This window comes from Prinia subflava, chromosome 12, assembly GCF_021018805.1.
Source record: "Prinia subflava isolate CZ2003 ecotype Zambia chromosome 12, Cam_Psub_1.2, whole genome shotgun sequence".
NCBI classification, from domain to species: domain Eukaryota; kingdom Metazoa; phylum Chordata; class Aves; order Passeriformes; family Cisticolidae; genus Prinia; species Prinia subflava.
The window spans coordinates 22,577,923-22,638,870 of NC_086258.1; the positions used below are offsets into that span (position 1 = coordinate 22,577,923).

The 60,948-nt window shown below is 47.0% G+C and overlaps 1 protein-coding gene across 1 annotated transcript; it reads right to left on the reverse strand.

Annotated features, from left to right (window-relative positions):
- Positions 1-18,746: 18,746 nt before the first annotated feature.
- Positions 18,747-48,824, reverse strand: LOC134556701 (heparan sulfate glucosamine 3-O-sulfotransferase 3B1-like). Its single transcript, XM_063408942.1, has 2 exons — positions 48,223-48,824; positions 18,747-22,915 (listed from the first exon to the last, which is right to left on the reverse strand). The coding sequence occupies exons 1-2, from the start codon at positions 48,663-48,665 to the stop codon at positions 22,297-22,299; spliced, it is 1,062 nt and encodes a 353-aa protein (XP_063265012.1). The 5' UTR covers positions 48,666-48,824; the 3' UTR covers positions 18,747-22,296.
- Positions 48,825-60,948: the final 12,124 nt, after the last annotated feature.

The window sequence follows — 60,948 nt, forward strand, 5'->3', positions numbered from 1 at the left end:
CTAGCTGCTGACATGCACATTGCTGCTCTGAGGAAGGCAGAGCTCAAGGGATCTGCTCAGCAAAGACTTCCATAATTTGCTATTCCTGAAGAACAATCAACTCAGTTTACTACCGGAGCTGCTCCTGGAGGAGATCTTTACTTCACATGCATCTGAGAAGTGCCTGATGCTGCAGAAGGGGCTGCAGGAGCTGTGCTGCAAGCCCCAAGTACGAGATGGTGCATAGGACAGAATTAATCAGTCTGCTCTGAAGAAGAAATTCTCCTTTCTAAGGAAGGAAACAGCTTTGCCTGATGAAAAATTAAAGAACCCATGGCCTGTTGATTTCCTCCTGGGGTGAGTTAAAGCAGCAGCCTCAAGAGAAAGGCAAACCTTTCTCCTCATAGATTAACTGCAGATACACTGCCCATCTCAGAGTTTCCTCAAAAAATTGCCCTCCTTTTTCCCCTAAAATCCAGTGGGATGCTCATCCCTTCCCCTCTCCAGAACAGAAACTACTAAAAGAAGAACAAATCTCATTTAATTTTCAGTTAATATTTTGCTGAGACTGAATTCTCAGAGCTGCACCACCCCAGATTGAGCCAACCCAGTATCTCCCTCATGCAGCATGAATATTTGTCACTCTGAGTTTGGAGCGAAAAGTTTAATGTGGGCATTTACTGCTGACTGACTAAAGTTACTGTGTAGTTACTGAGAAGAGAAGCAACTCCTTTGGGATTTCACCCTTTCCCCAGGTTCAAGGGAATGGGAGCATTGCCCTCTTCATGACTCCGTTCTCTCAGGAGCAGAACAGTAGGACGGAGACATTGCCCAGCTGTGGGCACTCAGGGCTGGCACCCCATGAGCTGTGCTCTCCTTGCCCTCTGCTCCTTCCCAGTGGGAGACCCAGCTGATCTCCCTGCCATCCCAGCACATGGAGAGGTCAGGGAGAGAACTTGGCATGAGGGTCTGGCTGTCCCTGCTCCATTAACCACCACTAAGCCCCTGAGTGACCCCAATGGGGCTCCAGCACATGGGGCTGCAGCAACGCCTGAAGAACAAGGGGGCTTTATTCAAACACCTGCAGCTCTGCTTCCAAACAAAAACAAAGGCAGGAGCTTTCCATTTTCTTCTTTTATTACCCACAAAAATATTTTATTTTTGTTTTATTTTTATTACCCAAAAATAAAACACAACATGGTCTGCCATGGGTTTCCTGTTTTTATGGAGCCCATCCTGCCATGCTATTGCTCCACAAGAACATTACTAATGCCATTTAGAGGTCAGGCTGAAAAGGAACCCTGGCCACTGCGTAGGCAAGTGCTGTGGACGAGCCATTGCAAAGGTGATCCCAGCAAAACCTAATCCTGCCTGGCCACATGCTGGTGAGGCCAAAGCAGCAATCACTCTGCATCCTGGCTGTAAAATAAAATTAAATAAAAGATCCCATTTCACCAAGGGCCTAATACTAATTTGTGTAACATTTCCATTATACAGTGCTGCCTACAGAAAACAAACACTAAAGCACTTTGATGATTTAACAGGGAACATTCCAATAGGAAACATTATTAGATTTTCCTATTAAGCTGCTCGGGGCACGCGCTCGCTTAATAGACATTAATTACATTAGCAAGGCTGCAAATTCAGTCCTTGTGGAATCCAAGTGACTTTTACAAAATTGACTCAGTCCTGAAATTTCTATAGGGACACAAGGAAAAGCAAAAACAGATAGAAAATTGGAACAAAGCCACTATGTCACCACATTCTCAGCAGTGGCTTTAAAACACTTTAATGTACTGGTGTGTTTTGCTTTCACATTTCCCGAGTGGAATTTTCACAAATTTCTCAGCTTGGCAAAATAATTGGAGACAGCTCATGATATTAGAATAACGATTTTTTTTTTCTTGCCACTGGAAAGAATGGTTGAAACAGCAAAAGGGCTGAGTATTTCAGTTCAGTCATTTTGTGAAAATATTTCATATTTCCTCAGCATGCACTTGTGCCCTATTATAGTCAATGGGGGTTTAAATACACACTTTGAGTTAACAAGACATATCCTGATTAGCCTAAATCAAGATCTAATTACAGAAGATTGTTGACTAATCATTTCAGACAACATGTAAATGCAAGCAAAACAGTATATCATTTATACCCAACAGAATTACTCTTTTTGAGATAATTAACTTTGGCCTGAATGTATCAGAGCTAACATTTAGAGCTCTGCTTCCACTGACAGCTCACTTCAGCCATAGTTTGGGAGTATTCCCAGTTTGCTACTGACTGCTGAGGGAGTCTACGCATGGGTTTGAGATTCCACAGCTACAGAAATTTACTTCTGTCTCTGTCATTGATATTTCCAGGGTTCAATTCCTCTTCCTCAGTTGTGCTGCCTACCCTTACATACAACTCTATTTCTTAGGAAGGTGCAGGAACCTTTAACAGCTCGGTGACAGCCTAAAAAATGGCCCCCACTTGCAGGCAGGGAATGATGACCCATTTGCCAAGACCAGTGGCATAACTGGGGCTCCGGTGTGCTCTGGGGGATGGCAGCCCTTTCACGGGAGGGGCAGGACAACACCCTGCTGGCTGGTGCCTGGTCCTGGTCCACGGAGTGGCACAGACCCAACAGCACACCAGCTGGGCAGGTGAGATCCATCTCTGGGGTTGAGGGCCCTCCTACGTGCAAGCACAGGCAGAGCACTACTATATATATATATAATGTGAGTTCCTAAATCTTCATTACTCACACTGTGCCTTAAATTCAGCAATGAGCTGATGACTTAGGACTCTGGGCAAACCTTTTTACTCTTTTAAAGATTTCAGTGTTAGAAATGCTAAGTACAGCCACTTGAAGTATATCCCAACCCCTACCTTAATCCCTTCCCTTACTATGAGCTGACATGATTTTTAACACATGTGTTGCATTAATAATTAAGATAAATTTAAAAGATTAGGCCTGGATGTAAGTTTCTGGAGAAGTAGGAGGTTATAGAGCTCATCACAGTGGCACAGGAACGTTGGACTCAATGATCTTGCTGGTCTTTTCCAGTTTTAGTGATTCTCGGATTCCAAGGTAAAGGACCCACCTGAGCCCATTTGCCGCTGTCAGGCTGGGGGAACACCAGCTTTATTCCTCCGGGGCTTCAGTGCTGTCATTCCTGGCTGCTGGAATGGTGGAGTTTTATCAGCCTCAAGAGAGGGAAATCAGCCCTGAGGTTCTCCTTCATTCTCACTTCTGCAGTGCTTGGTAGCTGAAACAGGACTCTCAGGTGCTGGGTCACTATTTCCCATCAAAGTGACAGAATGTGTGACATCTTTCTTACAAAACCAATGACTACATTATGGGTGAGCCTCCTGAAGAAATGTTCAGATTACCCCCACAGACTGGTGAACCTCTACAGCTCATTATTTTGAATTAAGCACAGCATGGATATACATCTTGGCCTGACTTTCCTCCATACACAGAGTAGACAGAGCACCTGAAGCTACTCTGATGCTCCTCCCATCAGTCTAGCAAAACCAGATCAGTGTTTTCCCCAGATGTCCATCCCTAAGACTTGGAACTTCCAGAGCTGCCCATCTCAGCAGAGACCTGCTCTCCCAGGACCCTTCCAGTCTTGCTCCACTCATGGGCTATAACCCAGGTCTTCCAAGGTGTGAAGTTACCTCATTTTGAACTCTCTCAGTGAGAAACCAGCAAGGATAAACACTCAAGGAGAAATTTGATCCCTGTGTGTCCTGATGCTTTGCTGTGGGATGTCCCCATGCCCAGTGAGGTTGTCTCCAGGTGCTGTCCACCACCTGGGCTGTGGGGGGCTGGGTGAAGGCAGGAAATAATGGAAAGTGCAGGTATTTCATCCTGATGTTACTGAGCAGACCCTGAATTTGAACGGGCTTTGTGTAACATTACTCAGCCCCTTGCATCTTTCCTTGACCCTTCAGCAGCTGCAGGCTGAGGGCTCTGGCTGTGTTTCCCTCCCTGGGGCAGGGATGTGTCTACATGTCCCAGGGCACTCCAGAGAGGAACAGCCATTTCCCACCATCACCCTGAGGAGGCAAAGCCAAGAAAACTGCTTGTCTCAATACCAGACTTCTGTCAGCGTTTAAACAGGCTGGAAATAAAAGGCACATGAACAGCCCATGTCCCAGGCAATTGCTCAAGTTCTTTCGTTTGGGCTAAAGTGTCATTTAGACTAATTGGTCTTTTCCAGAGGCCAAATACTATTTGTGAACCATGCCTCAAAACTACAGGAAGCCAATGACATCCTCAGTGTGAAGTCATTCAGACTCAAAAGATCTAATTAAGCACATGATAACATCAACACAACTTCTGCATCACTCCAGGAGCTGTCATCACAGAGAACCACTGTTTCCTGCAGTTTTTATCATGAAATCCATTATATTTGGCATTTTTCTTCAGTCCCTGCCCTAAGCATGCACACTATTAAAATGCAACTCTCAGTTTTCTAATTTAACTCCATTTCTACCAGTAATAATTCAAAGGAAGAAAAAGGGGGCTCTTAAAATTATCCACTTGTAATTAAGACCTTAGAAGCAGAAGCTAATTCAAAGCAAAAAAAGCCACCCTCTCCCTGCCATCATGCCCTCATTTGCAATAGCAAAGCTGGACTTAGAAGCACGTAAGATGTTACTCAGCTCAAGTGATGTGTCAAGAAGGCAGCTCTGCCTGCAGATAATCCACTGAAATCAGCACTAAACCCACCAAAGCACAGAGCTTGGACCATCTCCAACCTTGCATGGAGTACTGGGACAGCTTAAGGGACCGAGCTCGGTTGACAACAGAAATTTGTTCCTTCACAAAACCAGAGTGTTCCATCAAAGGGAGTGAATGAGTGTAATTATGTCATATTTTTTATCCAAAAATAAGCATCATGAGGGAAACACAGAGCCTCACTCAGTACCAGCAAGTCAAAGGGCTGGAAAGCAGAAATAATCAGATAGGGAAACAGAAGTTTCTGGGCTAAGCCTAGTCAATGGTGCCTTTCTGAAAAGTTTTCCCAGTAGCCTTTTGCAATGGGAAAGAAATTGTGGATTTGAGGAGCTGATGGCCCTAGCGATGGCAAAAAGGGAAAACTTTGAACTGTGGCTCAGCAGCAATGTGCTGTGCTCAGCCCAGGACAGCCAGCACAGTCAGTGGGCACTGTGGGGGACAGGGGAGAGACATTCCAGCCTAAAGGACACATTCTGTCTGGGACAGAAGATTTGTTTCATCCCCCAGCTGAAATCCAGATGCTGTTTTTCACATGGCAAGGGGCCTGCTCTGCTCACAAGGTGCACAGAAAAGGGATGTTTGACTGACAGCTGTGGGCCTCCTCCAATGGGCATTGGTTTTAATGGCATTGGAGGCACAGCTGGGCCTAATTCTAGGAGGCAGGGGGTAAAACTGAAAAAACCCAAACTTTTCCACCTCAAGAAATGCCTTTCCACCTATTCCTATCTATGCTGTAGATAGGCAAAGGAAAGGGGAAAAAACCCTCAATCCATGGGAGCAGGGGAGATTTCTGCCAGTGTTGGGAGCCACTCCCTGGGGAAGCAGGATGGAGACTGAATGAGAGGGAGAGGGAGATGTTGCATTGGCTATGGTCTTCTGCTGAACAGAGAAATGGCTGCTCATGGATAGGCATCAGAGCAGCTCAAGTTATTGCTGATTTGCTGCAAACACCCTCTGCGCAGTTTATCAGATCTGCCCTAGGAGTATAGATCAGCCCTGTGGTTGTTTTGATCCAGACTCACCTCCACCCCACCAGGTGCCCATTCAGGAATATAACTGACCCAGAATTCTCTCCACCCTCATGAGCCAGAACAAGGAACTGGACTTAACAATGCCCATTTCATTCCTTGGGGAGGTCGAGGTGTGAGGATACAATGGGTGTGAGGATACAATGGACATTTTATTCTCCTTGCACTCCAGGGCAGTACAGGAACATAACCAAATCCACCATGATCTGTAGCACCTTCAGAACAATCCCCTGTGGAAACTAGAACTCAGTACAGGTGTGTCCCAGATCTTTTCCCAGCACGGCATTCTACAGGCAAGGGAGCAGCCTGAGCAAACACAGTCAATGAGACATTACCAAATTATATTTTCTTTTATCCAGTGATAATTGATTATCGCGCCATTAGAACAGAGATTAATGTCAGAGGGTCACAGGCTAGAAAGGGCTTTGTGGTCATCTAAATCCATCCCAGCACTCCTCAATATGCTTATTTCTGGCACATATTTGACCTCTTCAGAACAAGAGGGAAGTTTCTGACCAGTATTTTAAACAAAAATTTTCTTTGGCTAACTACAAAATACTTCATTCATTTCTCTTATATATAAAAACTCTCTAAAGGCACTTAAGGTAATTTCAAAATGGAATCAAACTCTTGATGAAAAGAGGTACGTCTGAGCTTCTACATTGTTTCTATTATAATAATTCATCTTGGAGCAACAAAAACTCCAGGAGCTCATTCTTCTCTTGTTTGTAACCTTTCTGGTCAGCCAAGACATTGTTGTTTTAATTTAAAAATATTTAGAATTTGTCACGGTGTATGCTTCTGATGTCCCAGGGCACACGGCAGCAAGGGGTGCGACACCTTCCCCCTGGGGAGCTCTCACCTCCACCCAGGGACTCTGATGCTCTCAGAGATTGCTTCTGGGGCGCAGAGATGAAGCAGAGACGAGACGGGTCTTGGGGTAAACTCAGGAAGTTTATTGGAGGTGTTGGCAAATGAAAAGTAAAGCCAATAAGATCCGAATCCCAAGAACCTTGAGCAGGGCTCTGGCAGTGGGTTTTATAGAAGGGACAGCACAAAGCAAACAACCAATGAGGGTACACTTAGGGAGGAGTCTAAGGCAGGGAATACAGAACTAAATCCAATGGGGATAACAAAGGGAGGGGAACAACACAGGACAGCAAATGATACATCAAGCAAGGGGAGATTGGCAGGGAAGGTTCTAGAAACAGGGGCAGGGATACAAGGGATTGACAACTGGGAAGGGAGGAGATTAGGGGAGGGACAAATGTTTGAGGGCCAATGGGGAGACTTCTAGGGAGTGGCCAGCTGACAACTAAAGGAATTGACACATAACAGTATGCATAACAATTAAGGTACACAACCTAAGAATAGAACAAACTGATACAAATGAAGGACAGTGCTTGTTTCTAGGAGTGGGGGAGGATGGGCCTAAGGGAGACAAGCTGCATGTCACAAAGCATAAGTCCAATCATAACACACAAATTAAATAGAAAGCTGGCCTGGAACTCAAAGCAAAACCCCACACCACAACAAGAATTTCCAGCAAAAAGAAATAATTTCTACTTCCACAGGTGTATGACATACTGTGTCAACAGGGGAGCAGTAAGGACACAAGGGATTTGCTCCGAAGAGTTTTGGTACAATGAACTCTTTCAACATTTTTCCCTCACCTGGTTTCCTCTTAAATTCCTGCTATAGTTGAACCAGGATAGGGGGGCTGGCAGGGAGGGAAGGAAGCATCTTCATACTTCTGTGAACTTGTCTGAGAGTTGCCAGCAAAGAGTGAAGCTCTAAGGTGACTGATGTGGAAGTATTATGCCATATTTCCCTCCCATAATTACAATTTCATTATGTAATATTAATAGGTTGTGGTTGATGGTGACCCTTCACTGCTGCAGGATGCTGGTCATCAGGAAGAACTGATTGATCACTGGAGCTGTCTTTTGTCCATGCAGACCCCTTCCACCAGCTTTTAGAAGGAGAATGAAAGTATTTTTAAATAAATAAGCCTTTAAAAGATCCCAGGTCACTCTCAGGAGACTCCTAGCTCCTTCCTACCCTCATTGTGCCAGCTAGCAGAGCAGGAGGTTGCTAAAGAGCTGTTTCAAATGGCATCATTTGGGTGCTGTAAACCTCCAGAAATCCTTTCTCACCTTAGACCCCCTCCAGGTGGGGAGACAGTAGTGAAGGACAGCAGGGATCACCCCCTCAGCTCCACAGGGATGGTTTCAGTTGGTGGTTCTGATATCAACACAGTTTCTGCTCGCTAATCCCTCTGGAGAGCAGTGGTCCAGTCTTCAGATGGGATTTGTATCTGCTTAAATGCTTTAAAGAAGTGTGGGTGGAGAGCCAGGAATCCACATTTGATTGCAAGCACAGCCACAGGCTCCCTGCCCATCCTGGAGTAAATCCCTTTTCACTCCTGGTGCAGGGATGAAACTTCCCCGGTCTGAATGGCAAAGCTTTTGGAGACAAGGACTGATCATTCCACAGAAAAGCTGTCCTTCTATCCCAATGGGATTCAAAATGACCAAAGACCTCTTGGAAATTCCTGCAACAGCCACAAGGACCGTAGACTCCAGGCTTCATCTCTTTCCATCCATTCCCTGGGAAGTTCAGCAGCTTCCCAGGTGACTTTAGGCACTGTATGATGTCAGTACATTAATAAACAGAGGCCTGCTCTCTGACAGGGACACAGCCCTGCACTCTGCCAGAGGTGTTGTCAAGCAGCTATAACTGCCTGTAATTGAGATCTCAGAAGTGTCTGCCCTGAGGTGAGCCAAGGAGAAATTTTACAGATGAAGATAATAGAGGTTTATCACACACATACACACACACACACAGATTGAGCTACATCACTCACTTGATAAATCCACCTTCAGCAGTGGTTGCAACAGCTTTGTCATCCACAGCTGAATTAGGGTCCCTCTGGCAGCATTTATGCCTCAGCAAGCAGAGCGGGGCTGCTTCTTGCCCTGCACTCACCATGCCTGGAGCAGGTCACAGTAATCCATGTAACAACATCTTTATCCTACAAATATTCATAAAATTCTGCAGAATTCCAGACAGAATTCATTATCTGCAGGAATTCACCAGAACATCTGGAGAAAGATGGCCAGCCACATTGTTAACATCAATCAATTCTGCTCCCTTGCAGTCAACTCAACTGTGCCAGCTTGCCCTTGACAGGAATTAGTCAATCTTTTCTAAACTATAAGCTGTTCCTGAATTTACTGTTTATTCCCAGGTTACATCATTATTTAAACTTTAATACAGGAGAGTGAAAGTGGTGAACAGCAAAAAAGATACACATGGATTCATCTGTTGTATCAAAGTACTGATCCAGAATTAACAATTCTGTCAGGATAAGGTAAGGCAGATTTGAGACCTCTGCTCTTAGGATGGAAACAATACAAAGGTGGTCTGGCAGGGTTAGCAGCTTGCCAAAACTCCTCCATTGAAACAACCCAGGATCATACAGGAAGCCTTCCAAAACACAATTTTGTTTTAGCTTTTTAGATAGCCTCTTAAAAGTGTTGTGAACCTCTGAAGAGCCAGCAAAACCACCTGAACACCTGGGGCTGAAGGGTTTTGAGGTAACAATTTCAGAAATTGTTGATCCTGAGGCCCAGATCCTAAATAGGCTTCTAACTAAGACTGTAAACATATTGCTTGTATATTTTGAAGCTAGAGGACATAGAAAACTAGTCCTCATCAGTATTCCATAGGAAAATGAGTGCCAAGGGACCATGCTGCTATTGAAAAGAGGATCTAAAGAATAAGAAAAGTGCTTTGTTATAAATCTTTTGAAGGATCTGCAAAATACCAAGAAATATCCAGAAGATCAAAGTCTCCCACCATTATCCTTCCTTAAAAGGGCAGAAAGTAGGGTTACTGAGATAGTCAGGACTTCTGGAGGCGACTTTCTGCAATGACCCCATGGCTTGGTCTGTGCAGACCCAAATGCAGCCCTTCAGCATCTTCTTTAAAGACCTGCACACAAGCACAAGTGTTGATCCCTTTCACAGGTGGTGTGGGCTCTGCCTCCAACAGCAACACAGACATTCAACAAATGCTTCATAGACTCCTGTTCTATGTGTCTTTGAGTCCCAAATCCCTGCATCCTGACCTCCTTACTCCAAGATATCCTGCACAGGACCCCTCACCCTGCATCCCTTAAAGTGCTGTCCAGTTGAAATTGCACCCCTGACTGCTCATAGTTTTTCACTGCTGATACAAAACCGCTGTATTTTCCAGAACAATATTTGGGCAACCAAGTTGCCAAACATGCTCTTAAATAAAGAGTCATAAAGCAAATATACACAGAGGAATGTAATGAGATCCGAGCACTGTTCCCCCTCCAAGGGGAATGATGCCAGCCCGAGACATGGTGTATGAATTTCCCAAGGACTGACAGCCAGCTGGATTTCTTGTACAGCTCTATGACTTCATGCATCCCTGGTCTTGTCAAGATAGCCAATCTGCATCAGTACCACAGGGCTGCTCAGGGGGGAGCTGAGGACCAGCTGTCCAGGCATTTGCTGCTGTATTTTGAGCTTAAGAAGTTCCATAAATGCAGGTCCCACCAGATGCCATAAACCCCACAGGAACCACTGAAATTACTTGGACAACTTCAGCTGCAGAATGTGAAATGGGGCTGATTTATACCAAACTGAGGATTTGGCCCTCCACATTGGAATTTGATAAAAAAGGCTTGAAAAAAAATTAATACAGTATTGTTCTATGTCCCTATCTGAGTATCACCTGAATAGACCACAGTCCATACTGCAGATGGAGATGCAACATGTAGAATCATGGAATGGCTTGGATTGGAAGGGACCTCAAGGATTACCCAGTTCCAAACTCCCTGCCATGGGCAGAGACATCTTCCACCAGACCAGTTTGTGCTGAGCCCCATCCAACTTGGCCTTGGACATTTCTAGGGATGGGGCAGCTACAGCTTCTCCAGACACCCTGTGCCAGGGCCTCACCACTCTCACAGGGAAGAATTCCTTCCTTATGTTTAGTGTAAACTTGCCCTCCTTCACTTTAAAGCCATTCTTCCTTGCCCACATGACTGTGACCCCATGTTTTGTGTAGGTATCTCCTAAATTCCACACTGCACTTCAGCAGGGATGCCATCCCACTGCTTTCTTGGTGCTGATGGGCCCCAGGACATTTGTGCTTTGGAGCTTACCCCTAGTAGAGCAGTACTTGGCCTGAAGTTTACTCTTTCCGTCATTCTCATGATCAAAGAAAGCCAAGAGCTGTTTGACAGTTCTGCTGTCAATCCTGTTTTAGCCCATGACTGAGCAACACTTCAGGTGGATCTCGATAGCAGAACAGCCCAGTGGCTTCAGCACATCTCCCTATCTGCCTGATAGAATTCACCTGCAGGTCTGCCAGATATCAGCTGGGATATTGGGCTTTTACCTGCCTCCTGCTGCAGAGGTACATCCAGCTGTCAAGGTCCTCGCCCCTCAGTCCCCACTGTCTCATCTGCCTGCCTTCTGCTGGGCCAGAATTAGCACAAGTGGTAGTGCCACTCTGTTTTCCAAAAGGATGTTTTTTTAGTTTTTAACTACATGGAAGTTTCTGCAAAGCAGGTTTCTGTGGATGAAGTGGATTTTCTGAAGGAAATAATGAAAATCTGGGAAGGAGAAATGAGTCAAAAACTCCTTTGGATTTTAGAGGCATTTTCCTTGTTTGGCTTTTTGATTTTTCAAGCTTTGTTTTGGCGTAGGAGGGGGGGGGGGGGAGGGGGGGGAGGGGGCATAGAGTAGAGCTCTGTTTACATCCTATAACAGGATGTAAACAGAATGGTCTGTCCTTTGCCCACTGAGATATGGGATCTTGGACTGAGAGCAGGTTTGCCAGAGCCTCTCCCAGTCCTAAGCAGAGAAAGATCATGGAGCAACCAGAGTACTCCAGCCTTGTAGGCTGCAACCACCTGAATTTGATTTACCTGCACACTTTCCTCTTGTTCCTCCCTGAGCTCAGCTTTAGAAAATCAGCAATGGAGCCTAGTCATATGCTGGTTTGGGCAGGGATATAGTTAATTTTCTTTATAGTAGCTGTTACAGGGCTGTGATTTGGATTTGTGCTGGAAACAGCATTGATAACCCAGAGATGTTTCCCCTACTGCTGAGCAGGTTGGCACAAAGTCAGGGTCTTTTCTGCTGTCCACCCCACTCCATCCCACCACTGAGGAGGGTGAGGGCACACAAAGAGTTGGGAGGAGACACAGCCAGGACAGCTGATTCCAGACAATATGGCATCATGCTCAGCACAGAGAGCTGAGGAAGAAGGAGAAAGGGAGAACATTTGGAGGGATGGTGCTTGTCTTCCCAAGTCACCATCACATCTGACGGAGCCCTGCTGTCCTGGGGGTGGCAGAGCACTTTGCTGTCGGAGTCCAGGACATCCCTCTGGCCACTCTGAAGGGTTTGGATAATGGATAGGGGGGTCTGAGATCTGTACAAGGGGGTCAGCCAGCCTCACACAGAGCCCAGCAGGACACTGCTCTTGATCCCTGGCCATGGGAGTGAATGCCCACATTGTTTGAAGAATCACAAGCTGAGAGAATTCAAAATAAGTAGTAGCTAGTTTATCATAGAATGTAAATGTAGAAGCTAGGATTTCTAGATTTTATGGGTTTGAAGAGGCAAGATGGAGGAATTGGGGAGCGGTCCTGTCCTCCTTGTTCTTGCTCTCATCCCCCATCTTTTGCTGAGTTGGATTTCAAGGATTGGTTTAGAGTAGAAATGACATGTTAACATAGGTTGTGGCGGTGTGTGAAATTTAGTTTATTAAGTTTGCTATATGTTCCTTTGTTCCCTCCTCATCCACGTGTACCCCTGAGGCAAGTGACGTAACTGTCAGTTTTCTGTCACTCACGAAGCCCGCGAATTTTGTATTTCTCTCTGTCCCCTGGTTGGCAAAAGTTGAATATTGCACCTGTCTAACGGTCCCTAGAATTCCCTCTATTGGTTGTCTGGCCTTTACCCCTCCCTGACACCATCTGTATAAAAGTGTACGCAGAACCACCCTCGGGGCAGTTGCGAGAGCAGACGCAGGCGCGAGAGATCGCGCTTGCTGCACAATAAACATCGCTACGTTGCAGCCTCCCACCCTGCCTCTGCTTCGTCACTTTAAGACTGCTGCCAAAGATCTCTCATAACAAGAACCCACAGGAATCAGTACTGTCGCTCGGCGTACGAACTGATCCTCGTCCCGTGTCGCGGTGCCCGGGCTAGCCGTGCGTGGAGACGCTGAGGTCTCGAAACACAGCACCGTGACAATAGGTAGTAGGTATTGGCAAAATTTTGTAAATAAAAAGTTCATTGTGGACAGTGGTTGGGTCAGGGAGACTGTACATAAAGTCTGGGACCCTCTGATCTGCCCAGTCTGCCGCGTGTCCTGCTCTGCTGGGGACGCCCTGCAGAGCTGAGAAAGAACTGAGAGATAATGAAAGAATAAACAGCCTTGGGAACACGGACTGGCGGACTCAGTTTGTTTTCTCTGATGCCTGTGTGGAATCTTCAGGTCTAGAAAAGCTCGAAAACCTTATTACCTCGGGGAACAGCAACCCCGAGGAGAATCTCAGGGAACAGCAACCCTGAGACCTTGCCTGCCATGGGAAGTGGGGAATGCAAGACTGGTTTTGATCTCTTTGCTAACCTGCCTTTTGCTTTACATATTGAACTATCTTTATCTCAAGGCACAGGTTTTCTCAGATTTACTCTTCCAATTCTGTCCCTCAGCCCAAGAGGGGACAGTAAGTGTGTTGCCCTGGTTTTTCTGAGATTTTTTTAAAGCCTTCTACTTGTTTATAAGATGCAGTCAGTTCTTTAGTTTCTGTACAATATTAAGGGTCAGTTTTTCACTTTCTCACACTTTGGAACATAAACAACCTTTCTTGTTTTTGTTCACTGTCCTTTGCTTACAATTTCTAGCCTGAAAATAATGTTGGCTGACAGCTGGTCTGGCCAGTGGGATGAAGGGGTAGTAACCCCAGAAGCCAATCCGCTACCAGACCCACAAAATTATAAAATGAAAAGAAATAAACAGGCTGGGGCCCTTTTCTGGGGAGCAGCTTTTCACTGCAGACCTCTGCCTCCATGTTGTTGTTTTTGTGTTCCGGTCAACATAAGTGAGTGGGGCTGAGATCCTGGCTGAAGTTGAACCATGTCAGAGCAGAAGTCAATGGTAAATCCAAGCCCGCTGTGACCATATAGCCTTGAAAGATGTTGGTGAAGCACCAGGGAAATGATGAACTGTAGGTGACTCATCTTACTACAATTTCACTCCTGGCGTGAGTTCCACCACCCGTGGCCAGTCAGCCATACTCAAATTACCCATCCATTGTCAAGCTGAGCATGACCCACTGAGTTTCAGAAATACCCTTACATAAAAGGTACCTCTAAGCAGCCCCAGCCCATGCAAAGGACACAGAAAAGCAATATTTGTGCCTGTGAAGTGCTCCCTTTCCCACTCTCCACACTACCCTCCAGCCATCTGTTCACTGCCTGCAGCTCCCTCCCAGCTCACCCTTTGAAGGCAGTGGATTTCTGCCTACTGAGACTGCCTGCCTGGCATTCCTGGCTGTGTTCCCTCCTGCTTGCCCCAGGGAGGTGCTGGAGCAGCTCCTGCTGCCTGCCTGGGTCATCTGCTAAGCAGGTTACCTTGCAGCAACCCAGGCTGGCTGGAAGTGGCAGTTCCTCCCATGGGAGGTGCAGAGCTCTTGGTGGCTGGGGGTAGCAGGCTGTGCTTCTGAAGTGCTTGGAAACAACGGGATGTTTTTTGGAGGTCAGGCCAATATATGTAAAGCATTCAACACTTTCTTAACTTTCTAAATCACCTGAGTTACTTTGCTCTGTAGCTGGGACTGGTCCTTTCACACAAAAAGTATTTGCTGGTATCTTTAGGTTATGCACAAAGACTACACTGCTACAGAAACCCCAGCAGAACACAGACCTCCACATTACAGATTCACCTCTGTTCACCCATGAGCAGCAGAAAACAAAAGTTCTTCTCCTTGCCCTTGGACCTATCTGGGATCAAAGGTGGGGTACTGGATGAAAAAAACAGTCCTGCTTGGGAGCATCCTTGGGGGTTGCTCCAGGGACTTAGAAACAAGCTGAACTTGAGATAACAAACTGCTAGTAAAAGCCAACACACAAACCAAAGCAGTAAAGCAGAAACACAAACACTTCCAATAACCAGGACACACATGTCTGGGACAGAACTGTGGATGATTCAAGTGAAGGAACCAAATTTTAAACCTCAGCGACAGCCTATCTTCACAATATCTATGAGAAGAGCCAGGGATCCTGGAAGAAACAGAAAGACCAGTGATGTTCAGTGAAAAGCACTTGAAAAAAACTCCCTGAGAACTGCAGGAAAATGCCAATTTTTTTATAGAATAAAGGCCCAAACCAGAGTCTGAATATGCAGTGTGGTAATAGAAGGAATTTCTGAGGGAGCAAGGATAAGCTGAAGTCCTGGGTAATACCTGGGTTAGAACCTACCAGAGTTCCTGGGAAGGGAGGCTGGAGATGTGCCATGAAACTTAAGCTACACACCCTATCCCCTTTCAAAGGTGATGCAGAATTATCTAGGGATTCTCTTCTTATTAATAAATAAATAAATAAAATTTCTTTGCTTCAATGCCAAGAAGTTATATAAAAATAATTAATGGCCAGATTAATGAGAAAGAGTAAGTCATTAGAAATCAAAAATTAGATAATTCTGTTGTTGACATGAGTGATGGTGAGAAATAAATTATATTTGGCTGACACTACTTAATTAGCTGGAATCATGGCACTTTCTTAAATTTTCTTTGGTGAAGCTTTTAAGCTTTTGACACATCAATTCCCAGCTAAATAACCTCAATGTCAAAGCAGCCATATTCTCTGCCAAGATATTTTTGGAGCATATTATTTTAAAACTTCATGCCTTTGTTCAGGATTTTGGTGGCTACCAGCACATGACCTGTAATTTTTGGCAAAAGCCCAATATCCAGATTCTTTCTGAGGGCAGCTGGTACCAAAATTCTCTCTACCAGTCCCTGGTGGGATGGGGAAAAGATCAAGGCAAAAAAAAATGGTGATGCCTTCACTGCTGTGAGCAGCTCAAATAGCCAGGAACCCTTAACACTGCTGCAGTGCTGCTCATCAAGCATCTCAGAGGACTTAATGAGCATGAACTAAGGCTCACAATTAGAGCTGACTTTATAAATAATTGCAAATAATATTCCTGGAGGACGATGCTCTCCAGTTCTTAAGCAAATGGTTCCAGTGAGAGCAGCTGATTCTTGCAGTCCTATTTGTAAGCCCTTTCTCAGGGGAAAGAGCAACCTGTGGAGGCAGAAGTCAAGATGTAAAAGTCCTGCAGTACTAAATCCTGATCTGCTGGAAAATAAGGGAAAGCAGCAGGAGAAAAAGGAGAAACAGCTTGGTGAGAAGAGCTCAAAGACAGTGAGACCAGCTGCTCTCCCAGTCAGTTAGGCTGGAGGACCCTGCAACAATCAGATGTTTTAAAGAAGTTGATTTCAATCTGTAAATAAAGGGAGGGAATCCTGATTTACATGAAGGTCTGAGGACCAATGTTTATAAGATATTATCCCAGCTGAAGGTATCAGCACTACCATTTGACACAAGAATTCCTCTCTCTAATAAAAAAGCCATTTAACAAGGTGCTGAACAATTGCCCTGCATAGAAATGTTTGAATGATTAGTCACTATTATTACCTTTCTAAGTATATGCATTAGAAAGAGTTTTAATACCATGATTCTTAACCACTGAGAAAAATTGGAGGATAATAATTTAGCTTCAAATAACACAATATACAGACAGTTCTAGTGGCTAGGTAACATTTTTGAAGGGGAGAAAAAAATAACAAAAACTGCAATGCCCTGATGGTTGGGGACCTGGGACTGCCAGCAGCACAAACTCCCAGCAATTTGAACACTAGGCACAAGGAAAATACACATATATAATAAAGACCTCCTGAAAACAGGCCTCAGTGAAAACCTTCTTAAGCTTCAAGGTGCTTTTAAATGATTCATTTTGGCCTAAAGCTCATAAGGTTCTATCTATGAAATCTACTTTTTCAATGCCTTTGTTAGCATGAACTCAACTCCAAGATTTACCAGCACTTCTTGCCCTCACAGATCCTCTCCAGACCTTTCCCTAGTGCTTACAGGCTCTTCAGATTATCCTTTCTCATTTCAGCCTTCCCTCACCTTCCTCAGGAAGGTCTCAACACTCTCTGAGTGCCACACAGAGATGTTCCTGGCAGCGGTCTGTACCCTTTCAGGTGGATTCCTCCCCACTCTGTGTATTCTCATTCCTGCAAGGTGATGCTTCTCTGGGTTGCTGCCATCAGCCCAAGCATCTCCCCTAGAAATGCCACATTCTAGGAGATGCACAACCTGGAGACCTGCTTGATTTCTATGTTGAAGAAATTGTTTATCACCTTTCTTGTATCAATCCACCTTGGTTATCACCATGTTTAGCAGCAACCTTTCAACAGTCTCACCTACCTCTTCATCAATCCATTTGCCTTCAGGAACTTCCTCCTTCAGCTAAGGTTCCAAGATGTGCAGGATGACCCTTCAGCCCATCTTCTTCAGAGCAAACCCTTCTCTGTATCCAGGACCCCATTAATCACAGACATCCTTATCCTTGTCTTCTAGATGTTCTTGCCAAAACTGCATCTGAGAATGGTCCCCAAACCAAACTGGGGAATTAATCCCCAATATCCACAAGTCCAGGTATAGTTTTTACTCAAACTGGGAATAGTTTTCAGGAACATACAGAGGACAGGGATGATGCTGAACCCCACGAGGACTCCCCTTCCCTTTCCTCTGCAGCACCAACGCCCCTGTGAAGGGAAAGCACCCACAATCCAGAACTTTCCAATCCAGAACTGAGCAGATCATATAAAATACAGAAATGAGGGACAGGGGTCCATGAGCTGCTTTAAAATCAGGGTGAACTCAGATCCAAACAGCCTCCAGGACTGACATCTGCTGGGGTATTCACACCTGGTTTGGAACAAAATCAAGGGGAGGTGAGAATGAGGTAAGGAGCAGCTCAACTTCATCAAGCTGAGGTCATCCAGCTGTGCTGCTTGAAAGTTACATAGGAATGTTAAAGTAAAATCTACATATTTTAAAAATGAGACACCTATAGAGTTTAAGAATTGCCAGAGTTTGGGAGCAGCTAATTACAGCCCTGACTAGCTGGAGGTTTCCAGGTTAAATTCTTCCTAAATTACTAAATTAAATCTTATGCTCTGTTCTGACTCCTTCTCTAGAGGATCTCTGAAAAATGGACAATCTGAAAGAGTACCATCAATTACTCTGCATCAGATGCAAGGCTTGCAAAGAAAAATGAAATTATTTAAATTAATTTTCAGTGGTGTTTGGTACATTACATAGATCTCTATAATTCTTCAGGTGTTGCTTTGTATAGCACTGCCCTGGGACTCTTCTGAATTTAGTGATAATGAAGTTTTATGTCAAAAAATGCTGAGTGTGTAGGGAGCAACAGCAACCACTGGCTGCAGAGACTGGATCAGCATCACTACAGTAAGAGCAAAGCTTTGGAAAAGTTACTTGGCACTGGAGAGGTTCTTCACTACAGCTGTAAAGGACTGAGTTTGTCGTGGAGCATCCCTGAACCCATCCAGTTTTTGCAGGAGGGCTGAGGGTAATCCTCAGATCTCTTCCCTGACCTGGCATTGGATGCAGGTGTGTCCAGAGGGACAGAGCAGCCTCTACACCTCTGGCTGAGCAGCACCTGGACACCTCTGCCCCCAGCAAAGCCTCAGGCTCCAGAGCAGCTGCATGGAGCCCATGTCAGGATCGTGCTCCTCTGGCCATAGCACAGGCTCCTGGTTCTGCCAGGGGCCAGCTACACCAACAGTCCTGGGATGGACGTGCCAGTGCGGGACAGCACATCCAACCCCCCCGAATGAACACAGCCGTGCCTGTCGCTTCGTAAAATAGAGCTTTTATTTGTTCATACAAATAGTATGAATTATCAGAATTTCATTTTCCTAGAAACATCTTTCTCTGTGTAAAATTAATTTGTGTTGTACATACCACAAAATATTGCATATACTTTTTTTTAGATTTTCTTTTTTGTGGCTTTTTTTTTGTTTGTTTGTTTTTCTTTCTATTTTGTTCTTTTTTTTTACAAATTGGCTACTACACTATGAGAACCATGTTACAGACAACACATCACTAATATCTATACTGCACTTCCGAATACAGGACTGAATGAAACTCAGTCATAAATTAATGTTACAATGTGAAAAAGAAATCAACCAAGCAAACTTCTACTCACATCTCCAAGCTTAATTTAAAAATAAAGGGGGGGGTATATTAAAAAAATGCACTCATTCCAATATTAGCAACCAGATGAACACCACAGTTAATTCACCTTCATTGTCATATTTGTTAGGTAAGGCTTTTTTACATTAAAAGTCTAGTGCAGACTTCATTATGAAGGATATTGACTCAGAATTTGCTTATGGTTAGAAGAGCTATTCCTCACTCTCTGTATTTCCACTCTCCAACAAGTTTGCTCCACAAGAGTTCTTTGCAGCAGGGCTTGATATACAAATTAAGCCCACACTCTGCTGTACAGCTGAGGAAGGCATTGGGATATTGAAAACTTGTTTCCAGGAAAGCAAGGAAGACATAGGGGATGCAAAACTCTTCTGGCACTGAGCAGCTGGCACACACTCTGGGGGGAAGCACCTGGAAAGGAGCCCATGCCAACATACAGGTCCTGGAGGCTCCACCAGGGAAATGGTCTGGGAAGTGGCATGGCCACAGCTGGGAGCTCACCCAAGGGCCAAGTGGAGAGGTCAAGCTTCTTTCAGGCATTGCATAAGCTGCTAGAAGGAAGACTGAGGTTTTGAAAACAAAAAATCACTTGTTTTTCCACCAGGAAGTATTTTCTTCTCAGTGCCTGCAGCTCCTTCGCCTCAGTCACCCAACAGTTGCAGGGTCTGGGATAAAGCAGACACACTCCTGCATTTGTCAACTGTCCTGGCAGCAGGAAACAGGGCCAGAAACCTGGCTGGAGTTGAGGCCAAACCCCTCAAAAGTGCATAGATCCACCCAGCCACTCAGGCCTGCAGTTGGATTTTGCAGGACAGGGGGAAAGCAGGGGCTGTCAGCCTCCACAGCCCAGCATGTCCCACATATCCACTGTACCCCCTGAAGTCAGACTGCACTGGCCCAACGTGTCATTTCTTCACTAGAAGTGGCTCAGGGCAAGAAAGAGAACTTCCCTGTTTGTGGAAGATGCGTTTGGAGACAAACCCCAAGGAGAGATTTGCATCCCGCTCACAGGAGTTTTGTAGGCAGCTTAGCCTAATGATGCTATGCTGAAAATCTCTTTTTCCTTGAGGTCACCCATGTGCATTGAACCCGAAGTGTGAACCCACACGCAGTCGCGTGAGTCCCTAAATCCCTTTGGAGGTGTGACACTGCTGAGCCAAACCAAAAGCCCTCAGGTTTAAACAAAGCTCAAAAAGGCAGCTGCCTGGCACCTGCAGCAGACTCAGAGCTGAGTCTGCTCTTTGCTCTGTCAGAGCAGGACTAGATCAAGACTCAGACAGACCAGCCCAGGTTCTGAGGAACATTTTCATCACCCAACAACCACAGCAGAGAGATGGAAGGAGCAGGCAAGAGCGAAGAGGCTGCAAAAGTAAAACAAATATTTGGGAAACACCACTGAATGGGCCACACACAGCTAGGCACAGCTCAGCAAATGGGCAGCTCCAAGGAGGAGCAATGGGTAATTGTGGAAAGGTGCAGGGACAGGATTTCTATTGGCAATGCATAAGAAATTAGATGTTCTGCCCATTGATGCTTTTGTTGTTTCCAGTTTCACTCATACTGCTTATGGAAGTGCTCCCACAGCAACACCAGGAGATGCTTGGTGCAGTGCATCATTTCAGTGCTGCAGGTGAGGTGTGGGGCATTTTGCTGCCCAAAGACATCACAACTCTGTTTCTGTTAAAAATTCAATGAGAAAATCACGTCTGCTGCCACCTCACTCTTAAAGTGTTCCAGTCAAGCTGGCAGACCCTCTGACAGCAATGGTAAGGCATCAGACACACACAGTGCTTATCAGGACCTCCTGAGCTCACAAAACACTGGCAGCGCTCTCAGGACAGCCCACCTAACCCATCCTGGAGTCTCACAGCAACTGGTTACACCCAAGGAGAAGGGTTTCATTCAGGTTGATGGTTATATATTTGGAGTCTCCTGCCCTACCTGGCTGTCACCCCTGTGCTCAGCCAGGGCACCCAGGGACTACCAGGAATACCCCAGCCCTGGCATGCCCAGATTCCTCTCTGCCTTCTTACAGATTCACCCTTTTTGGTAAAGCAGCACTTCTTGGCTCTGAGCAAATGATGCTCCTTGGGAGAGACCACAGATAGGGTGCTGGACCAAAAAGTGATGGGAATTAAGAGGGCTAAGGGTGATGTTCCCCAGGCTCCTTATGTACTGGGAGGTGCTGCGGTGGCCGTGGGGCTGGAGGTAACAGTGCCTGTGCCATGTCCTGGGACACATTCCAAGCGGGGCATGATGCCAGGCAGACACCTGAGGTTTTCCCAGTGGTTCTGCTGGTGTCTTTGGTGGGTGGAGGGTGCTCCATGTGCTGCAGGCACTGCCATCTCCCAGCACTGCCTGGCATGCATGGGTGCTCCTGGAGTGCAAGTCACTCTGACCAGCACCACACGTCACACACAGACAGCATTTTACATTTGTCCTGCAGTAAAGATTTTAAATGCATAGAGGGATTGTGGGAAAGAACCTCCTGGACAAAATGCAGAAAGGAAAACTGTACTGAGGAGAGCTCTGCCCATGCAACAGGCTCTGCAGCTTCTCTGCTGGAGAAAGAGCACATTGCCCTCCTGGCAATCCTGAGCAGGAGCCCTAGGGCTTGGGGTTCCCACACTTACAGTCACTGGGAAAACACGCTGCTGCTCAGCAGTATGTGGGGTGCAAGGATTCCCAGCCTTCCTTCCCACCTCACCCCAGAGAAATACCCCCCAGGGCCATGGAACTAACCAAAAAACGGTGGGATAAGGGGGCACAACAGCAGAGCAAAGACTGGGACACTGGAATAGGGAAAGCAAATGTTTATAAAGGCCAGATACCCGTAACAAAAATATACTTGTGCTTTCCCTCCCTTCCCTCCCTTGCTTATTTTCAATTTTAAATACAAATTTTGTTTAAGAAAAGTGGAAGCACTGTCTGTTATAAACCAAACCAAAGAGAAAGCAGAAGGGGAAAAAAAACAAGGAAAGGAGAGATATTAGAATTAAACACCATGGAATGTTAAACAGGTTACAGGCTACCGCTCTAGCCAGTGCGGTTAGGCAGCTTAGTGAATTAATTGCTTAGGAATTAAAAATAAATTATTATAAAATAGATTTCTGTACATTTTACATACATATATCTCTTTGTATAAGCAAACCGTGCTGGGCAAGTAATAACAAGGGACTTTCCCATTCCAGGCTCAGTCCCAGCCAAAGTCCTGCCCTGTCATCTGGTAGAACTTCATGTTGAAGGGCCGGTAGAAGTCTCGCAGCCTCTGCACCACCTCCTGGTCAATGTCAGGGTGGGTCCTGCCTTTTGTCTTCCCCAGGCAGTGGGGTTTGCTGCTGCCCTCTGCCTTCTTCAGGCAAGGGAAGCCCTTGGTTTTGTTGAAGTAGAAATGTTTGTCAGTGATGATCCTTTTGAGGCCCAGAAAGTCCTGGACCCTGCCCAGCTCCCCCGCAGGATCACTGATCAGCCTCTCCCCGCTGACGAAGAGGATCTGCCCGATGGGGAAGTAGAGGAGCCAGTTCTCCAGGTGCTTGGCATAGATGCCAATCTGGATGGCGCTCCATGAGGTGTCTATCAGGCCCGTAGTCCTGTTTTTGAAGGTCAGGCTCTCAAAGGTGGGGATGTCAGGCTTCTTGGAGAGCGTCTGGGTGTAGTCTGAGATGGCTCTGGTCACGGGGTCCCGCACCACCACGATCAGCTTGGTGACTTTGGACATGGAGGAGATGCGGGCTGGGGCCTCCTTGGTGACAAAGTAGCTGGGGGTCTTCTCCATGGTGATCTGCCCCTCCAGAGTCCTGGGCATCAGGTCCCTGCCAGCAAAACACACAGATATGGGTTAGAAGGACAAGGAAGAGGAACAAAAATATCCATATGCATTTACATGTATGTTCACACATAGATACACAAGAATTCTTCTCCCTAAAATGCCTTCACAGGCCATTTGGATCATACAGAGAATTCTACTTCCTATTGATTTAGGGATTGAGGGGGGGGGATTATTATTAAAGGCCACTTTATTAGAATCCAGCTGAGTAATCCCCCAGTTATCCATGAGTGGATTAACTGAGCTACACTCTGTGCCTGGACCATGGCTGCATGTACCACACCAGCCCCAGACTGGTCAGGATGGGTCCTGAGCTGCACTAGGTGGCTGTTCTGGCTCATGTCAATACCACTGAGACCGTAGCCACAATCCAGAACTCATTTCCCCATGGGAATGAGAGGATGGTACAGCAGAAAAGCAGGAGATCACTAGAGCACATACACCTCACTTTCCCTCAGCATCCCAAATGCAAAACTTCCCAATTCAGGCAATTTTTCCCTGGCTTGCCAACAGCAGGATTGCACTCACAGGTGTCCTCTTGCACCCAGTTTCACCCCCTGCTTTACTATTCTCTATCACTTGTTTTCTCACATGAACTAGAAAGGGCATCGAGATCTGCCTGGGGCATCTTCAGCACACGCCAGTCCAGGAGACAATGAGGACAACCCCACCCCAGCACTGCCTCACAGGTTACAGCAGCTCAGGATATGGGATACAACTATGGAGATCACAATCTTACAGTGCATGAGCAAGACTACATTCACAAACTACTTTTAAAACTTAAAGCTTTCACCAATTCCACCTTATTCCCTGGCTATTTCTAATTAACCACATGGGTAAAGAGTAGGGAGCTTGCAGAAATGGTGGAAATAACATGAAGCAGGAAAAGTAACATTTTCCTATCCTTCAGTAGGCAAGCTAACATATCTTAGACCAGTTCTTTCCCTTTATAGCCTAAATGGACTCATTTGCTCTAGGTTGCGAGACAGTTGAAAAGAAAAGATAAAAGGGGAGTCAGGCACAAATTAAAGCTATAAAACTTGATTAAGTTTTCAAAGCATCCACTCAGCACAGAGAAATAAGCAGCCAGTGTGTGATCTGCAAGCCTGAAGCTGTGCTTCCCTCAGCCATACACCACCACACAGAGGCTATTCCTAACAGCTATCTCCTCCCTCACTGCTTCTATGCTTCCACAGCAAAGATCACCAGGGCTTTTGCAATTAAACCAGTCACTGATAATTTGTGCTAAAGCTAATGGTTGCCCTGATTAAGAACTCAAGAGAAGAAAACTGACCAATCTGTTGTGAGGGCAAATAAGAGAGGATCAAAACTCATACCATGTCTATGAAATTTGATCAATAGCTATTTATGCAACTAATGGTGAGCTCACACTGTACCTGGTATTTTACTTCATCAGCTTCTGGCATTATCTTTGTGCAAGGTGTTTACTGGCAAGGGGCACCCAGTGGCTGCACCTCCATCCTCCCTGTGAGCTGTGCCTGGAGACAGTCCCTGTGCCAGATCTGCATGGCACTCTGGGAGGAGTGATGATGTACAAGCTGGACTGTGGAGGAGGAGAAGGATATCAGCCTGCGGAACCCTCCAGTCATGGCCAGAGATGGTGGCAACCCTGAAGGCCAGGATTTCAAATCCACACAAATGGAGTTTCACATGCAGATAAAAATCACACTGGTCTACCAGATACCTGGGATGTGAGAGCTTCTGGAAGGCAGGAGCCAGAGTGTGTGCCAAAAACAGCAACCAGAATAAAACTCTGACTAATCCTTCACCTTTCTGGCTAACTCTGCAACCCTATAGTGCCATCACAGAATAGGACCAGTCAATAACACTCAGAGTGACTCTTAAATTTCTCATGGGCTGATGTAGATTTCAACATTTGCTCATTAAGTGGTGCCTCCTTTAATGGCCACATTAAAGCCAAGTTCTACATCCTGCACTGGACACCAACTATTTTTCAGCTTCATTTAAGAGGCTGTTTTCCACCCATGAGGTCCTTAATGGCCTGGGATCTGCCTAGAGAGGCGAAAGCTTCCCAAAACATTTTCAGGTTGCCCACATTGCATTGAAGCCCTTTAGCTGTAGGTCAGGGTCATTGGATTGCTGGTTGTATGGGGCCCTGCATTTTGGGACTGATGTCTCCTTCTGGAATGATGCAAGGTTTATTTTTTCCCTCCTTGCACAAGAAAGGCATTGGGTAGGACTGGGCTGTGAAACAGGAGGAAATTGCTGGGGATGGAGTGCTGAGTCAGTTGATCCAGTTGGGAAACACAGGCTCCTAATTAGCATTTCAGCAAATACAGAGGAGCACACCGTAAGTGGAAGAAAGCAGGGAGTAATTCTTTACCTAAGATGCATCCATTGGCCTGGTGTGAGCCCCTTTGTAGAGCAGTTCATCTGGACCCATGCTGCAGTTGCAGCTGAAAGTGCTCAGATCTGGGCCCGTCTAAATCTCCCAGATTGTTATTTTTGGAGACATTATATTCGCCTGAATTCCTAGAAATTTAAGAACATTTTGTTGGTGACCCATCACAACAAGCAAAGCAGAACAAGGCACATTGACACACGTACTGCCCTCAGGTTGGCCAACACAGGCTGAGGTGAGCAGAGGTAGAAACAGAACCTTCAACCCATGTACAAGACCTGAATCCACCAAAACCAGCCCTCAGGCCCTTGCTCCTGCTCTCCCTGCATTGTACCACATAGTGCCAGGCATAGCCCAAAACTAACACCCTCAAGATTGTCTCAGACTCTGCTTTGTTTGTAAAGTGGCTACATGAAAGGAAGACTGCTGCAAGTGGAGCCAAATATTGTGGCCTATGGATGTGGTTTTAACCTCTGACAACACCACATCCAGGAAAGCAAAGTTCTATTGCATGGGCATGTCAGTTGTGAGGAGCTCTCCCATGGTTTCCATAATCTCCCACAGAGGCACCATCCATCATGCTGGCAGCCAGAGACAGCAGAGCCTCAGGACTCTCAGTGTATGAGGGAACTCATACACTGGCTGGTCTGAACTCACAGTGGTGGAAAAATCACCAAGAAGAATTTATTCCCATTCAAGCCACAGCTGGAGAAGGGCAACTTGGCCCAGCAGAGCACTGGACATACGTTTTGGTGGAAGGAGGACCAGATCCACACCCAAACACATCTGCCTCTGGGGCTCCAAGATAGCAAGGGCCATGCTAAACTACAGCTGCTGCTTTGGGAGGGGAAAGAGGAGCTGTGATGGTGAGAAGCCACGATGCCCTGGCAGGATGCAGCCCCTTGGGAGAAAGGAGTGGTGTCCAGCAGAAACTCACATTCAGCTCAGGAGTGGATACAGATCATTCCAGGGCAGCTTGTGACTGCTGGGGAGCCTCTGTGTCCATGGAGGATTCACAGGCACCACAGACATAGGCAGCTCCTGCCAGCACTGCCCGACACAAGGCAAGAAAAGCAGAGGTGCAGCCACCACTGCTGTCCATATAGGAGGGCAAAGGGAGATGACAGAGGGAATCAGGCTGTGGGGAACAGGGAGCTCAGCTGAGCCTCAGGGCTCAATAGAGACTGTACTGAGGGCCATTGCAGAAACTGTAGTAGAAAATATGGTATGAAAACCTTGGCGAGTCATCCCTCCTGTCTTGTTATCCTCCTGCCTTCTGGCAACCTGGAGTTCAAAGACCTCTGGAGACAACATCCCATTTCATAGCGACTATGAACTGTCTAAATCTTTCAATCCCACCAATACTTCTGGCCTGGAGAACATCTCACAGCAAAGAGTCCCAGCACCAAAGCACTGCCTCTACCTGTCATTTGAGCTCTGTCCCCACTTCCCTGCTTAGGAAGGGATGAGGCACCAGCTTAGTGAGCATGGAAGAAAGACACGAGGATGGGGAGCACTAGCAGACTCCCAGCAGCCTTTATTCCTCACCCAGCCCAGCCAGCAAAGCACTAGTGGGGCTCAGCACTGCTGACTAGGGCAGAGCTGCCAGTAACTGGGTCCCAGCGAGGGGAGGAAGTTGCTCTGTGACCACAACTACGAATTTTGCACAGACAAAGAGCAAGCCCCTAACTCTGAGCTACTGACATGCCAAAAGGGACAGAGGAAAAGCTTTTCCTTTAATGAACATTTCCTCAGTGAAGCCTGCACCCTTCGTAGGCGAAGTGATAGGCTTAGTCTAAAGACGGATTGGCCTACTTTACCTATTAACCACTTAAACTAATGTAATGAAGGCTCTCTTCATTCAAATAGCCCTAATCCCCAGCCCCACACAGCTCTGAAGCCTGGAATAAGAAGGGATACCAAGATGACCTCAGCCAGGCTGTTGCTTGGAGAGGCACTGGGCAGGGGATTTTATGGGGGCTTTTTAAGTGCAAACTTCTCCAATGTGAAAACTGGACCGAGAGTGTGATAAATTTACAAAGTGGGGATGACAGGTGGCCAAATGGTAATCCAATCCTGAAGCCTAATGCCCTTTGTGGCAGCTTTTGTCTGTACAGAGGGGCTCCAGGCTAATCTGCTGCTACTTCTCAAGGAGGAACAGACCAGGGGGGCGAGGGGACCCTCACAACCTGTTGCTGCATTATTTCCCACCGGTAGGGCAGACCAGTGCAGGGCACAGCACAGCAGTGGGATCTGGTTTTATCCCTTGGGATGTCTGTTGGTCCCCGCCATGCACCTCCTGCCATGGCAAATACCTGCTGGGATAAACCCTCCCACTCTGCTGGAGCCTGGATCGCATGGCAGGGCTCAGCCTGGGGGGCTGCAGACAACTGTCTGCCCGTGGCGGGGTCACCTTCAGGCTGCCCGGCCAAGGCCCAGCACACTCAGGTATCCTGCTGCCCAACAGAAGCCCCAGAGCTGAGCGGATGAGCTTTCCTTCCTGAGGAAGGTTTCATCCTGGATATATTATTATCCAGCACCTGGAGCCACCCAGCATCACTCTGGAAGACATTACCCCTGTTCCAACAAATTCAAGTAATGAGTCCCACAGGTAAGTCTTAAAATTGGGTTGTCCTGTGATGCAGCTGCAGCAATGGCACCTTCCAGTCTCAAACCCCTCTGCTCTACACTGCCACACTTCCTCAATTTCCCTCGGCAAAGGTGACAAAACTCTCCCAGAGGAGACAGGCTGCTGTGTAAGGGGTGTTGAAAAAGCAGAAGTGCTTTTATGGTCAGGATAAAACACCACAGCACCTGGATGCAGCTATGAGATGCAGACTGGGGAGCACTCACAGCAGTCCCCACAGGAGCTCTGCCAGCAAATACATCAAAAACCATCTTTAGTGCAGAATTTCTAGACTTTCCCCCACAGCTGTTGCCTAGAAGCAAGGAAAACGTGGGAAATGAGAGGAAAAGCAAGTCATACTATTTTGGACATCAGCCACATTCATGCCAAATTCAGGTCTGTAACCCAGAACCATTTGCTTTGCAGCCCAGTACTGCACACAGAGCATCCAACCTATTTCTGGCCAGTTTCTACCCCATTCCTCACTGATGTTTCAAGAAGACAAAAAGTGATTCCTTTTCAGAAAACCAAACTTTGGCAATCTGATTTTTTTCTGGGGAAAGTGGCCCCCAAATCCTCCCAAGAGGCCATCCAAGAAACTGCACAAATTAGATTGAAGATTTATGGTGAGAATGTGGATAGAAATACAAAAGGTAAACACCAATGTTCTTCCATCCTAGGAGAAAACAGGCTTTTAGCCTCCAGAGTAACAACAGAGGGTTTGAAAACTCAGGATGACACCCAGCTAAGGTACAGGCAGAAGCAGAACAACCCAGAACATGGTACAACTCAATCCATAGGATGAATTGAAGATTTTTGCTGCATTTTTAATTTACAGGTTGGAAAGCAAACAAGCCCAGTGGTGTCTGCTTGAACAGCTCTGAGGAACTAAATGAAGAAGTTGATGCTTTCCAGCCTGCTGCATCTCCCTCTCCCTTGTCCCCATCCCACGGGCAGTTTGATACCCTGTTCCCATCCCAGCATGGTCCTGTTCAGCTCTGCTCCAGTCAGGATCCCACCAAAGCCAAAGAGCTCATTTCACATCACAGTCTATCTGTCCATCTGTCACCTTAAGTCAAACATTTTTAAGGAGGCCTTTACTGCAACAGCCAATTCTCACTCTGATTCCTGCTGCTTCTCTGCCTTTTCTCTCCTCCCCATCTCAATAAATAAATTTAGGCCAAGAGAGCTAATTCCAATATCTTGAAAAAGGCCTGTAGACACACAGGGAAGGATGGGGTGGTAGCTCCATTGGTGGTAGCTTTGCCTTACAGCTCATCCCCTCTGCTAGGGTGATACCCAATTGTTCCTAGTTTCCAAGGCAGCATGTTGCTATCAAAAAGCAACAAAAATGCACAGTGCAGGTAAGAGCAGCCAGGGGCTGGATTAAAACCACACAATTCTAGACCTATACTGGCACCTGACCATGAGAAAGAGCTCAGAGATGCTCTGGCAATCAAAACCCCAAAGCATGACCAGCTCAGCTCCTGAAGCCACCACACTTGGCCCCACCCTGACCCTACCAGGTCCTTTTCCCTGCATGTCTGATCACAAAACTGTTGAATCCTGGCAATACTCCTTAAAAGCAAGAACCTGATCAGCTCTGGCAAAGACTGTTAAAGTGATAAAGCATTTTAATTGCTTTCACACAAACCTGCCACCTGCACACAGGTCAACTGGCTTCAAAATTACCTTCTTGGCTTTGACTCTGCTTTCTGGTGGCAGCAATGGAATGGGGGAATGAAGGAGATGGAGGAAGAGGAAGAAATAGTAAATTCCTCTTTGGGAGTGTGAGTGCTTGCTGCTTTATTATTTGATACATCATCTTACCAAAATTTTCCTTGGCTTCAGCGGCTGTTGCACCACAGACCTGTACAGTAGCAGGCAGTCTCTCCTCTTTTTATGACCACTGGTAAGAGCAACATGTGTGCCTTTGTCTCAAGCAGGAGTCTGTTGTTTGGGTTGGCAAATTATGCAACAATAAAAGAGAATGGCTGGGGACCAGCCTCAGTCTTTTTGAAATGGATGTAACCCTATACAACTCCGTCAAACACTCACCACAACGATTACACAAACCAGATGATGGGAATTAATGAACTTTGGGTGTGAGGAAGGAGTAGGTGAGGGAGGAGGGAAAGAAGGAAAAAAATATGTCAGCCTGAAATTAATGTTTTTCTCACCCTCCTTGCTCCCTGCCCCCAAATCTGCTGTGTGCCCTTCACTTGTTGGGGAATTTTGGGGATTAAAGGAGGGAGAGGACAGTAATTGTCTGTGGAGAGTGTCCATCATTGAAAGGACTTCAATGGGACCAAAGAGCTGGAGGTCATGGGCAGCATCACCACATACCCCACAGAAACAGGCTCTGGTCTGGCTGTGGAGTCTGATCTATGCTCCTTTGATGCAGATAAAAAACCCCATCAAAGGTTTGGGGAGTGGGGAGATGCAGGGCAGCAGCAGATGGCCCTGTCGTCCCCACTCCACGTGGCACAGCTGGGAAGCACCAAATGGCCCCGGCAAATCAAAGCAAGCAGTGCCCCAAGGACGGGGCAACACACTGCTGCAAATACCAGGGTTTAGGGGTTGGAGATTTTTGGGGAGGTTTAAGAGGTTGTGGTTTTTTGTTTTTTTTTTTTAATAAAAGACTTTATCCACCTCTTCAAAAGTCACTGCATTCAAATTAGACCTATGAGTCACCACAGAGGCTTGATCCTCTCTATGCTGGGACACGGGGAGCTAACACAGCCACAGAGCTGAACAGAGAGTTTGCAGCAGCATCTGAGCACCAACCTAGACAAAGCAGGGCCTGATCCATGTACAGACTCTGGAGGGTTTGTGCCTCTGGGAACAGCAATGGGTGTAATGAGCTCCACCAGCCTCTGCTGCAAAGGCAGCCTCTTACCCTGTGCCAGCCAAAATACATATCTCACCCAAATGCCTCCCCCACTGAGATTAAATGGGTTAATTAGAAGCAGTCCTCATAACCAAGACATGACAGGCTATCCCTCACAGGGCTCCTGCCTTCTGTATCAAAGTGCCATATATGGTGTACCATATAGCTGCAACCTATAGGGGAGGAATAACTTACCTCAGCAGAAACACTTAGTGAGAGTTTTGCCTGCACAGGACAGGGTTATGCTTTCACCAGAAAGCACAGTAGAGAAGCCCAGGTTCCCCAAAGGCTCCTGTAATGTCACCATCACTCTTGGGACATGCCCATTCCTTGGCAAAGGATGCAAAGGCATAAAGATGGTCTTTGAGGTGGCTGATTGGAGCAATCCCCTTTCCTACCTGAGCTCATGCTCCATGCAGGGCAGCCTCTGGGGAAAAGGGTCCAAGAAGTCACCCTGGAAACCTGGGAGAAGTGCATCCTCCTTGCAGACGCTCACATGAACGTGGCCACAGGGTGCAGTCCTCTCCTGTGGCCTGGGGATCTACAGCACTGGCCAGAGGAGGGAAAGGGCAGAGCAAGAATGGGGCAAGCAGCACACTGTCCCCCACTGCTTTCCCAGCCTCCATCCAAATTCAGCTCCAGAGGCCTTCTTCTGCCTGATGCACTTTGTCCACCTAATAATCCTCAGTCAATCTCTTTTCCAGCCCCTTGTCTAGATGGCTGCACCATTCCAGTAAGTGTTCAAAGCCAGGTTGGATGGGGCCCTGAGAAATCTGGTCTAGTGGGTGTTACCCCTGCAGGAAGATGACATGAGGGGATTTTCAAAGTCCCTTCCAACACAGACCATTCTATGATTCCTCTTGAACCTCTGCATGCACAGCCCCTCCAAGGAAAGGCTCCTTGTTTTGCCCATTTTCACCAGCTCCTGTCCTCACACCATTGCCCCAATCCTTGCACCACCACACCAGTCCATCCATCCCTCCATCTCCAGCCTAGCTCCAAGTCTGGTGAGTACCATACCTTCCCCCAAGAAATCTCTTTGCCAGGCTGAGGATTCCCAGGCTACTTGGTCATTCCTCAAATAGAAATTTCTCCAGCCCTACAGAACAAACTCAGAATGTTGCCACTGTCACTGGGTAGATCATGCACCAACTGAACACAAGCTGCAGGGATGCAGAGCTTTCTTTGCATTAGGAAGGGCAAAATTTCCAATTATTTTTTCACCTCTTCCCCAAATAACAGCACAAGACGTTACAACTGGTAAGCAAGAACTTTCCCTCCTCCTTTGCTGCAGCCAGGCAAGATATTCATCAATGTCCCCAGTCCATTACACAGGCCCTCCTCTTCTCTTTATGTAAACACGGAAGCCTCTTTCTACTCCCCACCATACTTAAAAGCTCTGAACTTCCACTAAATAATTATCTTCACTGGGGGGAGAGGAGCAGCACTTTACATATCAAAGGGCCTCTTTGAAGGGATTTACAATAATTTAAGATGAAATGGTAAATATTCTATTCACTCCAGTTCATCTCCAGTAATAATTATAATCCTATTAGCAAGGTCCCAAGAAAGTGATCGCATTATCATCTCGTGAGCATCTATGTGGATTTCTTGGAGGAGTGGGATGGGGGAGGCCATAGGCAAGTAACGAAGGAAAAGCAACAAAAGATGCAATTGCCAGCATCTCCCTTCCCCCAGCAGGATTTGGGCTCCATTGTCCCGATGCTTCAATAGTGCTTTACTCTGAAAATAGGAGCTTTTGAGCACAGTAAGGGGGTGGGGCTGAAATGAGCATCTTATTTCTCTCGGTCACCGCTGCTCCCCTTTCATGGCCGAGGGTCCCCCCTGGTGCCACTCCGGCGACAAAGAGCACCCGGTGCTGTTCCTGCAGCCCCGGGCCGGCGGCAGGGCCACAATTAAAAGCTAATTGCTGTTTATGGGTGAGTTCTTTAGAATATTGTCCAGCATCACTGGGCTGTGCTGTCCACTGGTCAAATCATGTGAGATTACTCTAATCTGTCTCCATTTCCCCCAGAAAGGACAAAAAGACTGTTTTTATTTAAAAGCAGAGCAAGGAGAGGGAATTTCTGTGAAAGTCATAATTTAAGGGGGAAAAAATCTCCTGAACTCAGCAGGAAATATGACTGAGCTAACTGGCAAACTGGAACTAAAGCCCCTTTATCAGCAGAACGCAGCACCAACTGTCTACACCAAACTGTTTTATTCCTGCTCCATGACACCCCGCTGGAGTGTTTAACCGGAGTTTATCCCTATAGGAGTGCCTCAGTTGCACCAGTGTAATCCTCTTCCCTTTCTTCTGGCACCTGGAGGCCACCGGTGTGGGTCCCCAGCACTTCCACCCGAAGCAGGCAGCTCAGCTCCGCTTGTTCTGGGAAATCAGCAACTACTCCACTACTCCAGAGCTGCACCACTTGCAGGCTTGTAACAAGCCAAGATTACTGTCACAGTGTGCAAGAGTTTACTGCAAAGCTGTAGAAACATTTTTCTCAATAAATTAAATAGACAACAGCCTGAAAGGGAGGAAGGAGGAAGATTTTTAGGCATCCAGAGAGATTTCAGTGCTTACAACTCATTCCTGCTAAAAAAATAATTCTCTGGACTGCCTCTGCCTCTAACTCTTTCGCAACCAGAAAGACCAGCAATTTCTTCTTCCTTAAGAATTTATCACCTAGAGTTAACATGTGTACTAACCTCCTACTATGTAAAGATTTGATAGATCCACTTGCAGATTCATTGCAAGACAAAGCTCTGCTCTTGAAGAGCACTAGTTCAAAACATCCTTACACCAGAGACATGAATTCTTGAACTCAGCTTTACTTCGGTAGCACCAAGAAAGTCCTGAGTTACCGGCTTAATTGTGAAGACACCCCCCCTCCAAAACAACAACAACAACAAAACAAACAAACAAAAACCCAAAAACAAACAATAAAAAACAAACAAAAAAACCCACCCCCACAGCTCTTGCAAGGCTTTTGCTAGCTCAGAGTAGGCTTGTGCAAAGGAAGCCTGGCTTAAAAGCAGATGAAATCATAACAGTGGGATATCCAAAACACATCCATGGTACCCAGGTGACAGGAGGGTCTCCTGCAGCAGAGGATGTGAGACTAACACAGTCCACACTAACACAGAGACTCTGCTCTCAGGCATTTGGCTTCAACTCCATCAGGAGAACAACTGGGCTGTTGCACAATTCCCAACCAAAAGCCCACTCCTTGCTGTCAGCTTTCTTGCCCCACAGCAGCCACTCAGTCATGTCCAAGAGACACCAATCCCCACTGCTCACACCACAGCCTCTTCCCTCTTATGCTGTCCCTGCCACCAAGGCTCAGGCATAAGCCCTCAGTGTGGCAGGAGCACCAGCCAGTACTGGTGGTACATTCAGCCATCGAGTCCATAGCCCCAAACAGCTTCCACACCCATCAATTTGCTCTCTTAAATGTAGCAATAGCACTAATCCTCTCAAAGATGATAAACCACCCCAGGCACTGCTCCTCACAGGTCTTCAAGACATCTCTCTTCCTCCTAGGTCTTGGGCAAATGCTTCCTTGCAGCAAAGGGAGCAATATAATCAGGTTAAGCCCCAGAGATGTGAGGATCTACAATTTGGGGGAGGCAGAAGTGGATATTGAGACACAGATCTGGCACTGCAGAAAGAGAATAGCTTGTTGGCATTCTGCTGCTGTTCCAGGAGCACCAGGTGTTTCAGGAACTATATGCCCAAACCAAGTAGCACAACTCATACAAGGGTTGAACTACCTGCTGCTGCACATGGAGCAGAACATCCTCCTGGCTCATCTTACCTGTGACACCACAACACCCTGGGGCTCCTGCACCTGGCTAGGAAACCATGAGGTATTCCTAATCCAGGTGGCGCACAGGAGGATATCCCAGCAGCCTCACCCCTACAGTACCTCCTCTTCCAGGCTCTGCTCCAGTGACTCGTTTTGCAGTATGCTCGAGATGGTGAGCCCAGCGAGCAGGGTACACCTCAATTTGGACCCAAAGAGCACATCTGGTGTAATCAATGCAGGGGACATGGTCACATCTCAGACCCCCAGTCATCTATATGGCAGCAGCACACTGCAGCACTGTTTCTGTAGCCATGCTGCGAAAGGGAAATTTCCCAGAAAAGGAGTCGGTTCAAGAGAAACAACCTCTGGTTTGGGCCGTTCTAGGGTGGGGTCCATGCCAGTTATATAGATATAGATTTTTATGGCACACACTCATAAATCAACTTTCTGGTTAAGTAGCCATGTAGTGACCATGGCAGCAGCCTCTCTCCAGACACCAAAAAGCAGCTGAATGTGAGTGGCCAACCTTGGTCCACCACAGCTGACATTCAGAAACACCTGACAAATTTCTACCCAGGAGAGCACTATAAGGAGATGAACTTCCCAGGCTTTGCCTCTCCTCTGGGGCACTGCCAAGTTTTTACCACATTTCAGCTGCTCTAACTCTTCTAGAAGGTAGGAAAAAAACTCTAACCACATAGCAAAGAGCCAACCCCAAAAGGAAATACATGTCAACAGCCACTCTAGCAAGATACGGGTAGGGCTATGTTCCCCTAATGCAATGTTCATAAATCACAGCCCTGCTGAGAAGTCTTGGGTTTTTCCCATGACAGAAACAAATGCCCTAATCTGTGTGCCCGCACGGGCAGGTAATGAGTTACACTGATAATGTTGCCCTTTGTTAAATATCTGCATGAGTGGCCCAGCATTTGCACAGGGAGGACTTTCTTTTCCACCTTGAGACACATTTCTCCTAATTAAGCCCAGCCTTCCTGCTCTGGGTCTTTACAGCCATGATTAGAGAAAAAAGCCTCCTGATAAACTTTGGAGACCTGAGTGATACCCCAGCTCCCACCTTTTGGATCATAACCCATGCTGGGGGAGTGTCCTCAGTGATTTGTCTACCCTTGGGGTACGACATGCCAAAGTCAGGCTTGAACCACTGTGCTGAGTTAGAGCCCCAAAAAGGGAGTGGTGGCAGCTTTGCTCCTCTTCCTCACCACGGATATAGCAAAGCAAGGAGGGGAGCAGGGACACTTTATTCACCCAGAAGCACTTTCCCCTGTGTACTGACATGCCCTGGAACATCTTCCATGTCACATCTCAAATAGAGACCGCTAGCTCTTCCACAGCATGGGGGAAGGGAACTCACAGGGTCAGACTGGGCTTGAAACACATCTTGAGATACATTTGCATCTGCAGTTTTTCAGAAAAGACAGGTAAGATCTCCAGGAATTCACTTTCTGCACCTAAAGGGATCCAATGGGCATCCAGCACCACCTGAGAGCAAAAACCTTCAAAACAACAGCTCAGAAAACAGCCAGCTTTCCATTTTCATGATGAAAAAGGAAAGTTGTGGTTTTTGCTGCTCTTTCTGATCATGTACACATGTTCCATAGGCCAAGTAATGCCAACAAGGTGCTGCCAAACCTCAGCTGCATGACTCCACCTGCTTCTTCAGCAATACCCAAACCAGCCTTGAAACTGTGCAGCACTGAGGCTTTTCCTCAACTGTGGTAGAGGGAAGGGGATGCCCCTCTGACCATCAGAGGACCTCCTCCATGGCCAGTAACAGCAGGGAAGAACAAATCCACCAGAGAAAAACCGGGAGGGTGCTCAACCAACCAAGCGGGTCCTGTACTCACCAGCTGCTCATTACCCTCAGCATTTCATTGAGTGGGTCAAGAATTTAAAATTGGTTTAGACTTTATTCCCAGCTGAGACACCTAATTAACTTCTGAAAGTCTCCTGTTTGCTTCTCAGAAGGGAGGGGTGGCACCAACCACAACCTGAACCATCAGTAATCGGGGCACTGGCCCAGTCAGTATGACCCTCACTGGGATGATCTAATTTTGCCACCCACTGGAACAAAAGGCTGGGCAAATTAATACACCGGTGATCCTCTCAAGTACTGATCCCTAAACGCATTTTAACACAAATGGGATTGTCACCTCAACTCATTTGTTAATGGATTTGTGATTCGGTCTCATAAAGGAGTAGCACTGGAAATCAAGCTCTCTCCATGGTAAACAGACCAGGGCAGTGAGACATTTGTCCAGAATGAGATTTTTTCCGCCAACATCTCTAGTCAGGCCAAGATGGATCTCCTGACTCTCTCCTCCCTTTGACAACTCTCATCAAGCATCAGAGATGGAAAATACAATTAATTTCTGGGACAAAACCCAGCATGCCCACTGAGGCAATCAGGCCGCAGATTTGTTGTGTCACCATATCCTTGGGTCCCCAATGACAGTGCAGGACTCTGGGTAAAGCAGGAGGAACCAAATCAGCACTGGGAAGGAGACAAATTCCCAGTGAAGGAGAGAGACAGGTGCCAATTAGGGAAACATGAAGGAGCAGGTCTGTCTGCAGACTGCCTTTCTGCCCAGTCATTACCTGGGATCATGGTGTGGTCATAAACAGTCAGTGACATCCAGCCAAAAGCTCTTTAAAGAGCAGGCTCAGCTGGTAGAGATGCTCTGCTGCAAGTACTACAGATGCAAAGCACTGCTTCTCATTAAAAAGGTATTCACATAATTAGAGACTTCACATGGCCACATCAATGATTTGATCTAGTCCAGAGTACTCAGGGAGTATTTAAGAAGGCCTGCTTCCCATTTCTGATGGCTTGGGTTGTGTTTGTGTGTAACCCTGCCATCTCTTCACACCCCACACATTGCAATGGCAGGTCCATGACTGTGGTGATAACCAAGAAGGACCTTATGAGCAAAACTACACACACCGAAGCTCACCAGCTACCTCCAGCATCCCACCCTGCTTTCATTCAGAGCCAATTTCCTTCCAGAGCCAGCCATGGGGCTGAATTATCCCCAAGTCCTTCAAGCCCTTGTACAGAAAGAGCACCGTGGGCCAGTCTGTCAAGGCCTTAGAGCACAACCGAAGTGAAATGACTTTTCCCTGAACACTGAGGACTCTGAATGACAGCTATTATTATTCAGATGAAATCAAGTGTCAGATTAACAAATCAAAGGGCACAAGATATATAAAATGGGTGGCCATTGAAGCTTTTCAAATACCCAAACATTTGGATGAACCAAATGTGAATTGTAATTGACTCACCCACACCTTTGATCTCTACACCCTTGGGTTCTCAAAGAGACAGCTCAACCCCCTCCGACCCAGGCTGAACTGATCTGGGCTCCATTGTGAGTCTCAAAAAGTCCTTTCTCTCTGCCTCCACCCCCTGGACGTAGATGCAGCCTGATGCTTGAAAAGTGAGAAAAGCCAGCTCTGCATTGGAGACTCAGGGAGCTGGAGATAGACAACCTATACTACCAAACACAACCTCTCACATGGAGCCCATCACCCTGGGCATCTCCTCCACCAGTCCTCATCCCTGGTGGTGGCCGTCAGTCAACCAGTTGGGCATGAGGAGATGGCCTAGGAAGCAGGAGCAAACATGGGCAGTGATGATGCTCATTCCTTCACTGCTCCTGAAGCTAGACATGGGGTCTCTTTGGTTTTCAAGCATTTCCCTGTGAAAACCAAGGATCAGGCTTTGCTGATGGGTTCAGGGCATGTACATGCCCCTGCTGTAAAACCTGAGCTAGTCTGGAAGAGCTGGAAGCTGCTGTGCCCTTCTCCAACTGCCTTGACAGCACATAATCACTTATGCTGGATTAAGAAATCTGATTTTTAATTTTCTTTAAGATGTTTCTGCAGCTAGATTGAAAATAACGCAGAGCTTAAATAAATGTTATCTCAAAATTTTTACATTCAGAGTGAGTTTTGACCAGTTTTAGATACATGAGAAAATAAATAAAAGCACACTATAATTTTTGATGCCATACAAACCTCAGCTCCCCAGGAGTCACAAGTCAAGCAACTGTTTGGGTTTAGTTTCAAGCCACATTACAAACTTAAGTTTCTGTAGCTCTTCAGGGAAAGCCAGCCCAGCTTATTCTTCCCCCTCCATTCTGCAAATGCTGCACAACCATGCCTTGGGAAGGTTTTGAACCCCACACTGAAGCTTCCTCATGTTCCCCATGATTTGGAACTAGCTGTCCAGCTTAGCTCTTGCTATACAGTCTCAAAGCAGCAGGAGCTTTGGAATGCCTGTCACTGAAGGCAAATGCCAGCAGCTATTCCCAGCATAGGGCTATTCCCAGCACCAGGCACCACCAGTGAGTAAAGCAATTCACTCTGGGAAGGCAGAGACTTGGCATGCGCCCTGTCCTCCTGCACCAGGAGTGGGTTTGATGGGGGAACTGGGTGAGGTAGAGCAGGCATTGCTTTGCCTCTAATTTTTGGGCTGTGACCCAGCTGTGCAGCTGCTTAACCCAACTGGTAAGCCCTGCTGGAACAGCCGAGCCTGCGACAACTGCAGGGCTCACCCACAGAGGAACCCCGGAAGAGGAAGACTGAGGAAGAGACAGAGAAGAGGAAACTCATGGGCTCTTAATCTACTTTAGGACCACATGAGCTTTCTGTTTATATATAGCCTAATTAATTATTATACTGCATTGAGCAGTTTGACCTTGAAATCATCTCTAGGGGGAGGCAGCAGTGGCAGTGCAGCCAGGGCAGCCAGCCAAAGCTCCGGTGTGTGCCCAGACGCCCGCGCGGGGCTGGTGGCTCCTCCTGCGCGTCCGGCTGTCCAGGCAGCGCCCGTGTGTAATTACCAGGCTTCAGAGCAGACAGGAGCTCCCGGCCCCTCTCAGCTTGCAGCAAAATCAGGTTGAAACCCTAACCGGCTATTCCACTTCTCCTTTGGCAAGGCTGATACCTCCTCTCAAGGCTGCCTTCCCTGCTCAACACCCTGTATTAGCTATTCCCTCTGCCAAAATTAGCTGTTTTCCAAATGCCATGCAGACAGCCCGTGCCTCATTAGTCACCAGACCAGCTGAAGAGGGAAATTTAAAGGGGGAAAAAAAGACGTTACAAGCTTTGTGTTAAGCTGAAGCAAGTTCAGTGTACTGCACTAGGAAAAAGGAAAATGGGCTTTGCTAGGCATGTCCTCAAGAAGGGGCAATGCCCAGCTGCCTGGCTTTTTGCAGCTCACTTTGGTTGGTCCAGCCATAGTAAAGTCAGAGCAGGAGCCCAGGTATGCTCAGAGACATCCAGACATCTACCACTGCCCCACTGATTCCAGGTGAGACCTTCACAAGCTTGCTCCATTCCAACCCACTCACAGAAGCTGGGAACCCCCTAGCGCTCAGGAGACTGGCTCCGATCCGGCACAATTTGCTAAACGTGGCACCAGAGGTGTGTGCGGGGCATTCAGAGCAGAGGCACAGCACACCAGCATCAGGCAGCATGTTTTTTCCAACACGCAGAGACATGGGGCACAGCACAGTCACAGGGTCCCTCTGCAATTCACGTGTAGCAACAGCATTCCCAGCCCTGTGTACAAACAGGCTGAGAACTGCGTACAACCACTCTGGGACTGAAGGACTGGGACACGCCTCCTGTTTACTCCAACCCCTCCTGATTTCCTTCCAAGTCTAATACACCTTTAGAAAAACAGACTGAAGGCATGCCAAAGCTGCAAACCTTGCCAGTTTTTAAACAAATATTTAATAGCTCAGTGAAGCAGCAAAGCACTTTATGAAGAAGATGCTGGGGTTTCATCCTCCCCCTAGTGACAGGAGGATCCATGCTCTGAGCCTGCTCAGCCACCACAGCTTCTGGACCCGATTCCAAATCAAAAATAACAGTTACAGGTGCAAAAATACCCAGTGCAATTGCCCTTTCACTAAATGAGCACTTTTCCAAAGATTTCCTATGCCTCCCTGTGCCACTCACCTAAACTTGAAGTTTTAAGTTTTCCAATTTCAAGACTTCCAAGCTTTAATGCAAGTTTGCGTTTGATAATCGAGAGAGGCTGAAAGCTTGGGGCTTTAATATAAAGCTTGTCAAGCTGCTGAAGTTAATAATTGTAATGGATTTTGGGTTCTGTGGGGAAGTTTTCTGCACAGTCACATGGATACACACTGAAGGCCTGACCTTGGAGCCCCTCCCTAGGCAGAGTTCTGGACTGTATTAGACACAGTCATGTTTGGGGACCTGGTTCAGTCTTTGTCACCACACACTGCTGAAGACTCTTCTCCTCATCAGAGCAAACTTCCCACATGAAAAAGTGTATTTTTTAAAGGGAATTGGTGTAGCAGAATACGGTCATACTCAGTACTATGGGACCATGTTTGTGCCAATGCAGGATTTGGCCTTGTGTTCACTTTTAGGAAGGATCTATCAAATGCACACATCCACCTAAAATGTTGTACATTGGCATATAAAATGAAAGTCCCCACATAATATTTCTCCCTTCCTTCTGGAAGAGCTGCCTGCTGCACTGACAGGAATGTAAAGCCTGTGCCAGTTCCAGGGAAAGGTTGCAACTGCTCACTTTTATTACAAGCCAGCCATTTTGGTGGATTCGCAGAAATCCCCAGCCGCACCAGCAGAGAAGACTGGCCAAATTACAACTCTCACCTACGGAATTTTATCAGCACAACACTCACAAGAAGACCAGGACAAGGGAGGATGACACCCACCAGCACAGGGATAGCAAAGCTGGGCTACATGTGTGACACTGTACAAGCCACACCAAGGGCAGTGTCAGCCACGCAGCTCTGCACCCCAGATGGGCTGCAAATTAAACTCTGGGTCAGACCTGCTGCCAAACAGAGCCATGACTCCCTTGATGCCAGATGATGTTCTTCCTCCCTCTCTTTTCTGTACAGAGAGGAGAAAACAAAACTGCTGTAGAAGCAGGCTAGTTCCAGTTTCCAAGGAGGTTAATGCAGATGTAAGGCATTTAGAAGAACCTGGAATTGCTTTTCTCTAAATAAAGTTTCCCTAGCCACCATATGGCAGGGCACTGCCAGGCTCACATATCTTGATGCAAAAATTTTAAAAATGGAATGATTCATTTACCAGAAATCAGTGTGAGATCTGCCAGCAGCACCTGTACACCTGTTTTCCTCTAATGTTCCTACCAACATCATCTGAGTCCCAAACACTCAAGTTTCTGGTCTTCTTTGAATGGTTCCTGAAGCCACAGGGCCAGGAAGACAGGTCAGGCAGGCAAGCAAGCCAGCTAACAGCTCCCAAACATCCCTCCTCACCTCTGAACCTTCCCAGTACAAAGGCACCACATGCTAAATCATCATCACTGAGTTAATCTGCCTTCTCCTTTGGTGCTTTTCCTAAGAGGAAAACCACCATGGGGAACACTCAAAGCCACCATGGCACCAGGAGAGATAGTTCCCATTGGATCACTATTATGAATGGACTAAGGTACACTGCACATTCCAGCCAAGCAGACCCTGCTCTCTTAAGTCGAGATAGACCATGCTCCTGACCTCCATTTCTTCCCCTCATCTGGCCCATGGCACAATGTGATGCCCTTCCCCACTTGTCTCTGTTCCCCTTCCTGCCACATTCAGACTGAGAACAACTCCCTGATGGCAAAGTTACACCACCACAAACATCTGTCCTGAATTCACCCCACCTTTCCTCTGAACCTGCTGATAACCAGTATGTTTCATCACAGGACCCCTTGTTTCCATTAAGAAACATCAGACAAGGTCCATTTACTCTGTTGCCTTCTGGCTGCTGCTGAGCTGAGCACCTTTAAAAAACAAATGGTGTTTCTCTCAAGCTAATTAAACACACAGCAAGCTGCTGAAAGACCTGGGATTGCAACGGTTAGGGCAAGCCCCGGTACAGTCATCAGCAGCAAGTCAGGACCAAGCACAAGACTTAGTCATTTCCCACAAACCAAGGAAGAAGCCTCTCCAGCCTGTCCCCACACACCATATGGTGACAACAGGTAGTAGCTGATTGTCCCTGACCCACTAATTACACCACTGAGACAACATCCCCACTATATGTTCTTTGAACCCATATGTTACCCATCCCACAAGGCCCTGGCCCTATCATTATCACCTGAAGCCATTGGTCACCCACAGTCACATCACCAGGAGACATAAATCCCATGCTGAATGATCACTAAATTAGACTTCCTCCTAGTTGGAACAGGTAAATAGCCCCCAACCCAGGCTCAAGTGAACAGAGTAGCTCAGCAAGAGAGGCCAAATACAGGACATTCCTATCATCAGGCAGATTGGAAATATAGCACCGAAGAACAATGGTTCAGGTACAGTTTCTATAGCCACTGCACCGGGGCTTGCTGGATGCTTTTAAAAACAAAGCTTTGCCTGGAAGTGCCTTGAGATATCCAATGCTCAGTGTGTGTTACAGACACCTGCCATGCCCCACTTGAAAAGAAAAAAATAATAAACCCCAAACCCAGAGCTGAGCCCATGGGTTTTTGTTCCCATCATTTCCATGCCAAGGAGCACAATGCTCCCGGCAGGCCATGCTAACATGATTAGCCAGGCAGATCCACCATCCACATCCGTCACCCCCAACATTTGGTCAACTTTGAAAAGTTCAGCAGCTCAACAGGTGAGGCCATGAAACCCGATCACAACAGACAATGTCATCCCCCCAGTGTCGTGCTGGGAAGAAATTGTCACGTGCGTCATATCGGGCAACGTGCTTGAAACAGAGCAGTGCACTGAAACCCCAGCAACACGAATAATCTTTGCCATCTGTTTGAACAACTCAACCCTCCTCAGATCTAAAGGAATGATCCCATGCAAACACAAGAGCCTTGCTGACTGATTATAGCAGCCCAGCCCTTCTTTTGGGGGGCCATTTTCCTCCCAACATTACACAGCAGCACAGGACTGTCGTAGGGAGCCGCTGCAGCGACCAAGGGGCACTGAACTCCATGCACATTCTGAGGGGACCAATGAAAGTCCCCACTTCCTTAAGCACAACACAATGCAAGATCAATAGTTGAGTTTTAAATTTTTTTTCACATCAAGAAAAGAAAACCTCAATACCAAAATTGTTTGGCAAAACCTTCCCAGAGAACACAACTGTCGTTTAGGAGATCCCTGTTCTGACCCAGCACAACTCACACGACTGCAGTGGAGGAAATGGTCTTTGCTCAGATGCAGTCATTTGCACCCAAAGTCCAGTTGGGGGTATCAGGACTCTTCCCAAACTTCCTAGGTCAAATCAACCATGTGACACTACAGAAACCAGCCACAGTTCTGTTTGTGCTGCCAGGTCCATGCCTCACTGGGAAGGCAATTAAGCAGCAGGTATTAAACCTTCAATAAAGCTGAGATTAAAGAGAATGGCCAAACATAGGGGCAAAATCCTGCCTTGCTCAAGATTTGGATCATCAGGACTTTCACCCCAAACTTTTAACCATCATTTCCTTATTCTTCCCTTCCTCTCAGCCTTGCTGATTGCAAGCACCGGCTTGTACCCCCACACATTCCTTGGAGGGAAAAAAGGAGGCTCATGGGGAAAAAAAAGAAAAAAGGAAAAAAAAAAAAAAAAAAAAAAAAAGAAAGAAAGAAAAAAAAAAAAGGAATTTCTCCCAACACAGGAATTGCTGTCAAGCATGACTTTGCACACTAAAGTCCAAGCAATATGGACGTCTAAGAAATGCATGTTTGAAACAGTTTATCACACACCACCAGACCACAGGGCCTGATCCTGCTGATCTAAATCACCCAGTCTCAGCAAGGAGAATGAATTAAGTCAACTTAGCAGTAGTGGGAAGATAAAGCATCAGCATTTCAAGAATTTTCCATAAGAGAAAATAAGGGAAAAGTACAAGAGGTCTCCCTAGTGCCCTGCTAAAGGCAGAAGAGCTCAGCCTAGTCCTGCTGTCGCTGTTAGCGGTGGCACAGCCACAGCACAGGAGTTCCTAGCAGAGAGCTACAGACTTGAAATATAAATCAGTGATGTTGAGTAGGGCTGGCAATGCCCAGCCCAAGGCAAGAGGGACTGGGCATTACAGCCCACTGGGCTGAAAATAATAATGAAAAGAAAAACCCAAAACACGTAAGACTAATGACAATTACATTTTTTCTTACATTAATTATAGGACAACAGGCTTTCAAGTCCCTAGGACATTTCAAGATGCATCATTGTTCAATCAAATTAAGAAAATAATAAAAGAAATTCAACAACTGATTTTCTAGGCTTCCAAGAAACACTTCTTTCCTCCCCAACAAGCTCTCCAGTAAACTCCAAAGAGAACATCGACATGCCTGCAGGCTGCTCAGCCAGACACATGCACACAGGCTGTCAAGCTGAACTCCCTACTGTTGCAAAGAGGGAACTTCTCTACTATCCAAAAAATCAATTCAATTTAACTTCATAAAATTAGTTTGCAATAGTGGCTGGATCCCATTTCTCCTCTATTATGGTATATATTTTTACTAGAAGCTGTTAACATGCTGTATTCATTATAGGGGGGAAACTCTGCAATGTGCATACAAAAGTTATGTCCAAATTTTAGTTATCTCACTATCAAAAAAAAGTATTTAATTTTTCCTGTTTTCCCCCTGCTTTGCAGGAATGAAACTCAGCACCACTTGATGGTGTTCTGCATTCTGCACTACAGAAACAAACCAACAGATTTCATTTCACTTGACTGAAAATGGAGCAAGGAACAAGTTTGTGTTCCCTCCTTCTAAAGTTCTTTTTGACAGATAAGAACTTCAGACAGAAATAAGTAGTTAAACAGTATTAATCACAATCACCTCCAAAAATAAGTATTCATCAGGCTAAACAAATCTGATGCCTCTGCATCTTGAAAACTGAAAAAGAAGATTTTGGATGGCAGGAACAACTTAAACAAACAAAAACTCCTAACAAATATAAACAAATTTGGGCAGTTAGCTAAACACTTCAGATGAGACATGGGTCAAAAATTCTATCTTCACCTTTTCAAAGCCAAGCAATTGGATTAACACTGTACTCTGAGTGCTGAGGACACAGTAACTCCCCCAGTTCCAAAGTTCAGTTGATTTGAGCAAAAGCATCTGAAAAATAGAGATGAGGCTTGCCCAGCTCACTGCATGATGCTGACACTATGCACCTTTTACAGCATCTTTAATCCTACTGTACTGAACCACTAACCAAATATAAACACATCTCCTTATTGATATAAGAAATAAATAAAAGCCTCATTAGGTCTGTGAGAAATAAATGTGTTCTTGAGGAGTGCTGAGAAGCCAAGATTAACTGAAGTCAGCAAGAGCTTGGAGTTACTGCTGTATAGGATTTGACTTATAATGACAAAATTTATAGGAACAAACTTCTGCATCTAATTCTAATTAAGTTAGAAGTAACACACAATTTGTAGCAACTTGCCTGCTGGTTTGCATCCTGCCCCAATTATTTTGCATTATTTAGTCACCCCTAACTGACCCAGGTTCTAGTCCCACAGCCAACCAGGCACACTCCCATCTTCGGGGTGAATCCCACACATCTGATTACAAGACTTCCAGCATCACTTACTCTTACTGCTTGAGAGCACCACCATTCAGACCTCAAGATTTGTCAGATTTCAGCTAAAACAGCCCTTTTGCATACTAATGAAAAACTACAGGGTATTTGCGGGGATAGGGCCTGCACTGCTTAAAATTCAGCAGCTGATAAGGTGAAGTTTTAGGAAGTTAAACACAACTTTGATACCTGTTCTCCAAATTTAAAAATAATGTGTGTCCTTTAGATATTGGCTTTCACTCACTACATCTGGGATAACAGATGAACTCAATCATAAGCATTATTGTCTCCTTCTCCCCTTCCACCTCCTACTTGTAAAAGATTAATCAACCATTTAATAGTCTAATTTAGGTGCCTAATTAAAAACAGAATTCAACACATACAACACCATTTCGTTAATAAATCCTGACAGGTTTTCTGCTCTGTTATATGCAAATTCTCCTTCAAAAAGCAAGATTAATACTTTTTAAAACTCAGCTGAATTTACAAAGTTTTCATTTGGGCTGCTGTGACACAACACGCTACATCGTACACCGAGATGACAGAATTTCCTAAAACGAAACAGCTTTCAAAAATTACTTCCTCCTCTTCAGATCTTATCCTGAACTCATTTCACTAACTGCTAAGGGATGGCAACATTAAAAAAAAGAGACATAAACCTAATCGGACTTGCCGGGTGGGAGTTTCAAGACTACAAAGAAGTTACAATTCGTAACTTCACAGATCCCATCTAGCTTAAAACTTTCCATCCTGCTCTTTTAGCATTCCTGTAAACACTCAGTAGAAAAACATATTCAAAATACTCCTGATAAAGGAACTTCAATCGGAAAAGGGTGAGAAAGGCACCGAAACGGGGGTCGCCCCTCGCTCGGTGTCCGATCGGTCTTCATCGCACCCACCGCCGCCCGCTTGGCCGAGCCCACCCGCACACAAACATCTCGGACCGGGCTGCGTCTCGCAAAATTACTTAGAATTACATCCATCCTTACAGGATGCAAGGCAGAAATTTATAATTTTCTCCCAGTCCAAAGTGTTCACCGCGTTCCCGACGCGCCCGTTACTCACTACACCCTACACTGCTCTCGCAGTCCAGCGCCGGGACCGGCGACCTCGGGTAATCGATCAGCTCCAGAGGTGATGATGGGGTAGGAGAAAGTTAACGGAGATTAAACGCAGGGAGCGAGTGAGGAAGTTTTATCTGGAACGTGGAGCTGCCGCCTGGCAGTCCAAGGCAGGGCTCCCGGCATGGATCAAACCCCCTCCAAACTTATCAAAAAATTCCCAAAGGCGTTAACGCTCCCCACCTCGCCTCACACACACACACACAAAAGAAAAACAAAAACAAAACAACAACAACAAAAAAAAAACCCAACAAAAAACCCCCCCCAAAAAAAAACCCCAAAAAACCCACCACCACACAACCAAACCCCCCCCCCCCAAAAAAAACCCCAATCAAAACAAACAACAACAACAAAAAAACCCAAAAAACCACACACAAAAAAACCCAAAAAAACCCGGGTCAAATCCCACCCCAATGGGTACAAAAAAACCCCTAACGGGTCAAAACCCCCTCAAACATGCGGTGGCTGAGCGCACCGCCCGCCAGCCCGTGTAGACCCGGGAGACACACTAGTCATCTCTCAGCAACATCCTGAGCTGGAGGAAAAATATGCTCCAGCAAAAGACCTGGAAGTACAGTGGAATAAGTGTTTAAAAATGTTATTATTTAACCTTTATATAGATATAAATACGGTTTGGCTCGCGGAAAACCTGCAGACGCCCTGCTGCCGGCTGGGCTAACGGGGACCGCAGCTGCGCTCTGAGTTTATTATATTTTTAGAAATTGATTTTCGGGGGAAAACATTTAGCGGAACATTTACTCTTCCACTCGGGCGCTCCCCAACCTGCTCGGTAGCCCGGGGCGGCCGTATCCCCGCATCGGGGCGGCGAGCGCAGGACGGCGGGGACCCGCTCAGCCCCGTCCCGCCGCGGGGCCGCTGCCCGGCCCGGCCCGTACCTGTACCAGGCGAGTCCCCGCTCGTAGTTGCGGTCGAAGAAGTGGGGCTCGGCGCCGACGGCGCGCACATCGGGATGCACCCGCAGGAACTCCAGCAGCGCCCGCGTCCCCCCCTTCTTGACGCCGATGATGATGGCCTGCGGAAGCCGCTTGGTACCGGAACCGTTGAAGAAGCTGGACATGGAGCTGCCGGCGTCGGGCGCTACCCGCTGCTCCTCCAGGCTTGTCTCCTCGCCCGGCTCTCCCGGCAGCAGTGGGGGCAGCGGCGGGGCGGCGCGGGGCGGCGCGGGTGACCCGCGGGTCGTCAGCCCGGCGCAGGAGCCGGCGCAGGAGTAGAACATATAGAGCCAGAGGAAGAGCATGATGAAGAGCAGCAGCAGCCTCCGCCTCAGCGGCGGCAACGCGACGGGGACATCGAGGCAGCGGTTCAAGCGCTGCCCCATGTGCCCGCGGGCGCACCGGGATGCATGGCTGGAGCCCGCGCGGCTCGGCTCGGCTCTGCCCGGCGCCTCATGGGCACCCGCGGAGGCTCAACACGGCCCCATCACCACCGCCGCCGCCCGCCCGGCACGGCCGCCCGCCCAGCGCAGTCTCCCGCCGCCGGCAGCGCAGGCAGAGGCAGCGGCGGGGCGGGGCGCGGGCCCGGGGGACGGGCGGCGCCCTCAGCCTATCACAGCCGCGGGTTCCGCATAATGAGGGGGCGGGGCGAGGGGCAGAGGACGCTCTCATCGGCTGACGGCGGGGAGGGGCTCGCGGTCGGATCAGTGACTTCGTGTCCCGCCGTCGGCGCGAGGCTGCCGCGGGCCCGCTCGGCGTCCCGGGGCGGCTCTGAGGGTCCGGCTGCTGGACATCCACCGCCAGGCTGGGGTTCCCGTGCCATGGCCCCGCTCGGCTGCAGGGAATCGCCAGCTGGGGGTCAGCCACTGGAGGCATCATGGTGTTGGGGCATCTCAGTCATTTTTTTCTCCTCCTTACCCCCAAATACTTGGATAGCAAGGTTCGCAGGGCGACTTTATTGTGGTCTTTCAGTTCCTAAGGGGGGGATTATAAAAAAGACCCAAACTTTAAAAAACACACCATAACCTTTTAGCATAGTCAAGGGATAATGGTTTTAAACTGATAAAGAGCAGGGTTAGATTAGATATTAGGGGGAAATTTTTCACAATGAGGGTGATAGAAAATTGTCTGAGGTTGCCCAGAAAAACTGTCGATGGCCCGCCCTTGGAAACATCCAACGCCAGGGTGGATGGGGCTTGGAGCAACCTGGTCTAGTGGGAGGTGTCCTTGTCTATGGCAGGGGGCTGGATTATATGACCTTTAATAGTCCCTTCCAATCCAAACTGTTTTATGATACTATGATTTGCCTGTTCTTTTGATGAGTTGGCTTTTTAATCAGCTGCACCTTCTGTTGTGCTGTATTTTCTGAAATCCCTGGTGAGATTTGCCACACTCCACATTATGGGAGTAACACACAGAAACCGAACCAAACAGAGCAGGTCCTGAAAGCACATGTCCCTGAGAAGATCCTTCCCGCAATACCATTAGCAGTGGGACCCTCCTTTCCAAGACCAGATCACTCCAGCATTCTCCAGGGATGGGGAGTTTGCACATTACATGGAAGGGCTTTAGCCAGTATTCTCCCAGCAATTACAGAACCTACAGCTCCAATGCATTTGGGCAGCTTTTCTATCATGTTTTTATTAAAGATGCCTAAACGATTGTACAGAATTTGCTGCTTTCAGAGCACTTTTGATTTGAGAGGAAGTGAGGTTTTGCTGAAACCTCTTTATTTTATCTTTAAATTTTCCCCCAGACCAGAGGAGAATCTTTTCATCATGAAGAGCCTTAATTTTGTGTGTCAGAAGCAACAGCATTGTCCTGACTTATTCATATATCAACTGTACATCAATTCCTGAACTGTTATGCAAAAGTGATGTTTCCATCACACTGGGTGTGGTGTGAGAATCTTGTAAAATAATCTGAAACTACAAACTGGAGTTTACAAACTAATTAAACCAAACAGATTGAAGAGGGGAAATAAAACCCAGAGAGCTCTATGGCTTTTCTAAAAGCTGCACAGTGGGTGAACACAGAGCTTGGGTTACGCAAATCTCTATCAGTACCAGTGTCACTCATCCCCATTCTCCCCAGGACCAGGTATTTTCAAAGCAGATTTTGGGATGACACAAGGAGATCTTTTGTACTTCAGCTACAGAGTCAACAGCAAACAATTCCAATGTTTCTTTGCTGTGAGATAAAATAGGTGGCACTGCTGGGCTCTGTGCTGTGAAGGGTGATCCCAAACTAACCAGAGATGGAGGTGCCAAGCTGTGGCAGGAGGAAGGAGGAATTGCTTTCCAGTTTCCCTCTGAATTCTGCGAAAGCTCTGCCAGCTGGCCTAGATGGGTAATTGTGAAGAGAATTAAAGGGGACAGTTCCCGATAATGCATGAATCACAGCTGTGGGCAGCAATCATTCCACGTGTGCCTCTCCTGCACTCACATTTACTCACCTCAGCACTTGGTGTTTTGTACAATTCCAAACAGAAAATCTTCTGCTTCCACACACGGGTTGCTCCACTGCACATTCCTACACCAGTGAGCTAACAGGGAAACCGTTCAGATGGAATAATTCTCCTTGTTCCTTACATCCACCAGCACCAGCCAGGATAACATCAACAAAATGTCACAGAAAGTTTGGTTTAAGCCTTTAATATTTGTCAGCTGTAGCTTGTAAAAGGATTGGCTTTTTAAGAAAAGTAGCCTCAAGATAGGTTTTACTGGAATTGTATCTTCAACAGTTGGATGTCAGGAGTTTTCCCCCTAGGAATGGCAAATGGGTAAGTGATCAGAAACAGCATCCATGCAGGGGTACATCAGGAAGAGGGCTGGGCTCTCCCTGGAACACGGAGTGTGGGTGAGAGAGGTTTTGACCACTGGATTGGGAACGAGTTGTGGCTCCATCCTCCAGACTGACCCACTGGCTGCAGCAGGAGCCCACACTGCTGCTTGACAGAACACAGGTAGCCTCCATTCCTGCTGCTGTCTCAAGAGCAGGGCTCCAGCTGGGCTCAACACTTGCTCTTGCCTCCTGGAATTTGTTTAACATGCCCCAGGCAGCAGTTGTGGCAGAAGCATGTGTGCTGTGGCCACAGACAGGGGTACAGAGCAAGAAAATTTTTGAAGAAACAGAGTTGGAAGGAATGGGCACAACCAGAAATGCACAGCTGGGTTTGTTCTGTGCCCTAGAATCAGAAGAGTAGTTGTCTTGCTGGCTGGTTAATCAATAACTAATTGAGCTGCATCAATACAGTCTCCACATCCTGTTTCTTGATGATTATTGATTAGACAGATGGCACTGGGAAGGCGCAGCTCCTGACAAGGGGTCATGGTAGCATTTAGTGGAGCACTGCTGAGATGAGCCTGGAGAGTGCCCAGCTCTGCAAAATGCACTTGCTAAACCATGGCAAAAAGCAGAGAACCCAGTAGGACTTTAAGCCAAGATGATGGTGTCCCAGAAAAGTTGTGGATGTCCCAAACCTGGAAGTGTTCAAGGCTGAATGGGGCCTGGAGCAATCTGGTCTGGTGGAAGGTGTCCCTGCCCATGGCAAGGGGCTGGAATGTGATGATCTTTAATGTCCTTTAAAATTCAAACTGTTACGTGATTTTGTGATCAAATCCACAGTGAGGAGAGAGGAAGGGTGAAGTCTGTTGGCTCACCTCACCAACATCTGACAGTCACCCTTGGGTGACTCTTCCCAGGCCATGCATCCTACAGATGCAGCCATGTGCTTTCCGGCATTTTCTTGGAGTCTTGATAAGGCAGCAGTTTCCAGTGCTTCTCCTGTCCTGTCTGGGTGCTGACTTTCACCTTGTTGCTTTATTTCTTCCCAGTCAGAAAATCTGTATGTCCTTTTAGCAAATTTCATTTTTCTCACACTGAAAAGGCCATTTTTGAAATGTTCTGGAATGCCCCTTCTTCTGAAAGATGAAGGCTTCACATACAGCTCTTCAGAGATCTGCAGGAATAAGCCCTGATGGGGTGATAAACAGGATCATGTACTCAAACTCAAGTCAGTGTGCTCTTGGTCCCAATCCAAACAGGATGCAATTTTCCTGACATGGTTAAAGTTCTGTTTTGAGAAAAGTAAGTCACCATTTCATGATGCTAATCAAGTGCATGATCATCAGAAAATGAGAGCATGAGCATGTAACCCTGGAGTGCTCTGCTGTACAGTGACCTGGCCAACACCACCCCCTTTTTGGGAACATAAAACACCCAGAACACCAAGGTGCAGGGCTTTAGTGTGAGACTTCTACATTCCTCGTCCACCCATATGTATCTATAATGGGATTTTGTTCTTATTGCAATACTCTGAGATGTTCTTCAATCACAGAACCATCTCAGCCCTCTTTCCCTTGCAGGGTCGCAAGAACAGAAGCTTTGCACTTTTTTATTCACTTTTTCCCACCTTAGGAAATCCTTACTGCTTTTCCCCCATACCTCTGCCACACGTCCTGTGCAGAGCACCCTGTGCTGTTCCAGACAATACAGGAGCTGAGGATCACCGATGGATAAATCTTGTGTGTCTGTCAACAGCCTTCTCTTCACCACTGCACACATCTGCTGGTCTTGGCCTAACGTCACAATAGTGAGGTAAGGGCTGGGGGAAAGGCATGAGGACATTCGGGATTTTGTCCTGAAAAACTCATGTGCTTTAATCTGCACAAGAGGCACAGCTTGCAGTGAGTATTCTTGGATAAGGATTGCTGGGCCAGCAGGCAGTGACCATCCCAGCTGGGGGGAGACAGGCCATGAGGTGACTGTGGGTACCATCACTGGGACTCAAAACAGCTCAGCCACTGGCAAGGCAAATGCCCAGGACTTTATGCAACTGCTCTGCACCCAAGTCCAAGTGCCACATAATGCCTTAGTGCCCTCAGCTGTGGCTTTGCAACCCTACCACTGACCAGATATGTCTCAGGAGCATCCTAGGGAGACCCCAGGGACATCGTTGCCTCTCACAGTGTCCCACTGCATTGTCCTGGGCATGCTCCCACCAGGGCCATGGGTGGCACTGCTATACAGATGTAAGAGGAGATCTTGTTTCTCTTAACCTGAAACCATTTCCTTTCCCCCACTGCCCTCCCTCCCCTTGCTCCCTGATTTGTCCCTGGGGTTTTAATATCTATTTCTCCAATTGCCACAAGCCAAATTTACTGCTTGCATAACTGCAGTGACTTCAATGGAGAAGAGCGTTTAGGGTGCTCCAAGGAGGCATAAGTAGGAGTGATGTGATGGAATTGAGTAAAGGAAAATATAGTCTGACTGTCAAGAAGAGTTTCCTACCAGTGAAATCTATAGACTGTGGAAGTTTCCCATGGGAATGAGCAGAAACCAAGTTGCTGAAGTCATTTTAAACCAGCACAAGAGAATAGGAAATCAGCCTGGTAACTGGCCAGAAGGAAAGGAGAGATGACATAATACTACTTCTCCATCTCTAATTTCTGTGGCTGCATTGCTTTGTCCAAGAAATGATTTTAACTCAACTGGATTTCTCTTTCTTTTGGGTGATGCGATGGCCCTTACTGCTTTGGAGAATTTTCAATTCCTCTGCCCTGGATTAAATTCTGCCCTGGATTAAAGCAATAACCACTACAGTCCCCATTAGTCTTCCTCTTATTTCTACTGCTTGCAAACCTCTTCTGGGTCTTCTCAGGCTTTTTCCCTGACTTACCTGAGCCTCTAGCTCCAATCCTGTGCTTATTGTATAGAGTAGACCAGCCATTGGGAATAGTGAGAGGGCTCATCCAAGCCAACAATGCCATGTGCCGCTATGAAAGGTACCAGACATGGAGCTGTAACTCACTGGCAAACAGGAGAGAGCACACAGATGGAAACTTTTCTGCCTTCAGGGATTCTTAAAGTAGATTCCTTGTAGATAATTTGCTGCAAAATCATCAAGGAATGATTTTCATCACTATGTATTTCCATCATTATATATTTTCATCATTCTGTATTTTCATCATAAAGGAATGATTTTTATCAAGGCACATAGGGAAATGCTGCTTTCCCTGGTGACCTCTGGCTCTGGTAACCCCATGCCTGCCTAATTTGGCTCTGTGGATAAAACCAGGGCTGCAGATGCAGTGGCCATGCCCTGCTACCACCCAGTGGCTTTGGCAACCTCTAGCCCATGGAACTTCCTAATTTGTTTATGAATGATTTAACATTTGCTCACTGTCTCAGCAAAGCTCTAGTGTGAGCAACCTCCTACCTCGTGCAATTCCCAGATAATTACAGATTAGAACTGGCTATTTTTTACTTTTGTAAAGCTGTCAGAGATCTATGTTTGTTATTATTGTCTCCTAGGTTGCCAGTTGCATAAATACATATGTAAAACCCCCTTTGATCTCTAAGTATTATGACACAGATTTATCAAATGTTTGTCTTTTTCTGTCTCTTTGAAAAGGCTTATTTATGGAGTGCAGTCCCTACTTCCCCTCCTCTCTTGAAATATGAAGTGTTTGTGATCAGCCAAGGTAATATTTAATATCCTGCCAAGAATCCTTTGCACTTCCTAACAAAAGAACTACAACCTAACCAAATGGTTCACATCTGTTTGGCCTCTTCTTTTTAACTAAACAAATTAGCATTAGAATACCTGGGAGGAACACAAGGTCCCTTTCTAGATGACAGAACACAGACAATTATTAGCAAGGGGAGTAACTGTACTGAAAGGAGCAGGCATGGACCTAGCAGATGTTTTCACATCTCCTGTAGTGTTCGTGAATGATCTGCACCACAGTGGACACACTGCCATGGCCTTTTGAAGTGGGTGAGGAGTCCATTCACAGTTGTCTTCTGAATGAAATTAAAGGTACCAGCCCCAGTGAGTTAAGTGTTCCATTTAAACCACTTCCAGCAACGACAGATTTTTGTTGGGGGTGGGGTGGGGGTGGAGGTTGGTTTCCCCCATAAATGGCTAAAATAAAGAGCAACACTCCACTCCTCCCCACCCATAGGTTCAGGATGCACAGGAGGCAACAGCTCTGGTTTTATTTCTGTTTTCACTAGTGCTTTCTCATCCCAAGAGCACCAAACCACCCAGCCTGACCACCATTCCTCACTGTGAAATAAGGTTTGATGGGTTATTCGGGGTTTAGGAGAATGCAAGACACAAACGAACATCTGCAAAATATTGTTGAGATTATTACAGCCTCCTACAGTCTGCACATGGGCAATTACAAGCTCACACCCCTCCAACCACCTGTTGCCTTTCAAGCACCCTTCTTCCCACTTGGGGTCCCAAACACCTTTAATCAGAGATTCAGGAGACACATCAGGAGAGGCTCTGGGGAGGAGGCGGAACAGGACCGGGAGAGACAGGCTCTCCACTGAGCACTCAGTTAATTGGATTCATTGCTGGAGGAGATAGCCAAAGGAAACACATGTGTTATTAGGGCTAACACTTAGCTTTTATTGTAAATGTTTTGAAAAAGAAAACACTCTAAAGCATCAGAGATACTGCTATTAATATATCATCCAAATAACAAGTGATTAAAACCAACAACAGCTACTATGAAAATGTGGCTTTGCAGCACTAGACCACATGGGATGCAGCCGGGAAAATCACTACGAACAGATCAGTGGGGTGCAGTTATAAATAAAAACAGCTCTGCAAAGGCTACAAAAGCAGCAATAATCGGTCTGGTCTGTGGTTTAGTGAGGGCTACAGACATCACGGAAAGTGCTATTTATTACCAGAGCCAGGGACACCGCTGGATGAAGGGATGCAACTTCGGAAGAAGTCAACAGAGGGAGTTCCCGCCCCCGCAGCCCAGCGAGACTCGGCCCGGCAGCCGCGCGGAGCAATCCTGTCCCTCTGGCCGTCTGTCCGGCAGTCCCCACGGTAAGAAAGGCACACCAGCAGCGGGGGGCGCTGGACCGCCTCCAGAGCTCTGAGCTGTGTGGTCCGACGGCGTCTCTGGCATGGTCACAGCTCCAGAGAGAGATGCCACTAAGGCTCAGGTCTGCACGTACCTCGTTCAGCTGCACTTCCAGCCTGGTGGCTCCTTACCTCACCCACGGGCACCTCCCAAAGGCCCCCACGGAGCAACCCTGCAGGAAGCAGCTGCTGCTGGCAGGAGAGTGGGACGCAGTGCTGGCTGACTCCTGGGGACCAGGCCTGCCGGGCAGCAGTCACACCACAGAGGACAGAGCCCCTCCCACCCTAAGACAGAAGTGTTTGTCATCAGTTGGCAGCCCTAGAGGCACTGCCTGGTCTGGCCACGGTCCGTGAGGTCCACAGGGTGTAGGACTGACATACACCCTGTACAGAGCTCTGAGTAGCACAGGGAAGAGATGGCATGGGAACATGAGTCTGCAGGTGTTTCCACTACATGGGAACATGCTCCATGGGAGCATCTTCCCAATGCTCATTTTTGAAGTGAGGAGGGTTAATAAGTGTCACTTCCAATATATTGACAGCTCCTGCCAGTCCTTGCTCCCGCTGAAAGCCAAATGCAATGTAACAACCAGGCCAGAGCAATCAGATGAGGGAGAAGAGATGTAAATAATATTCCTCTCTGCTGCCAGGTGACTGTGTGGCCCCAGCCATCCTGCTTTCCTCTGGCATGCCCGAATTTCCCTTTGGTGCTGCTGGGAGTGGTCAGTGTAGGAACAGTCTTGGCAGCTCTGCAGCACAAATATCCATCCAAACCTTGGAATTCAGCTGATAAACTCAGGCTGCTCCTTTCCCCAGTCTGGATGCAGTCCAGTAGCTCTCCTGGAAGCACTGTGGAAGTGCCTTAATTACTTCATTTGCATCTCTGTTTCAACTTATTTGATACAGTGTCTCCTCTCCATTGCAAAAAAAACAAACAAACAAACACCCAAATATCTCTCAGCTTTTCTCAGCAGCAAAAATCTTGATCTTTCTCCTTGATGAAAAACACAAAAGATGGGTCTCTGAGGGTCTTTGAGCCAAATATTTCTTTGCAAATGAGCTTTGAATGCCATGTGTCCATTCCTGCACCAGAAGACGTTCAGTGTTGAAGCCTGTCCTGCCAGGCTGGGAGATCCCCTGGCAGCATGGTCTGGTCTCTGTCCACCCTACCTGAAGGAATGACTCTTTCCCTCTTTCTCCCTACTTGCTTTATGGGTGAGGAAGATAGGCAAGATGTCCCCAGTCGACCCAGTTAGGGACAGTCTGGTCAGTGTGGGAAATCAGATCCCTGCTGTTTCCAATCAGAAAATCCAGGGCAATTCCCCAAAATATGCATTTCCTTGAAGAACAGAGTCTGGCTACAACCGCAGTTTTGAGGGGCACAGGCAATTTGTGTTACAACATACATTCCATGACAAAAATGTATGAAAGGGAATCTGTAATGACAATAGAAAGTGTTAAAAAGGGAAGCAGAAGGCAGAAAGGACCACGGGATTGCATCTGGGACAGCAAAACCAGGGGAAAAACCTCAGCCGCCAAACAGCCTTAGTCCTGGGGGCTGTCCACACTTTGGAGACACATGGAAACCTCCCTTTGGGTGCCCCACTCACTCAGTGGGCAAGACTGAGTAAGGTATCTACAAAAACGGGAATAAAGGCATGAATTTAGAGCTGTTCCAGCACCAGTGGTGAGGGTCAGGCACCCTCCTTTCTAGCACCCTTTTTGAGTCGTTGTGCTCTCCCAAAGCACATGAGCCATGGCAGCAACTCCTCACCAGCTCCCCAGTACAGTCCATGCCCACCACACACAAAGCATCTCTTAGGAAGGGTCAGCAGTGCTCAAAGAAGTATTCGGGAGCCACGACCTTTCAGGCACTGGGAGAAACATCCAGCTCCTTCCCAGAATGGTTTAATGTGCTAGCCTGAGCCCGCTGCCAAATCGTCAGTTCACGCTCCAAGGCCTGGGGGTGCCAGAACTGGTTAGGAATAGTAGGAAAACATCTCCATATTGTGGGAAAACAGCTTGTTTTGCCAACCCTGTTCTGTGAAACAGATGAACTGTACTTTTTTGAAATACTGGAAAGTAGCTCAAGGTGCTGACCCAGGCTGTAAAATCTTCAGCGCAAACAGGTGAAGTCTGGAAGCAGAAAAGCAGAGGTGACGGACGATGGTGCCAGAATCTTCAAATGGAACCCAGTGACAGCACAAGGAGCAGTAGCCATAAACTAAGACACAAGGAGTTCCACTTCTATATGAGAAAGAACTTATTTCTACTGAGGGTGGCAGAGCACTGGAACTCCCAGGGAGGGTATGGAGTCTCCCTATCTGGCGACATTCCAATTCCACTTGCACACATTTCTGTGTCACCTGCTCTGGGTGACCCTGCCTTGGCACGGCATTGGATGAGATGATCTCCAAAGGTCCCTTCCAACCCCAGCTACTCTGGGATTCTGTGAATAGAAGGGTTCAGAAGGCAGCTCTGAAGCTCACTAAACTTCGTGTTGGAGCCGTAGAAGCCTGTGGTATTTTATTTCAGAGAGGACTAAAAAACATTGAGGGAATAACCCAGAAGGGCACAGTCTGAGGGATCTCAGGGAGGAGAGTCATCACTGATGAAACTTTTGAACTCTCAACACAGTTGTGACCTTTGACTCCAAACTAACCCCACACTGTTTGGGAGATGGTGAGTATTAGAAGCAGACTCGGACTTACCTTGGGCAAGGCCAAGTGCTGGACATGTACCCCTGGGGGACAAGCCCTGCCCTGCAGCACTGACCTTGCCACAATGGGAAGAAGGAATTGCAGCACCAAGAGGCAAATAACTGACTCAAGGTCCCATGGGAAGCACAACTGGCATCCTGCATCCCACTGAGCTCTCACCGGGACTGGCTCTTTGCCTGGTTAAGAAATTCCATGACTCAAAATGCTGCTGGGGATAGACAGCAATGGGCCATATAGAATTACCACCTCCAGCAGAGCTGCATGTAGGAAACAGTGCTGATATCTCTGTTTTAATAGCAAAGTGTTCTATAGACATCCTGCATTTCCAAGGAAGAGGGAATATCTAATTACCTCTGCACAGCAACCAGGACATGCTTTCTACCTGTAATGATAATGATTTTTTAACAGTATCACTGATTCTATTCCTACTCTCCTGGGACTGTCAGAACTGAAAAGGATGTTTTGTGTAAGTCTTGAAATGCCATGGTCTGGCTGAGTGGGAAATGCTGCTGGAGTCAGGAGAGTGTGAATGTGTGACTCTGCTGGGGCAGATTATAAAGGAGATTGATACAGAAAGTGAGGGGGAAAAAAGCCCAGTGAGGGAAATGAGAAGGGAAGTGCTGTGAGCACAGGGATTGGGTTTCTTCACTCATACTGGAACAAAGAGCAGAGCGTTTTGTTCCACCAACTGCCCACCATGCTGGGATACCTGCTGTGCTAGGATGCCCCCCTGGCAGGGGTACTAGGATGCCTGCTCTGCTGGGGTACCACGCACAGCTCACACAAGGCCTGGGGCTCCTTGTGAACCTGAGAGCTCAGGGCAATTCCCAGTCACATAGCTCAGCTCCTCACACCACCCTACCAGGCCAGTGCTGTGCTCCGTGATCTGCTGAATGTCAGGGCAGGGGAGATAGGAAGGGACCCAGTCTCCCTGCAACTCCTCAAAGCCTTACCCAGCGCTCACCTTACAGCGCTGTTCAGAACAACGGGCTGACAGAGACACAAGCTGTTCCCTCCTCCAACAAGAAGTACCTCCATCCCTATTTTACAGCTGGAGTACATTTCTTCTATGGAGATCTGGAAAGAATGAAGTTCTCCTCTGCCTCAGGGCTACTGTTTTATCCACAAAACCACATAAAAGATTTAAAGTCCAAATAGAAAAAACCCAGCTTCATCCTCTTGAGTCACTGGTTCAGATTCCTCCATGAGCTTCAGTGCAGGCTTCTGGTGGTGTAGAGCTGTCTCCTGTGATAACAGCACCAAGATGGGACCTTCTCAGCTACCAGCAGACACATGGCTAGGAGGGACACAGCACACCACTGCTATTTTTTTCACTACCACATAAAGAACACGGCTGGGGGTTGGAACAAGATGGTCTTTAAGGCTCCCTTCATCATAAACCATTTTGTGATTCTGGAGGACCAGTTCATGTGGAGTTCTGAGTAACCAAGATAGAGTGACAACCAACCATATTCAAGTTATCAAAATGGGATAATGGAAAAACAACATTGTACTCCCATGCAGGAACTGCTTTTCCAGGTTCAAGGAGCCCTCAAAGCCTGATGTTTGCACAGCCCAGCACAGAGATGCAGAAAGCCCAGGTTTATCTCCTGTGCAAGGCCAACCCAGCAAGGCATTTCATATACCTCACATCATGCCTCTTTCCCTGCAGAATTTGGGCAGCCATATCAGCAGTGCTGGAGGGGGGGGGATTGCTGGCATTAGTCCTCCCTGGAGGGTCACAGAGACCACAAACATCCTTGGGTGATGACAGACAGTTCAGGAATTTTCATTTTCCATAGTGACACCAGCAATATTTAAAAAGAGACCTGAAAGCACCTATTGCAATATCCATCTCCTGCTAAGTCTTCAGTTTGGCAAGGCATCTATTTGCAACACACATACAACAGCAAAACTTCCTAAAGGCAGTAAAATGGCAGCATATAGTTTCATCCACACCTGACACATGGCCAATGTGCAGCAGAGCTGAGAACACTTTCTAGGTAAAGAAAGTGCTCCTTTTTAAATAAGAAATTTAAATAAGGTGCAGTCTTCCAT

What these genes read in the sequence shown, in the direction of transcription:
- LOC134556701 (XM_063408942.1), bottom strand. Translation starts at nt 48,665, where the DNA reads ATGGGGCAGCGCTTGAACCGCTGCCTCGATGTCCCCGTCGCGTTGCCG. An exon ending in CGGGGACTCGCCTGGTACAG is followed by an intron (nt 22,916 to 48,222) that starts GTACGGGCCGGG and finishes TTTTGCTGGCAG; the next exon opens with GGACCTGATGCCCAGGACTC.